At 40.3% G+C, this 72,089-nt stretch overlaps 2 protein-coding genes and 1 long non-coding RNA gene across 3 annotated transcripts; 2 read left to right on the top strand and 1 right to left on the bottom strand.

Annotated features, from left to right (window-relative positions):
* The first annotated feature begins 14,769 nt into the window (after window positions 1–14,769).
* On the top strand, window positions 14,770–16,268 carry LOC121052583. Its single transcript, XR_005809526.1, has 4 exons — window positions 14,770–14,902; window positions 15,269–15,325; window positions 15,486–15,585; window positions 15,943–16,268. It is a non-coding gene; the product is annotated as an uncharacterized LOC121052583 (long non-coding RNA).
* Window positions 16,269–32,144: 15,876 nt separating this feature from the next.
* Window positions 32,145–35,440, top strand: LOC112201022 (protein SULFUR DEFICIENCY-INDUCED 2). The gene is made up of 4 exons (XM_024342033.2): window positions 32,145–32,342; window positions 33,492–33,704; window positions 33,913–34,068; window positions 34,875–35,440. Exons 1-4 carry the CDS (start codon window positions 32,232–32,234, stop codon window positions 35,283–35,285), a joined length of 891 nt encoding a protein of 296 aa, XP_024197801.1. The 5' UTR covers window positions 32,145–32,231; the 3' UTR covers window positions 35,286–35,440.
* Window positions 35,441–37,953: 2,513 nt separating this feature from the next.
* Window positions 37,954–50,720, bottom strand: LOC112198834 (protein FAR1-RELATED SEQUENCE 4-like). Its single transcript, XM_024339938.1, has 9 exons — window positions 50,610–50,720; window positions 50,433–50,504; window positions 47,058–47,126; window positions 39,167–39,505; window positions 38,795–39,061; window positions 38,495–38,740; window positions 38,338–38,397; window positions 38,008–38,085; window positions 37,954–37,962 (listed from the first exon to the last, which is right to left on the bottom strand). Exons 1-9 carry the CDS (start codon window positions 50,718–50,720, stop codon window positions 37,954–37,956), a joined length of 1,251 nt encoding a protein of 416 aa, XP_024195706.1.
* Window positions 50,721–72,089: the final 21,369 nt, after the last annotated feature.

Genomic DNA, 72,089 nt, shown 5'->3' with positions numbered 1-72,089 from the left:
TAACGAGGCAATAAGCTGGTTATTTGAATGCCCACCAGGATCCATCGACTCCTTCCATGCACTATCAAACGCTTTCCTTTCTTGGTTCATCCTGCTGGCCGCCGGACATCACAACACAACTCAACTGTTCAACGTCAGGTAGGGAGCAGAGGAAACGTTGAAGGCATTTGTTACCAGGTGGCGAGCGGCAGCATCTCAGTGCCGTGATCTTGACAAAACAATGACATTGGCAACCTTCAAGCAAGGACTCCTCAAGGGACCATTTCTCTATCACCTCAATTACAATCATCCAAATGCGGCGTATGACCACGTTATGAGCGAGGAAGTTATCCATGCATAGGCAGAATTCATCACATATGGTGAAACCCTACCATCACCGCCAACACTGGCAAAGTCCACTCAGCCCTCCTCTAGCCATCAGGAGACTGCTAACAAAACCTCTACTACGCCGCCAACTGATAAGAAGAGGAAGAGAGAGTGGCAACAGGGCAATTACCAGAGCAAGCGGCAAAAGGACCAGCATTACAACAAGGGCAACCGCTCATCCCATGGGGATAACCGTAACAAACAGACAGAGTCCTCCTAGCGGTACGCAGTGTTTACAGTCCTCACAGCCTCGTATGAAGAGATATACGACCAGTGTAAAGACCAAATCCCACCACCATCACCACCCCCAAGAAAGTACCCAAGAGTGGAAAAACCAAGAAACACCAACAAGTGGTGTAAATACCACGAGGACAGCGATCACAACACCAACAATTACAACACTCTCAAAACCGCTAATGAGACTTGGTACCGTGATGGTAAGATAGAACAATTCAAGGTGCACCAACCGCCGCCTGTGGTCGCTAACATCGAACCCATGCACCGCATTAACACCATCGACGACAGTGCTCTGATCACCAACATGTCTCATAGGGCAAGAAAGCGATATGCATGTGCTAACCACCCCAAAGAAATTTGCAACATCCGTTTAAGAGATCAGCTAAACTCCCAAAGTCTGGTTGGGAACCCATTACCTTCTCAGAGGAGGAGGAGTGAGGAATATATCTGCTCCACGACGATCCATTCTTGATCGATGCCATGCACGATAAATGGTCAGTGGGAAGGGTTCTTGTTGACAGCGGATCCGCTGTCAATGTCGTATTCAATGGTTGCTATAACTAACTCCAGCGGAATAGGAAATTACTCCAGGATCATGAGCCCTTGCTCAGTTTCTCTGGTGACGTCACGCAACCACTCGATTCTGACTACATGCATCTAGTCATCGGCGCCAGTTCTTGTATAGCGGAGATACATACGGAGTTCATCGTTGTCGATTGCTTCATCTCATATAATGCCATCATTGGTCGACCGACACTCAACAAACTCAAGTGCATCATAGCCGGATACATGCTTCTCATGAAGTTCCCTACACCCAACGAGACAGGCTGTGTGAAAGGAAGTCAACAATTGGCACGAGAATGTTACTCAACAACGGTGGCACGGTCGGCGCACCGCCATGAGATCCTAATGATAGAAAACCATGTACTAGCGACCAATATTTTTAAGGACCCTCGGGATGACGAGGAGAAATATGTAAAAAAGGAGCCTGTCAACCCAGAGACATCTTTGAGGCTTATCAGCATCTCTGACGAGCACCCTGAGCAGACGGTCCACATCGGCGCTCAGCTAGCCCCAGAGGTAGCGGCTAAACTCACATAGTTTCTACGTGATAACACCGCCGTCTTTGCATGGTCCTACGTTGATATGCCAGGCATCTCCCTTGAGATCATCACACACAAGTTGAGTATCAAACCATCCTTCTATCCTGTGAAGTAGCTGCGAAGGGTCTTCGATGAAGAGAGATATCGTGAAATAGGGGAAGAGGTCGCCAAGCTGTAGGGCATTGGGTTCATCTGCCAGGTCAATTATCCCCAGTGGATTTCCAACCTGGTCATGGTCAAGAAACCTAGCAAAAAGTGGCAGATGTGTGTCCACTTCAAATGTCTTAACAAGGCATGTCCCAAGGATAGCTTCCCACTACCCCACATTGATCAACCGCTGGACATGAGCTGCTCAGCATGACAGACGCTTTCTCCTGCTATAATCAGATTAAGATGCACCCCGGCGACCAGGAATGAACCACCTTCACCACTGACAAGGGCCTATACTGTTACAATGTCATGCCTTTCGGTTTGAAGAACGCCGGTGCAACTTATCAGCGGTTGATAAATGCCATGTTCGCTGAGCATCTCGGCAAGATAATAGAGGTATACGTGGACGACATGTTAGTCAAAAGCATCAAAGCCAGCGGACATGTGGCAAACCTCAAAATCATATTCGCCATTCTATTGGCTTATGGTATGCGCCTCAACCCAGAAAAATGTTTCTTTGGCGTCACCGCTAGCAAATTTTTGGGCTACATCGTCAGTGAATGGGGCATAGAGGCCAATCCTGACAAGGTGCAAGCCATCCTCAACATGAAGGCTCCGGAATGGAAGGTGCACGTTCAGAGCCTCCAAGGCAAACTAACCACTCTCTTACGGTTCATCTCTAGACTCACTGACAAGTGCCTCTCATTTTTCAAAGTTCTCAAGAGGACCCACAAGAAAGAAATCGACTGGACCCCAGACTGTGAGGGGGGGTTCCAAATTTTGAAGGAATACTTGACAGCAGTCCCACTCCTTTCCATTCTTGTACAAGGGGAGGTACTGTACATCTACCTGGCGGTATCACCATCAGCGGTAAGCTGCGCTATTGTAAGACGAGAGGGCTAGGATGAGCTCCCAGTATTCTACGCCAGCAGAGGCATGAGCCGGGCAAAAACAAGGTATACCCCCCTGGAGCAGCTCACTCTCGCACTCATTGTCACCGCCGGACGCCTCCGCCAATACTTTCAGGCCCACACAATTCATGTCTTAACAAACCAACCACTAAGGCAGGTAATGCAAAACCCTAAGCACTTTGGGCGCCTCAGTAAGTGGGTCATCAAGCTCAGCGAGTTCGACATTGACTACAAGTCAAGGACTGCCATGAAAGGTCAGGCGGTGGCAGATTTCATCGCTGAGCTCACCGAGCGTCAGGATGAACCTAACCTAGGGGCACAGGAGGCCAACGCAGAAATGCTAACCGCTGAGGAACCAGCCCCCAGCAGTAGTCAGATTGGAACCTCCACGTGGACAGCTCCGCTTGCTCCAAGGCCTATTGCGCCTGAGTCATCTTGACAGAACAAGGGGGACTAAATGTGGAATACACGATAAGTTCAATTTCAAAGCCTCAAACAACATGGCAGAATATGAAGCGCTCATTGCCGGCTTACTCCTCGCCATCGACTCGGGGGCTGATAGCGTCAACATATTCAGCGACTCTCAGCTAGTCATTAACCAAGTCAACGACAATTTCCAGGCCTTGACCAGCAGTTGGCAGCATATTTGGGTTACATCAAGACGCTTCTCAAAAAATTCAAATTTCACATCATCACACAGATCCCCAGGGAAAAGAACGTCAAAGCAGATTCACTGGCCAGACTAGCAACCGCTCAACCACACCAAAGTCCAGCGGACACAAGGGTGGAATGCCTTGACAAGCCAAGCATCACCAAAACCCTAGCGTAGATCTTCAACATTGAGGTCAATCCCAGCTGGATGGATGAAATCATAGTATACAAGCGCAATGGCACGCTGCCCGCTGACAAGATCGAAGCAAGGCAACTTAAGCGGAGGGCAACTCGCTATAATATCCAGAATGGCAAGCTTTACGGCCAGGGATTCACCCACCCCAACCTCCGGTGTCTGACCCCAGAGGAGGGAAAAGTCGTTCTTGCCATGATAAAATGAGCTGGGGAATGTGGAAACCACTCAGGCATCAGATCACTGACAAATCGCACAATGAGGCAAGGCTACTTTTGGCCCACGCTCGGCGACGACGCCAGAAGGGTGTCAAGGTCTTGCGTCTTGCCACAAATGTCAACAGTACGCTGACCTCCCCCACGCCCCAGCGGAACCACAGTCAATTATTATTAGCCCATAGATCCACTCCATATAGGGCTTGGACTTGCTTGGAAAATTACCAAGCGCCAAGCGCCAATTCAAATACATCATTGTCGCTATCGACTACAATAGTAAGTGGATAGAGGCGGAACTGCTGACGGCAATATCTACTGCCAAGGTAACTCACTTCCTCTGGAAAAACATCTACTGTGGCTACGGCGTCCCCCACATAATCATCACAGACAACGACACACAGTTCAACAACAAGGAACTCATATCTTTCACCGCTAACTTGGGCACCAAGATGAGTTTTGCATCTGTCGCTCAACCCCAAACCAACGGCCAAGTCAAAGCAGTAAACAAGATAATAAAAAAGATGCTAAAAAAGAAACTCGACGATGCCAAGGGTTTATGGGCGGAGAAGCTGCCGGAAGTTCTGTGGGCCATCAGGACTACCCCAACTTCCGCCACGAGGGGAACACCATTCTGTATGGTGTTCGGCACTGAGGTCGTCCTACCCATTGAAGTCACCCAACCAACCGCTAGGGTCGAGAGCTACTGCTCTGAGACCAACGACGAAGGCGTCAACCTCGACAAGGACCTCCTCGAAGAGAAACGCCACAAGGCCCATTTGCACAACTTATAAAACAAGCAACAGGTATTGCATTTCTACAATGCCAGAGTCAAAGCCCGGAACCTCAAACTGGGGGACTGGGTAAAGAAAGAAGTCATTCCACCGCCAATGGCACTCCGTCCAACTTGGGAAGGCCCATACAAAATTGTGGAAGTCGTTAGCTCCGACACCTTATACTTAATTGACAAGGATGGCGTCACAATGACCCACCCTTGGAATACCGAACACCTTCGGTATTGCTACAAATAGTCATGCCGCTACCCAAGAGCATCTTGACTTACCTAAATTTTTGTTCAATATTTAGCTAAGGGAAGCTACCCAACGGGTACAACCCCGCTTTTGTAAATGCTGATCTGTCAGCTATCAATGAAACAAGGAATTATTCAAACCATTGTCACCAAGTCCAAGCACAAGAGTTAACTGGCAACGCCAACAATATTCGGCGGACCACGTCCACTACATCGTGCACTTGGAACAATTTTAATTCCTTTAATGTTTCGTTGATTAGCAAAAGCACAAGTCAAAACTCTGGCGGTATAACAACATTCAAACAACAATCATCGAAAAGAATCCCACACAGAGAAAATTTCAAAAGTAAATACCAACTGCATATATTAAGGGTCGGGACTCCCTGCCCAAGAATATTGTCACATTACAAAAAGAAAAAGAGAGCTTCAGCGACATTACAAAGGCTACGGTGCAGTCTTCATGGATTGTTGGGCACGACAGCAGCATTCTCTTCGCCCACCGGCGGAGGTGGATTCACCAGACGACTCGTCTGATTAGACCCGAGATCAGTAGGACTCGGCGTCACCACAGTGCCATCCTCTCGAGTGTTGGCCGCCATAAACTCGACAAGGGACACTTCGGACTGAGTAAGCATGGGGGTTCGCTGAGCATCATCCGCTGGACCATGGTCACTCTCATCATTGCCCGAGCGCGCACCTCCAGTTTGGACAGCGGCAGACCCACCCACTGGCACTGGCGGCTGGTTGGACGTGCTGGCAGACTAAGACACTTTGACCCAGTCAATGGCGCCTTTCTGGTTCAGCAAGTCCAAATTAGCTGTAGCACCAGCCTTCACCACCTCCATGATTTCTTGCTTGTACGCCGCAGACTGCTTGAACAACTCCACGACGGCAACCTCCTAGCGGCTCTTCTCAGCTTCCAGCCGGGCAACCTCGCCCTCTAACTTTTTCACCTCCGCAGATTTGGCGGCAGAGTCTAGTTGAAGAATCTCCGCTTTCTTAGCCTTCGCAGCTAGTTGGTCCTTCAGCAGAGCTATGTCTCGCTCTAGCTTGGATACATGGTCATTCCGCTCGAGGTCCCGCTCAATGGAGACATTCAGCTTACCGCGGGCATCCATAGCGTCACATTCTGCCTTGGTCCAGCGTCACATTCCGCCAGCTTGTCTTTGGCCTCCCCCAGCTTCTTCTAGAGACCTTCGATCTCCTCCCTCAGCTGCCGCTCAACCCGGGGCTGGTTTGACGAGGCAAGGACCAGCTCGTGCAGCCAGACGGACATATGTCCAAATGCCAAGCTGAATGGCGACTGCTGAATGGTCGTCGACTGAACGGTCCCATCCAGTCCTCTGAACCAGAGCCGCTCGCAGAGGTGGAACATAAACTCCTGCTCCGGATTGGTCAGAAACTCCGCATAGGCAGAGAACGAGTCCAGGACGCTCGGCTGTACCTCCCCAGCGACAACCACACTCACCGGCTACGAGGTTTGCTTGGCCTACTTCTGTTGGCTGGCCCCAATGGTCTCCGCATCAGGTACATCATCGGCGTCATTCTGCCACCGCTTCCTTTGAAGAACCTCCCGTGTGGCACCGGCGGCGACAGGCCTCGAGATCACCTGCTGCTCCAACACTGTAACAGTAATGGGTTCCTTCCCCGACATCACTCTGTCCTTCTGGGGCCCACGACGGTTGGCGGGCACTCTCTCCCTCACCTTCTCATCCCATGGGCGAACTGTTGGCGTTGAGATGAGAGTGGTGTGGCATCGGCAGCCCCACTGGAGTCTCTGACTGACTCACCTCCAGTGTCTGTGAATCAATGACAGTTTGCTGGGTAGCCAGCCCAGCGACGTACATGCCCTCCAAAAAATTATTAATCTATGCGCAGTCCATGGTTTTGACAAAAGCATCGCAGCTCGCTTTGTTACCTGGCGGAGAATCTATACAAAACAACGGGTTAGCCTGATGCAAACTGAGCTAGGGCACCCATCAGCAGAAGTTATTTACCAAGGGCTCGTGTCAACTGTTGATCGACCAACAACTCCCAACCGGTGAGAAGACGAAGATCAAGCAGGTTGCGATTCTGCCAATAGCCTCTAATCCTTGCCACGCGATACTCTTCCTCCCGCGTCAGGTTAAAACGCAAGCCTGCTACAAAAAAAATATGAAGTAATGATTAGAAGAACATAGAAGAATTATCATACAAGCAAAACCACCAGCTCTGGGCAGCGGAGGCTAGCGACAACCTCGGATAGGTTGGAACTCCGACTTAATCCTGAATGTCGGCGCCCCCTAATTCGACCCCGCTTGATATTCCCACCCAGCGGTAGCAATACAGAAGGTCCCCTGCCAAGGAGACATGGAATCCTCCAGATTCTCGATTAGCTTCGGCGCCTCCTGATAGCAGCTCAATTTCACTTGCCCGCTGCAACCTTAGCGCTTCACATACACAAGTTAGTAGAAGTGAAGTACCTCTGCCACGGTAGGCCATTCACATCCCGACAGATGCCAGAGTGAGTTCATCGCCATCAACAACCGCCACATGTTGGGACAGGTCTGCCCAAATGCGAGGTCGAACTCGCAAACCAAAATTTGGAGATTTGGCAATAGAGGAAACGTCACACCCTGCCGGATGATCTCCTCGTGCACGGTGGCATGCCCTGCTGGCAGCATTGACGCTCTCTCATCCTTCGTCGGCGGCCGCAGCTTCACAACCCCAGGGAGTCAAAACACCCACTTTAGTCAGTTCACGGCGGCCACAATCATCGGCCCTCCTGCCTCGTCAACTGCGGTACCATCACGTAGAACCCAGGCTGACTCTATCTCTTCACCGCCAGCCTCTCCCCCCTCAGTGGAGCTGCTAGCAGCTCTGTTGCTGGCTAGCCTCTCCTCACGACGATGGCAGGCGGCGGTCTCCTCCCTTGCCAGAGAACTCTCGGGCCGCCCGGCACGACCCATTGCCACTTCCCAGGGTTTGGTCTGTAGCTACTCGATATCTAGCGGTTCGGACAGTGAGGTTCCTGCATGGGCAGACGGACGCAACGAGTCAATAAATATCCTATCAACCACGCTGAGTGACACGTCAAACCCGAAATCCTCACTGCTCGAGATCTGTACCACGCTAGCCATCACAAACCCTAAAACCCAGGTCAGTTAGTTCAACAACGATCTAAACTATCCCTATATCAGTTTCCTACCAAGAACATCAAGAACAACCATACCCAGAAAACCCAGAAAGTGCCAAAACAAGAACACAACGCATATACACTCAACCCAAATTCGACCATCTAGCAAATCCCTAAACCTCAACTCTCTTTCAAACACCAAAACCCATCCCTAAACATCACTCTACACCCTCAGAACAAGCCAGGGAAGGGCAGAAATCACTCTAAATACCAAAAACAGAAACTGCCAGAAAAACCCCAATAAAACAAGGACAAGATTCAAACAACCAACTTGAAAGATGAGAACGTTGGTGCGCTTGATCATGCTCGTCTCTGCTTCAAGAAGTCTTCATCCTCCAAAGATCGGTAACCTCACAAATTGCAGAACCTTCTTCTTGGATCTCAGAGCGAAGCTTGAAGACGACGATATTAGTTCAAAGTGCAAAGTGTTAAACCACTGTGGTTTCCCTCTCTTTTATGTCAACATCAAACAAATCTAAACCGTCCGCTGAAAAAACGACATCGCACGACAGCGGTACACTTGCCCCACGACCTCACTTACTCTCCGGATTAACCGAGGTGACACCACAGTTACAAAATCAATAATTACTCGCATTAATGGTGAGGAAGACGGCGTGCTGCAGGGACGTCATCCCACACGCTAACCTAGTACATGACTGCCACGTGTCGAGAGCCGTCAGACGAAGCGTCTGTCTAAAGTAACCTTAAAAAGGGCAAATATACCAATCGTCGATGCTCCGCTAAGTGCAACGCCACTAGCGGGACTCCCTTCTCATCTTGCAAGTGAGGCAGTCTCCGCTAAGTGCAATGTCGCTATCGGGAATCCCTTTTCATCTTGCAAGCGAGGCAGTCTTTGCTAAGCGCAACTCTGCTAGTGGGACTTCTCCCGTTTCATCTTGCAAGCAAGCCAGTCTCCGCCAAGTGCAACTCCTTTAGCAGGACTTCTCCATTTTCATCTTGCAAGCAAGGCAGTCTCCACTAAGCGCAACGCCGCTAGCGGGACTCCCCTTTCATCTTGCAAGAGACTGTCTCCGCTGAGCGTAACATTGCTCACTGAGCTACAGCCACACAAGTCCCCGCAACACTGCTTGCCGCTTACCATCCGAGGAGGGACTTCTGCCAACGGCAATTCCCGAGGCAACGCCTCATTCTGACGAAGACCGCCACGCGGCGCTACTGTCAGGCTACGTCCCTACGGGACACCGGGACAAGTCAATAGTCTACGATGGCCCTGATCAGGCACGTTAACCCTCGCCACTCGGGTATCAAAGATTGGGCTCGCTACCAACACCCTGCTCAGCGCAGCTCCCCTCAATAAACAATACACTAACCAAACAGAGGTCTATCTTAGCCGGGGAGTGGGGGACTCCCTGGGAGGGACTAGTAGGGGCCCACCCGAAAGTGGGGGACTCCATGGTTGACAACGTACTGACGCTAATTATGCTTTTGCAAGTCTAGCGGAAGTAACGCTTCAAACCGCTAGGTAACTCCCCAACCAAGATTGCCCTCCTTGACTGGGGACTTGGGGGACTTGTACTTACATGAGCATTTTCCAAGCATAATTAACTATAATGAGCCATACTCATGTTACCGCCAGCGGTACCAACTTCCACCAACAGAGTGACCTATAGAAACACAGCCAAGCAGGCTACCGCCTGAGCCCCGGTTCACCCCCAGATCACCACTGACGCGCCGCGCCAAAATCGCATCAGAAGCTCCAGAAGTTGGGAACTGAAGCACATTAGTCCCACATCGAAAACATGGAAGAGGTTAGCCTCTTCCCAACCTATAAAAGGTTCTCTCCTCTCTCCTCATTAATTACGCATTCACTACTTACCTACTGTTATTCTGTCAACATAAATACATTGACTAACTTAGGCATCGGAGAAGAGAAGACCGCCCAACGCGGTCTCCCTCTAACGCCACTTTGTATTTTACTTGACATGTAGCAGAAGCTCTGAGAACATTGCAAGTATCGGTCCGCCCATCGAACCAACGTTAACCAAAATTTAGTCATTGCTAAATCTTAGACATTAACAGAAGATTATCTGGAAGATGGGAATTCCACCCAAACTCAAAACTTTCATCTTGAATGTTGCTTATAAATGTCAAAAGAGTTAAAAGACACTTCACTATGACGATACTTGTTTTACTTGTAAAGCTAATACTTTAATCCACCTGTTTAGGGATTGTGCCTCATCTCAAGCTATTTGGAACAGTTTCCAAAAACCTCACTCTGTGAAAAACATTTCAAGAATGAATTGGAATGGTAGGCTAAATACAAATTTGCATTGTACCCAATTGATCTTATCCCATGTGAAATTGTGTGATACTTTTTCTTATATCTGCTGTTTAAGCAATTGGGAAGTAAGAGAATTTTTTACAGAAGCTTTAAAATAGCCTTTCAACCATCTATGATAATCACTGCAGCTATTCAAGAATGGTTTGATGCACACGTGCAGGAAAATGCTGATAGAGAGTATTGTTTGAACATAATGGTATGGAAGAAACCTTTCGATGGCTTTATGAAACTATAAATTGATGATTCAAGTTATAAGCCAGGTTAAGTTGTGCTGGTAGTGTCCTTCAAAATTCACTTAGACATTAAATTAATGGTTTTCGAGCCAATCTTGGTATTGGAGATGTTCTTGATGCTAAAAGTTGGAACCTTTTCGTTGGACTTAAACTGGCTATAGAGTCACATTACTTGCCTGGTGGTAGAATTTGATTCTGCAATGTTGGTTGACTCTCTCCTCCATAGTGATAATGAATTGCATCCCTTTGTTCTCTATATTATTAGGATGTAAAATTTAATGTAGAAGTTTGATGTTATTTATTTGAAGCATATATATCATGAGGGAGCCCTTTTAGTGAGAACCACTAAAATGAGGACTAGTTGAAGACTTTCTTGCGATACCTACTGTTAACATTAGAACCGAAGGCTCTAGTTAGCTTTTAGAGAGAGAGAGAGAGAGAGAGAGAGAGAGAGAGAGACACACACACACACACACACACACACACACACACAAGAAGTATAGTGGTTCGTCTCCCACTTTAGGGGAGACTACGTCCACTTAAATGTTTAACTATGTGTGTTGGGCCTTGCGGCCCAAGAGGATTACATGAGGATGTAATGGAGTGGATTTTAAGTGTGAGGATGGGTCCCTTTTATAGGTAAGGGGACCCCTCCACTTTACATTTTCTTCCATGTGGGATGCTAAACCCACTATTCTAGTCTTTAGAAAACATGCTTGTGAAGGTAACTGGGCAATTTCCGATTACCGTGGCGTAGCTTCCGAGGTAATGGCCGCTTCCGATTACAGTGGCGTAGCTTGGACATCCGGCTACTTGATGCATGTCGCGGTTGGGCCCCACCGTATCTTGTGGGCCCCCTAAGAGGGTGTTACTTATGCTTGGTGACATAGAAAATAGCCTTGCTAGTAGAGGTATCTACAAGTCCCCAAGTAAGAGGAGCTTCTTGGTTGGGGAGTTATAAACATGAAGTCATCAAGCATAAGTAACGTCCAGCGGCGCCCAGCCCCTACAAGCCCCCGAGCTCCGTAAGCAAGAAGGGACTCGTTATTCTAAGCAACAAAGACAAAAGCACGCACTTGTAGAATACTTGTTGTATTGGGCAACAAATGTGAGTTGCATTGATATGCGTTGGCATATACGAATGTGCGAGGTGCGTGATACATGTTGATGTATACATGTGGATGGCGCCGAGTACGATCGGTTATGACGTATAGACTCGAGAGCGCATATGGTCGTGTGAGCATATGGATTGCATATGAAAAATGTGTGACGCGCGCAAGGAAATGAACGAGGCCGAGTTTGACGGGGTTACGCTCATGAGATGTAAGTTGCATGAGTGCCATGAAGGCAAGCATTTGTAATTTCGTGAACGATGAATACGTTAACGCTTGTGTTTGTTTGGTTTTCGCTCATATTAATGGAACGCGAAAAGAATTTGATTTGTTGCAAACGAAAAATGGTAGAAGAATTCAATGTTCCATTAATGCGTATTATGTCGAGGGGATGTGAGTGTAAAGCTTGGGAATGCCGGAAGGCAAGATCGTGAAAGCTCGGGGGTGCCGGAAAAGCGTGAGAGGGAAGCTCGGGGGTTGCCAGGAAGGGTTGACCGGAAAGCTCGATGGTTGTTGGGAAGGCGTGAGTGGGAAGCTCGGGGGTGCCGTGAAGGCGTGAGCTGAAGCTCGGGGTTGCCGCGAAGGCATGGGGGAAACTCGGGGTTGCTGCGAAGGCATGAGCTGAAGCTCGGGGTTGCCGTGAAGGCGTGAACGGAAGCTCTTGAGCAGGAAGCTCGGGGGTACCGTGAAGGCGTGAGCGGAAGCTCGGGGTTTCCGTGAAGGCGTAAGCAGAAGCTCGTGAGTGGGAAGCTCGGGGGTGTCGCCAAGGCGTGAGTGGAAGCTCGGGGGTGGCCGCAAAGGTGTGAGCGGAAGCTCGTGAGCGGGAAGCTCGGGGGTGCCACGAAGGCGTGAGCGGAAGCTCGTGAAGGGTGGAAGCTCGGGGGTGTCACGAAGGCGTGAGCAGAAGCTCGGGGGTTGCCACTGAGGCATGAGCGTGAGAGCTCAAGGTTTTTCCATGAGGCATTAACGGGTAGCTCGAAGGTGATGCCCTGAGGCATAAGCGTAATCATTGCTAATTATGCTGGGCTGTATGTACAAGTCCCTGAAGTCCCCGATCAAGGAGGGTTTTCAGCGGGGTTGATACCAAAGCGTGGCTTTGTGCCGTATTGCGAGCATAATTAGTGCAAGTGAGTCGTCCATCTAGAATTGGTCGGAGCGAACGCTTATGCCCTTTCGGGTGGCCCCTGCTAGGCCCTCCAAGGAGTCCCCCACTCCTAGCTATAGACCTCCGTATGGTCAGAAAATTGTTTGATGAGGGGAGATGCGTTTAAGCAGTGGGTGTTAGGTAGCGAACCTAATCTTTGATACCCAAGCATCGGGGGTAAACTGCCGGATCAATGGCTACCGTGGGCTACATTAACCGGTCCCTTTACTCTTTCCCGGAGGAGAAAAACTTGGCTGCAACGCCGGGTAGCTGTCATTGTCATTATGAGGCGTTGCCTTACCGCTTGGCGGTTGGTCGTGGACCATAGACTAGTGGAGTCTAGACCCGTTTAGGTCTCTTTCTTGTAGGGAGAGTTTTAAAAAGTATGGTGGCCAAGAGGCTAGATAAAATATTTACATATATAGTACATGTAAAGTTTGTAATTGTATGAAAAATGACAAATAAGTATAGCAAGTAATAATATATGGATCTTATGACCATGTAACATGCACAATAGATAGTGGCGAGTGTGATGGGTGTTCAAATAAAATTTTGAGAGTAGATCCCGATGAAAGATATGAAGCATTGTGAACATAGAGCTTAACTAAAGCATGTTGGATATGTTTGAGCGAGTTTGGTTGTGTTCGAGCAAGTTGAGTGTAGTTGAGCGGGTAGACGCTATGCGAGCATGCGGGGCGTGGCCCAAACAAGTCTTGGCCATGCTCAATACCCAAGCGAGTCGTAACCATTGCAAGTATTTATCCAAGAATGTTTAGTTAAGTCATAAGTGTCACAAGTTTCTAGACATGGCCTAGTTTGTTTACGTGAGTGTCACACGTTTATTTAGTTAAATTGGAATTAAATAGAAACATGGCATTTGTAGCATGTATTTGTAGTAAAGTTTGCTAATAACATTTTTGCATTTTGTAAGCATGCTTAATGATCATTGAGATCGATATGTGAGGCATGGCATATCTAGCATAAATAAGGCCTAGAAGGCGTTGCCAAATCTACGAAATGTTGTAAGCATGCTTGAGAGTTATAAAAGCATGGCATTGGCATGGCACTAGCTCAAATTGAAAGAGCGTACAAGACATGGTATAATTGCTTATCTTATGCCGATTTGGAGTGAGCTGGAGTTTGGAATTGATATTAGTACCCAAATCATGTTGGAGTTGTCCAAGCATGACGCTCCATTGCTCCGATGAAACACCTGAGTTCGTTCATTGGAGAGGTGATCGATGATTATGTCTCCTTGAAACAAACTAGGTAATTAGTTCATCAACACTAATATCTTGCATATGTACTTTAATAAGAATAGACAAAGTGTATATGCAATGTGGTAGTGGACTACAAACCTATTGATTATAGACAGTTTTGTTTTGAATTTTAGATTGGCAGGAAGCATACAAAAGTCGTTGCGGGTAACGATAGTTGAGGCATGGCAACTATGCACTAGCGTGGCAATCATTTATATGTAGATGTGCTAACCATATGGCACAATTGGGACAACTATTTGACATACATATTGTGCAGCGGTGATGTGCCTGTTTGTTGTAATATGGATATGTACCCATGCATACCCCTACATGCATGGTAATAATCATGAGATTTCAATGGCACCTGGGTGGTGGGAGCACATACCTGTATCATGGACAGCCACGTATGTTTGTGTGTCAACAAGCCAATTACTTTGTGCAATTGTGTGGCAATGTAGTTGCCGACATACAATTAGTTGGATTAAGATGATCTATGCATGGGGGCACACGTGGTATAGAATATAATATATAACTTTGTTTAATAAAGCAGCATATATATATATACAGCCCCCTTCCAATGAGGGATCCCTATTTTTTTGCCAACTTGAGGGATAGGCTCCCAACCCTTGGATCTGTTTTAATAAGGCTCGACGGCTGAGATTAAGTCCAACCTTTTCACCCTTTTCTAAGCCTCCAACTCATGAACTCGGGTCTGTTCTCAAATTCCCAATTTCTTCTCTTCCTCTCTCTCTCTCTCTCGCTTGGATAATTCACTCGATTTGCATGTCAAGCATATCTCTTGCATCAACTTCTCTAGAAATCAGGTGGGTTTTCAATTCAATTGCAGCAATTTCCAAGGAAATAGTCCATCAATCCAGAGTAATCCCACCGCCATTGATTGGAAGAGATGTTGTCGGAGCTGCAAGGATAGAGTCTTGGAAGACTCTTGCTTTTCTATTTCAAGCTATCTAGTTATATAAACATGCATAGCCTATGTTTGTGCCCTACCCTCTTATTTGTTCCTAAAGTGTATATCTTTTCTCTTTGTTTTTGTTGATATGATGTTGGGCTATGCAAATTGAAGTTCAAAAACAATAGCTATAATCTCTTTCTTACTGATTGAATAGAAAATTGAAGTTCACATACTTGCATTTTGGTTTAGTCTAATCTGCGTGTTTGCTTGTATACAGATTGAAACTTTCACATAATTTGTACTGGTGCAGCTGCTAAAGTTTCCAGCTCCAATGGTATTTTGTTTATTGAATTTGTACTTGTTATTTTGTTTCATGGATTTTAGCTATTGGTTGTTGGACTGGAAGTTAGTGTTCTGTACTACACATTAGTAAGCTGCAAGAATTGTAATATTGTTTCGTGGTTGGGGATTTGGTGGTTCTTTTTAAACTGCAGATCATGTGGGGATCATGTGGGGCAGCATAAATCTTCAAATAAAAGCGAACCGTATGACATTGCTATTGTTGGATGTGGCCCTTGCTTGTTCCTTGGATAGGTTGTCTTTTGTGTATGTTTTCGTCACTTTGGTTATTTTGTGTGTTGTGTAGTTTATTGTGTTAGATTTGGCAGGCAAGTTGTTCTAATAATCTAGTTGTATTTTAGCTTGAGAGTGATGTTTACTGATTGTACAAGGAATGACTCATATATATCAAATTATTGCGATTTTGTAACACCTTAAAGTAGTCAAATTGTCTAATAATAACTTATCACTCCTATGTCGGATGTAAAAGTTTTGAGATTACTGTCAGCCCAGAATTTGAGTACTTTGTAATGCAAAGTTTGTGCTTTCTTAGTCTAATCCAAAAGTACATGTTGGAATAATTGGGTACTCTGTATTGAATCCTTAAAGCAGGTGAGACTTCGGCAAATCCTTTTCATGCGTGCTCAAGAGGATGGAGAAGCTAGGCCAAAGACCTTAGCTCAGTGATCAAGCATGGACATGTCGGTGATGAAGGCAGTGACACCCCTTACCATTGATGTTGTCACTATCAGTTTTCCTATTTGTTATATCAATACAATTCATGTTTCTTTATTGTGCAATTTTAGTCTCTTGTTGGCCTCAAAATGGCTATTAATGCTCATTATCAAATGTTACTCTGTAGTTGAGATTGGAAAGTAATTGGTGTTCTGAACTGGTGTATGTATTTTAAAAACTTATGAGAATGTATATGTGATCATTTCTACCTATCAATTGGATTGCATTTCTGAAAACTATGAGGATGTATCTACAAACATTTGCAAGCAAGCAAGCATATATAGCATATGCAGGGATATAAAACAGATGTAGGGACTAGAAACAATATAATCAATCAGTCTGTTGAATAACAACCACAGGCCACCTTCTTCAACTACTTAATTACACATCTGCATTACATCACTGTGATATCTTTTGGATAACAAGCATCGCAGAGTTACTGCTAAAAAGAAAACTCCTCTCGATCAAGCACAGTAGAATTACTGGACTATTCCAGACCTAACTTCCAAAAGCAAAAAGCAAATACTAGCAGCAGCTAATCAAGCACAGCATGTCTCCTATGGCTTTCCAAAATTACTGCTGAAAAGAAAACTCCTCTCAATCAAGCACAGCAGCAGCTAATCATCCTGACCACAACATGTACATGGGAAAAAGGAAGGTAATAATTCTTTGAGAAAAAATTTCAGACTCTATGTATGGTATAGAGAGGTATTAATATTACCTGTGATGAATAACTATCATTGTCTATGTCATCTCCACTAAAATTTTCATTTGTGTCAACATCAACGGATCTAAAAGAGCCAAATAAATATATTTAGTGACACACTAACCATTAGTCTCTAATTACACAGGTACTGACATCTCAATAGTTTCATTTTCCCTAGGGATTACAGACATCTCATTTGCTGCCATTTCTTGAACAACAACAATAATATAGAAGTTAAAGCTATCTCCACTAACCAAAGACAATCAAATTCAAGCAAAATAGATTTTCCCTTTTCAGAAGCAAACCAAATACAACAAACTCACAAATAGACTAAATACACACAATTGAGAACCCTTAGAACACATACAATCAATAGTTTAACAAAATCAAATTAATGTTATTGCAAGGCTATGATGACATAAAGGGTAATAAAAGTAAATTACTATCTCGATCTTTTGGTGCTTTCAATTGTCAGACAAGAATATAGCCTATTGCTATGATGTTATTGACTGTTATATAACCCATTTCAATTTAGTCAAATTAATGACCATTCTTCACACGTGCTTCGGATCGGGTTTAAGTGGGAGGAGGCATTCCTTTTATAGGTGAAGGAATGCTTCTCCTTTACATTGTTTTCGATGTGGGACAAGCAACCACCATTTCTAGTCTAGAAAGCCTATTTGTGAGGGCATGTTGACAAGGCTGGGAAGGTGGCTTCCCGGTGACGGATTTGCGACTTCCGGATACCGTAGCGTAGCTTGAACATAGGGCTACAAGATGCAAGTAGCGGTTGGATCCCATGAGGGTGTTATTTATGCTTGGTGAGGCAGCAAACTAGCCTTGCTAGTAGAGGTATCTACAAGTCCCCGAAGTCCCCGAGTAAGAGAAGCTTCTTGGTTGGGGAATTATAATCATGAAGTCATCAAGCATAAACAATGTCCGAGAGGCGCCTAGCCCCTACAAGTCCCCGAGCTCCGTAAGCAAGAAGGGACTCTTTTAACCTACACAATGAGACAAAAACGTGCATATGTAGAATGCTTGTTGTATTGGTTACCGCTCGTATTAATGGAATGCGAAAAGAATTCGTTTTGTTGTAAGCAACAAATGGTAGAAGAACTCAATATTCCATTAATGTGTATGAACATGTAAAATATTGGTAGTTGTATATGTGGATCTTATGGCCATATAACACGCACAATAGATAGTGGCAAGTGTAATGGGTGTCCAAAGTAATTTTGTGGGAGTAGTCCCGGTGACATAGAATGAAGCGTTTGTGAACTTGGGGCTTAAGTAAAACATGTTGGACATGATCGAGCAAGTTGGGTTGTTTGAGCAAGTTGGGTGTAGTTGAGTATGTAGGCGTTGTGCGAGCATGCGAGGCGTGGCCCAAGCGCAAGTCGTGGCCATACTCGATACCCACGCGAGTCGTAACCCGAACAAGTCGTTTATCCGAGCATGTTTTAGTAAGTCGTAAGTGTCACAAGCTTCTAGATGAGTGTCACATATTTATTTAATTGAGTTGCAATTATGTAGTAGCATGGCATGTGTGTATAGCATATACTTGTAGTAAAGTTGTGGGGGACTCCCTGGCGGGCCTGGCAAGGGCCCACCCGAAAGGGTATAAAGCGTTTGCTCAGTAAATCCATGGTTGACAACGCACTGACACTAATTATGCTGTTGCAAGTCTAGCGGAAGTAAAGCTTCACACCGCCGATCAACTCCCTAACCAAGATTGCCCTCCTTGACTGGGGACTTGGGGGACTTGTACCTACATGTGCTAGAACGAGCATAATTAGCTATAATGAGCCACGCTCATTGTACCGCTAGAAGTACCGACTCTCACCAAGGGGACGACCTGCGAAGTCACGGCCAGGCGGGCTACCGCTCGAGCCCTGGATCACCCCCAGATCACCGCTAACGCGCCGCGTCAAGATAGCATCAGAAGCTCCAGACGCTGGGAATCGAAGCACATCAATCCCACATCGGAAACAAGAAGAAGATCAAGCTCTTCCTCACCTATAAAAGGTTCTCTCCTCTCTCCTCATTAATTACGCAATTACTACTCATTTATTGTTATGCTGCGCATATACAGTGACTGACTTAGGCATCGGAGAAGTGAAGACCGCCCAACGCGGTCTCCCTCTGACGCCCTGTCTATCGTGTTGCAGCGAACAGGAATCACCTAATCCTAGGAGTAGCGGTCCGCCCACCGGACCCACGTTGAGCAAGGAACCGGCGTCCGCCGGACTTGAGTATTAACACTCATTAAAACAGATCCAAGGGTTGGGACCTATCCCTCAAGTTGGCAAAAAATAGGGATCCCTCATTGGAAGGGGGCTGTATATATATATATATATATATATATATATATATATATATAACCATGAATCACTTTAAACTCTGTGGCGCCTCATACCCATACATAAAGAGCATGTTGTAAGTGTAGTGATTAAACATGCTTGTGCTGTATGTGTGCATGGCAGACAAGGGTACACATGGCATAGCATTTTAGTTATGTGTCTATTGGCTTCTACTTCAGTTATGCGCAAGTAGTAGGCATGTGTTGTGCATATTGAAATAACACAAGACTTATCTTAAATCGTTAGCGTCTACTGTAAGTGGAATCGATGAAGAACCCAGCGTTCGGAGCAAGGGCTGCAAGCCTCTACTTAGCGCATGTGTTGGTGCAAAGCGCTAGCTGCTCGAGGATGAGATAGGTTTTGGATGACCAGCGACGAATGGTGAGCCATCCAGATGAGATTGTGGACATGGCAAGCTTATACTTGCAGAGGGAAATTAATTGTTGGTAGATGAGCTTTTGGCAGATAAGCCATTGGCACTGGGTATCTATCAGGAGGTAGTGAGTATGGCGGATTAGCGGTGATGTCCAATGGAAGCTACTCAGCGGAGGCTGCTAGCAGTAAAGCTGCTCAGTGGAGGAAGTTTTCCTTTGATGGTGCTTTAGCTGGAGAAATTTTCCACTGACGGAGCTTAGCGGTGAAAGCTTGCCGCTGATGGCAATTAGTGGAAGAAGGTCCCCGCTGATAAAGCTTTAGCGGAGGAGGCTTGGTGATTGGCTCCTAGTCGAGTATGGTAGAATGAAGTTCGCTGGTGCTGCTGGCACATTGGTGTGCTAGCGGTGTATGGCTAGCAGCTTTTGTCAACGGTAGCTCTTGTCTATGCTTGATGACGAGGATGAAATCAAATAAAGGCTCGTCATGCTTGACGCTGGGCATGGTGCTGCCGTGAGATACCGAGTGCTGATGGATGCCGTAGGGTCTGGCGGTGACCTGCTGGTGGACCGGTGTGCTAGCGGACCGGTGTTGGTCGGAGTGGAAGCTTATGCACTGTCACTGCCGGAAGTTCGACGGTGCCGCTGACTGGAGTTTGGGCTTGTTAGCGGAAACTCAGCGCTGCAGCTTGATAGAAGCTCAGTGCTGCCGCTAACTGACGGTCGGCGGTGTCGTTGCTGGCGCTGGCTATGGCAATCAAGCTGCGATTTGAAGCTGGCGCTAGTCCTCGCTAGTGGAGGATGATTAAAGGTGGGATGGTGTCCAGAGTAATTTGGCACCCCCAAAATGCTTTTTTATTTTTTGGTGGTTCAGCGTTGACCAAACTTCATCAGCGTTGACCAGGCTTGACCGGCGTTGACATGAAGTTGACCAAACTTGAACGACGTTGACCGGCCCAAATGGGAGTTGACCAATCCTGATTTGATGTTGACCGAGAGTTGACTCGACGCTTGCGGGTCAAAGTTCATGGTATGTGACGAAGCCTTTGTGTTGACTTCCCACAGACGGCGCCAATGTTAACGTTAGAACCGAAGGCTCTAGTTAGCATTTAGAGAGAGAGAGAGAGAGACACAAGAAGTATAGTGGTTCGTCTCCCGCCTTAGCGGGAGACTATGTCCACTTGAATGTTTAACTATGTATGTTGGGCCTTGCGGCCCAAGAGGATTACATAAGGATGTAATGAAGTGGATTTCAAGTGTGAGGAGGGGTCCCTTTTATAGGTAAGGGAACCCTTCCAATTTACATTTTCTTCCATGTGGGATGCTAAACCCACTATTCTAATCTTTAGAAAACATGCTTGTGAAGGTAACTTGGCGAGGCCGGGAAGGTGGCTTCCCGGCGAGGTAATGGCCGCTTCCGACTACTGTGGCTTAGCTTGGACATCCGGCTACGTGATGCATGTAGCGGTTGGGCCCCACCATGGCTTGTGAGCCCCCCTAAGAGGGTGTTACTTATGCTTGGTGACATAGAAAATAGCCTTGTTAATAGAGGTATCTACACCTACATTTTGATCACATTTATGCGAATCAACCGTTAGATGTTTAGATATTAATGTGTAGATAATTTATGAAAATTTTCAACCAAATTGAAAATCGTTAAGGCATTCATAATCGTGATTTATCAGTTATGAACATAAATGGTTCATGTTTGACAAAGATGGTTCGTCCATTAATTTGATCTAGTTCGATACCTTAGTGATAAGCAATTTGTAAGAAAAATTTTAGAAGTGATCTACTCATTTATATGTAAACATCTAACGGTTGATTTTACCGTAATGTAATCGAAAAGTGAGTCTCTCAAACCATTAATTAGAAAATCCTATACTAGTACTCATTTTAGTGGTCCTCATTAGAAGAGTTCTCTATATCATGAATTGAATATGGTGGATGATGCTCTCGCTAAGAATGGTATTGAGGTTAATTATGGTGTCCATCTCATTTTATACTACAAAGGTTTGTCTACATGACTTGGATGATATCTCAAGATTCAGAAGGGTTCCCAGAAATCATGTTGGCTAATTTATTTCTTCCGTCTTCTTGTTTTAGGCTTCCATGTAACAAAAACAAAAGTTGTTAATGAATAAAAACTCCTCGTTTTTTTTTTTTTTTTTTTTTTTTGAAGTTTAAAAAGTTAAAAGGCAACCGCAGATCCCTGTGGGATCATATATATAGACCAATCACAATGTAAAAGCTGAAGGACAGAAGAGGGGAACTGACTACAATCTATACTATTATATACGTAAAAGTAAATGAGAATTGGTCTACTCATTTCATTTCATAATCTCTTTATATAGGGATAGAATTACAACGAAAATATCAATTATAATAATGATATTAAATGTTGATTAAGCTGTGATTGCAATTCCTTGATTCCCTCTTCGTCAGTCACTTTGATGAAGGCACATAATGTGTTTTTTCTTTAACACTCCCCCTTGTGCCAAGTCAAAGACAAAATAGTGCATGAATTGTTGCCTCACTAAATACCTCTCCAAGTAACAATAAAAACCCTGTGGGACAAAAAATACACCTTGGTCGAAGGAAAAGAGCACAACGCACCTATTACATTTGAGGATGACATGTGTGTGTTAGACTCCCTCTGATGTCTACATCTCCCCCTGATCCTTACATTAATCAAGGGAGCTTGGAAAGTCTTCACATTCCTATATTTTTCACATGTTTCTCAAATATGGCCTTAGGCAATGATTTGGTGAACAAATCCGCCACATTCTCCTCAAACTTTACTTGATTCATTTGAATCTTGAGGACAGCCTATCGTTTCTGATTGTAAAAAAACTTAGCCGATATGTGTTTTTTATTATCACCCTTGATATAACCTAGTTTCATATGTTCGATGGAAGCTGCATTATCTTCATAAATGCAAGTAGGCTCTTCAGTGGTAGAACTCAAACCACTAGTCCCTCAGATATGTGTAATGATAGCTCTTAACCATATACACTCACAAACCGCCTCATGTAGAGCAATGATCTCTGAGTGGTTCGAGGAAGTAGCCACAAGGGTTTGCTTGGTTGATCTCCAAGATATCACCGTGTTCCCAATGGTAAATACATAACCAATTTGGGAACGACCTTTATGTGGGTCAAAGAGGTACCCATCATCAGCAAAACCAACCAAAACATCATTTGAGGTTTCGGTGTAGTGAGTGGCGATTTCGCCATCAACATTTCCTTTAGGGATTGCAATTCCATCTGCGGTCCCTCTTGTCTCTTTGTAGGGAAAGAACAGTCCCAAGTCAACTGTTCCTTTTAGGTATTGGAAAATGTTCTTAATACCATTCCAATGACGCTACGTTGACGCTAAGCTAAATCTAACTAACAAATTCGCTGAGAATGCAATATCTGGTTGAGTGCATTGGGCTAAGTACAATAATGCACCTATTGCACTTAGAAAGGGAATTTCAGCTCCCAATACCTCTTTGTCATCTTCCTTTGGATGAAATGGATCTTTCTTTGCAACTAAACTTCAACCATAGGAGTGCTAGCAGGATGCGCTTTGTCCATGTTAAATCGCCTTAGCATCTTTTGGACATATGCAGACTAGTGGATTAGTATTCCACAAACTCGGTGTTCTAGTTCAAGGCCTAGACAAAATCGAGTTTTCCCAAGATCCTTCATCTCAAATTCAGATTTTAAGTAGCTCGTGGTTTCTCTTATTTCATCAAGAGTACCTATTATGTTCATATCATCGACATACACAACTACAATTTCAAATTCAGAACTTGTTTTCTTTATGAATACGCAGGGGCCTAATTCATCGTTCTTATATCCGTTCCCAATCAAGTAGCCACTTAGACGGATATACCATATCCGCCCAGATTGTTTCAATCCATACAGTAAGTGTTTCAACCTAATTGCAAACGCACTCCATGGTTTAGAGTCATTTGATTTGGGTAATGTAAGGCCATCAGGCACTTTCATATATGTGTGTGTGTGAATCAAGATCCCCATAGAGATATGCAGTAACCACATCCATGAGCTGCATTTCCAATCCTTCGGAAACTACCAAGCTAACTAAGTAGTGGAACGTTATAACGTCTATTATGGGAGAGTATGTCTCCTCGTAGTCAATTCCAGGGCGTTGTGAGAAACCTTGCCCCACAAGGCGAGTCTTGTACCTCAGGACTTCATTCTTCTCATTACGCTTTCTGACAAAGACCCATTTATGTCCTACAGGCTTACACTTGGTGGGGTTAGCAGTACCAGACCAAATACATGTGTCTTTGCTAGAGAATCTAATTCTGCCTGGATTGCTTCTTTTCATTTAAGCCAATCTTCTCTTTGGTGACATTTTACAATAGAGCGTGGTTCAATATCATCATGCTCTATGATTTCTTGAGCAACAGTATATGCAAATATATCATCAATGTATATGGAAGATCTTTCCATCAACTCATACGCACTCTCATAATCCATTGAGATTTCTTTGTTCTCTGGAATCATTTCAAACATCGGAGCGTCCTCCAGTATTGATTCATGCACATAACTATAATCAGAGACAATCTCATGAGAGAGATTCTCTACATTGATAATAATGGATCGGTTTGTGTCTTACTCGCCCTCTTCTTCCTTAGGTGAGTGTCAGTCGAACCAAGTGGCCTCCCCCTCTTCCTTTGGGGGGCCACGGCCTCAACCACACCTCCACTAAGTGTAGTTGCAGAGCCTCTATTTGCGGTGTTGTGCCCCTTGTTTGGGAACTTCTAACCTTGCAGGCACATTTGCTGTTGGTATATGTGATCTCGTCACTTTTGTGATATCAGTAAACGCATCAGGCATCGAATCTACTACGTTATGAAGATCGATTACTCTTTTCACTTCACTTTCACATTGTGAAGTGTGACATCAAAATGAGACAGAGTGGGCACAAACCACTAAAATTCCTGTCGTTCCCTTGGAAAATCCTTTTTCCTATCTCCCCCTAACGACGAGAAGACTATCTCATCAAAGTGACAATTAGCAAATCTAGCGGTAAAGAGATCGCCTATCAAGGGTTCCAAATAGCGGATAATGATTAGAGATTCGTATCAAACATAAATACCTAATCAACTCTGGGGACCCATTTTTGTGCGTTGTAGGGGCGCAATAGGCACATATACTGCCCAACCAAATATGCGTAAGTGTGAAATGTCAGGCTCATATCCAGTTACCAATCGGTACGCAGAAAATGGTTGGCTAGTAGTAGGTCTGAAACGAATAAGTAAAGCTGCGTGCAATATTGCATAACCCCAGGCAAAAATAGGCAGGTTGGTACACATAACCAGTGCCCTAGCGACCATCTGTAGCCTTTTGACGGTGGCTTCTACGAGACCATTTTGTGTATGCATATGGGGTATAGGATGCTCTACATCGATCCCAATAGACATGCAATAATTATCAAATGCTTTTGATGTAAACTCTCTAGCTTTATCAAGCCTTATAGACTTAATAGGGTGATCAGGGTGGTGAGCTCTTAAACGTATAATTTGTGCTATGAGTTTTGCAAAAGCAGCATTTCTTGTGGACAATAATGCGACATGTGACCAGCGTGTCAAAGCATCCACCAGAACCATAAAGTACTTGAATGGTTCGCATTCTGGATAGATAGGTCCACAGATATCTCCTTGTATCATTTGTAAGAATCGAATGTTTTGTTTTGTGTCTTTAGCATAGGAAGGTCTCGATCTTGTTTTTGCTAAAGAGCAACCTTTGCAAAATGAGTGATGTGCCTTTGAAATAGTCAATGAGGCATAATGGGATGGAGGTAGTGCTTCTGGTACTTCAAAAGGCAATGGCTACATTTGAGTAGTACTAGGACTGACACCTTGCAATGTGGCGGATTTTTGTCCTATTTTATTTTTCACTCGAAAGAAGGGATGTCCATGTGAGTTCTTTAAAATACGGATCATCATGTCACGACCGGGGTGCCCTAGGCGGTCATGCCAAAGCCTGTATGAGTCAGTGTCCCACATTTGATTATGGGTGACAGCATAGGATTCAATGATCTAAATAGTAGTGAGGTACAGTCCACTAGATTGACTCATTAGTTTCTCTAAAATGCGTTTCCTTCCACATTCATTAGAGGTAATATAAAGGTACTCAGTTCCATTCTCACAGTGTATTTCTACATGATAACCGTTGGCACGAATATCTTTAAAACTTAACAAGGTTCGATTAGCTCTTGGTGCTTACAAAGCGTCTGTGACTTTAAACATTGTGCCATTAGGTAGCAAAAATTTGGCATTTCCTCGCCCTTTTATTACTTGTGATGATCCAATCATTGTAGTCACAGAGGAATTATAGGCTATTAATTCAATGAATAATTGCCTATTTCTTAATATGCTGTGGGTAGCCCCACTATCCACTAAGCACTCAAGTTCTCCTCGATTCATTCCTACAAGTAAATAGGAGGTATTATTAAATAATTCGAAAATACTCATATTCTTTAGAGTATTTCAATATAGGTAGAATGATAATCTTTTCATTCTAATAATAATAATAATTTTTTCTCTAGATGTATTGTCTTACATCTTTATAGTGTTATTTCGAACCATATAAATATGTGTAGTAAATAAATTCAATTGCTTCAGAATAAAATCTGAAATTTATTAATAAGCCAACGATAATCAAATCAAGGTCTTGATCAGAAATCTAATTCATCAAACTATTATTGAAATAAACTTTAAGACCAAACAAGAGTCTAATTAAAAATGAGGCATTATGCCTTCACAACCGTCTTTGAAAAATAAATAGATAAAGCAGATCAGTCAAAATCTAGTGCATTCATTGATTGAGCAAGTTCTTTGTTGCTATTGAAGTCTGCAATTGTGAGGTTGACATCTGGTTCATGGCCTCCTTCTTCCATATAGTGAGCCTCTTGTTCTTTAGACTCCCTATACCTCTTGTAAGTGACTGTTACTCTGTTGCTTGCTTGGCAGTTCTTATACCAAGGCCTAATGATTCCACACCTATAGCATGGTTCATTGCCAACTCTTTCCTGTTTGACTAAAGGTTTCTTAGGTGCCCTTTGCACCTTGTTTCCATGACCACTAAGGCCAGCACCACCATCTCTTTGCTATACGTTGGGAGGGCCTCCACGGCCTATACTATGACCCCCACATCCCTTGCCACGTGGTGCATTGTTGTCACGTGGGTATGGATCAGCACGTCCAACCCCCTTTTCTTTGGGGTTCTTTCCACCTTTTTCTTTGCCATAATTAGCCTCAGAAATTTTCTTTGTCCCAACAGGCTTGGCATTGTTGTTCAAAAGAACTTCATTATGCATCTCAGCCACTTGCAGTAGGTTGATTAGCTTATTGAAGGTTGTGATTCTTTTATTGTCATACTCCAGCCTATACTGGTTCACTAGTATAAGTGCTGAAGTGGGAAAAGTGGAAAGAGTCTTCTGGATCATATCATCTTCTGTGAGTTCCTTTCCAAAGAAATTAAGACGTGCCTTTAGGCGCAATATGTCCTTATTGAAGTTATTGACCCTTTTGTAGTCAAGCAAGCGGATTTCATTCCATTAAATGGTCAGTTCTGGGAGCAAAGTGTCATCAATGTTCCCAAAACGTCCCTTAAGGGCATCCCACAGTTCTTTGAGTGTCTTGAACTGAAGGTACTCCCAGCGCAGGCTAAGATCAATATGTCACCTCAGAAACATTAAGGCATTTGCTTTCACCTTTTCAGACGGTCCATCGTCTTTGGGGTCAGTGGGAGTTTTGATAGTGGCAGTGTAGTCTTTTGCCACAGAAGCAGTTTCTACATCAGAGACTCAACGATGGTACTCAAGTCCTTCTGAGTCCAAGATGTCAAATTCAGGTTGAGTTGGATCAGCCATCTACATAAACAAGAGGGAAGATATAAATTATGCAGTCATGAAGACATCCACGTGAATTATTTTCCAAAAATATGAATTAGATTTCAAGATCAAGATTCATAATGGTCACATTTTTCGATGCTATGTGAAAATGCTTTATTATGGTAAGTGTGTATGTATAATGCGCATGAGTTTTCATTATCATGGCAAAACAAAATTTATATATTGTATTTTAAAAATAACCATATCACATTTAATAATAAATAAAACATAGCATATATAAAAATAAATTACATAGCATGCTCAAATTTCACAAATATACAACAAAATATATGTTACACATAATAATAGCAGCAATACATCATGCGTAAAAAAAAAGTATAATCAATAACATAATATAAAGGCATGCTTAGGAATAATAAACGTAAATAAAAATCACAAAACATGCTCAAAATTTCATAAATAATATATATGTCATGCTCAAAAATAAAATATAAACAATAAAATATAAGGCATGCTTAAAAATAGTAAATATAAATTAAATAAATAAAAGAGAATGTACTTGGTTTCGAGAAAATAAAACAATCCTAGTGCACTCGCGTGTTGATGCAAGCGTGCGTAGCGATGTTTTTAGGCTTGAGAAAAACTAGGCCGCTTCCTCTTTCTTTTCAGTAGTGGGCCACAAGCCTTGTGTTTTTTTCCTTTTCCTTTCTTTTTTTTTTTTCTGTTTTTTTTTTTCTTTCTGGGTCAGGAGGGCTTGTTTCTCTATTTTTCTTTTCTTTTTGGGCCGGGTCCTCCTTTTTCTTCTTCTTCTTCTTCTTCTTCTTTCCTTTTATGCGTCTTCTTCTTCCTCCTTGGCAGGGCTACTGCGTCGAGGTTGATTTGGTGGTGTGGAGATCCGGTTGTCGACGTCGAGAGGGTGACTGATCCGGTCAGGTCTGGTGCCGCAGATTGCAGGCGATCTGGGTCTGATTTCATTCGGCGTGTAGGTCATCGCTGAGGTCACTGAGAATACCGAAGGTTGTCATTGAGATCGCCAGTGATCTGAGGAGGTCCATTGATGCGGTCTGGTCCGGGACAGTGATCTGGAGACGTCGAGAGATGGTGGCTGTGACAGTGGAGAGCGCTGGCGTGGGGTACCTACATCTAGACGAGGCCGATACGAACGAGCAAGTAGGGGTGTTGCTGCGTTAAGGCTGGGACCAGTGCTGCGTCGGAGTCGGGCTGCAGGTGAGCGACTGGAGAAGAGGGCCTGCAGAAGACAGCGCCTCTCTGGTGCTGGATGAAGACAAAGGCGGTCCGGCGGAATCGGGCTGGAGGAGCGTGGGTGTCCAAAGGGGAAGTGTGGGTGGCCAAAGAAAAATTCAGACTTTTGGGGTTTTTTTTTCTTGTTTTGATGGGAGGAAGAAATTTTTTTTCTTGCCTATTGGCTCTGAGCGTGCTGATAACGTGTAAAAGTAAAATGAAATTGGAATTGGTCTACTCATTTCATTTCATATCCCTTTATATAGGGATAGAATTACAACAGAAACATCAATTACAATAATGATAGTAAATGCTGATTATGATGTGATTGCAATTTCTTGATTTCCTCTTCGTCAGTTACTTTGATGAAGGCACATAATGTGCTTTTCCTTTAATATGCTTCAGAATAAAATCTGAATTTTATTAATAAGCCAACGATAATCAAATCAAGGTCTTGTTCAGAAATCTAATTCATCAAACCATTATTTAAATGAATTTTAAGACCAAGCAATTGTCTAATTAAAAATGAGGCATTATGCCTTCACAACTGTCTTTGGAAAATAAGACAAATATAGCAGATTAGTCAAAATATGGAGCATCTATTGATTGAGCAAGTTCCTTGTTGCCATTGAAGTCCGCAATTGTGAGGTTGACGTTTGGGTCATGGCCTTCTTCTTTCATATAGTGAGGTTCTTGTTCTTTAGACTCCATATACCTCTTGTAAGTGGCTGCTACTCTATTGCTTGCTTGGCAGTTCTTGTACCAATGCCCAATGACTCCACACCTATAGCATGGTTCATTGCCAACTCTTTCCTGTTTGACTGAAGGGTTCTTAGGTGCTTTTTGCGCCTTGTTTCCATGACCACTAGGATCAGCACCACCATCTCTACACCATACATTGGGAGGGCCTCCACGACCCCCACGTCCCCTTTCACATGGTGCATTGTTGTCACGTGGGTAGGGATCAGCACGTCCAACCCCCTTTGCATTGGGGTTCTTTCCACCTTTCGCTTTGCCATAATTAGCCTCGGGAAATTTCTTTGTCCCAACGGACCTGGCATTGTTGTTCAAAAGAACCTCATTATTCCTCTCAGCCATTTGCAGTAGGTTGATCAGCTTATTGAATGTTGTGATTCTTTTGTTGTCATACTCCAGCCTATACTGGTTCGCTAGTATAAGTGATGTAGTAGGAAAAGTGGAAATAGTATTCTGGATCATATCATCTTTTGTGAGTTCTCTTCCACAGGAATTGAGACGTGCCTTTAGATGCAACATGTCCTTGTTGAAGTCATTGACCCTTTTGTAGTCAAGTAAGCGAATTTCATTCCACTAAACGGTCAGTTCTTGGAGCAAAGTGTCATAAATGTTCCCAAAATGTCCATTAAGAGCATCCCACAGTTCTTTGGGTGTCTTCAACTAAAGGTACTCCCAGCGTAGGCTAGGATCAATAGGTAGCCTTAGAAACATTAAGGCATTTGCTTTCACATTGTCAGATGATCCATCGTCTTTGGGGTCGGTGGGAGTTTTGATGGTGATAGTGTAGTCTTTTGCCACAAAGGTAGTTTCCAAATCGGAAACCCAACGATGGTACTCAAGTCATTCTGAGTCCAAAATGTCAAATTCAGGTCGAGTTGGATCAGCTATCTACATAAATAAGAGAGAAGATATATAAATTCTGCAGTCATAAAGACATCCATGTGAATTATTTTTTAAGAATATGGATTAGATTTCAAGGCCAAGATTCATAACGGTCACATTTTTTTTCGATGCTATGTGAAAATGCTTTATCAGGGTAAATGTGTATGTATAATGCGCATGAATTTTCATTATCATGTTGAAATGCAATTTATATATAGCATACTAAATAAGGAATAACTATAGTATATTTAATAATGAATAACACATAGCATATAAAGGCATGCATCGGAAAAACTATATAAGCGTAAATAAAATAAAACATGCTCAAAATTTCAGAAATAATATAGACCAAAATATATATGGCATGTTCAAAATAAAATATAGACAATAACATAATATAAAAGCATGCGTAGGCATCATTATATAAGCGTAGATAAAATAAAAACATAAGCAATAAAATATAAGGCATGTTTAAAAAATAGTAAACATAAATAAAATTCACATACTTTAGATTTCACGAATATATATAACACATATAATAAAATATATGAAAAGTGGAATATAAACAAGGCAACCAAAAAAACTATATATAAAATATAAAAAAACATACTGGGTTTCGAGAAAACAAAACAATCCTAGCGCATGTGCGTATTGATGCAGGCGTGCGTAGCGATGTTTTTGAGCTGGAGAAAACTGAGCCGCTTCCTGTCTCTTTTCAGCAGTAGTCTACAGGGCCTGATTTCTTTTTTTTTTTCTTGCTGGGCCGCAGGGTTTGTTTGTTTGTTTTTTTTTTTTCTGCTAGGCCGCGTCACCATTCAGGGCCCATTTTTTTTTTCTCTGGGCAGGGATACCCTTTTTCTTGTTTTTATTATTATTTTTTTATTTGGGCCGAGTCACCCTTTTTTTTTCTTTTTTCTTTCTTTTCTCTCTGTTTTTTTTTTCTCCCTCTGTTTTTTTTTTCTCTGGTTTGCAGGTGTCCGGCAGTGGAATCTGGCCTTCTCAAGTGGTGGAGCGCTGGTGGATGTTGGTCGAATGAGGGACGCGGTGGAGGAAGACGAACTGGAGAGGGAGGCCGATCGTGGAAGATTTGGCAACCGAAAGAAGGATTTGGATGAGGCCGGTCTGTGGGGCTTAGCGGCCGGAAGAAGGGTTGGGCAGCCGCAGATCCTCGTGGGATTATATATATAGACCAATCACAATGTAAAAGCTGAAGGACAGAAGAGGTGAATTGACTACAATCTATACTATTATATATGTAAAAGTAAATGAGAATTTGTTTACTCATTTCATTTCATAATCTGTATATATAATGATAGAATTACAACGGTAATATCAATTATAATAATGACATTAAATGCTGATTGAGCTGTATTTGCAATTCCTTGATTCATTTTTCATCAATCATTTTGACGAAGGGACATAATCTGTTTTTCCTTTAATAACATATACTATTTTGACCACATTCAACTTGATGATTGGTATCCGTAATCGAGACGACCACAGTAAAGGACAAATTAAAACTCTGACATTCCAAACCAACCAAAACCACCGAACCCACCGTAAAGCGTAGAGGCTCCTTCCTAGAGGATGGGGACTTCGTATGCACATGTTATGGTCTTATCCTTATAGGATCTCGTGCCCTTAAAAAGGGTAAGTCGCTGGAGGGGAGTAACCAAGTGCATGCGTTCCCATATAAGCTCTCTCACACGACGCAACGTCCCAACTTGCTCGCTCCATGCCAACTGAACACGTCTGCATCCTTTACACGTGGCAAGCCTACAATGTCCCAACCTCTCAAAACACGAACACAGACGCAATCAAGTCCAGGTTCCTTCCTTCGTCGCTTTCCTACCATTCCACACGAAAAAACAGACTCTCAGATTATATTAACAACTCCCTCTGTCTCAAACAGCGAGCTCCATTATAGCTCTCAGATCATTGTTGTTTCTGGGTTTCAAGCATTTGAAGAAGAAGAAAATGAAGAGTCCGAGAAAAGGAGGAGAGGTTTCTCAAGACCCTCCTCCATACCATGTTCTTCACAAATTGCCTCCTGGTGATAGCCCTTATGTTCGAGCCAAACACGTCCAGGTCTTGATCGACTGACCCTCCTAGATTATATGCATATTGATCTGTATGTATGTATGTGCTTCGTTATGTAACATTCTGATAGGTTTAATGTCTAGTTGATTAGGTAGTTGACGAACCTCCATTCATCCAATTAGTTTTGATGGTTCTGTTCTGTTTTTTTCTTTCAGATTAGTAAGATGTTTTTTTTTTTCACTTGATCGTATATTTTGGAATTGGAAAGTTTTATAATTTATTTTTTAATTATCTGAGATGATTGCATTATTGCAGATGGTCAGTAATGCTCAATTAAATGTTTAAGTCTGAGGGATTCTATCGTAGGAAACAGGGTAAATTTGGAAGTTTTGTAATGGAAAAAGAAGTTTGAACAATACCCTAAACCTTATTTGGTTGATTCCATCAGAAGTCATGAGAGGATGAAAATTGGAGTGATCTGGGGCATTTAGATTCATTAGGACTGTTGGTAACTAAGAATTTTTTTCTGTATCGAGAATTGTTTTTCTGTTTAAGTTGATGACATATCCATAACCCGTTTAAGGATGTCATAACTGCAATTTTGCAAGAGTAGGGCTCTACTGAATTGGAAGGTTGCCCCTTTGTCAGTTGTTACCGATGTCTGGCCTAAATTGGAACAACTTATTGATGTTTCATTGCGCTCTTTCCTATCGGTTTTTGCATGTCTTGTTTGGGATATAGATAGGGACATTGCTACTTAGATGGTTTATGACTTTGCCAAGCATTTGATTATTTTAATGTACGTTTAGATCAAGTAGTGGAGATAGAGTTACTTATTTACAGACAAGCATGTTAACTGTATACACAATGAAGAATGCTTGGAAATGCCTGCACGTGTGGCCTGTTGAAGTTCAGTTTGTAGAAATTGCAATACAACTGATATGTCAATGTTGGGAGTGCGAAAATCTTTCATATTGATTATTGGAGAATTGTCCTGATAGTGAATGTCATTTACACATAATCAAAATGTGCATCATGTACAAAATTTTTAAGTGTTTCGTGGAGTCTGTGACGGTGGCCGATAATGCAATTAGTTATTGTTTGATTGTCTTCTGCATGTGATGGTTATTTCATCTCTTGCTTTAGTTTGATAGTTGTTAATGCTGCTTTGCTGACTTCTTCTCTGTGCAAATGCAGTTAGTTGAGAAGGATCCAGAAGCTGCAATAGTATTGTTTTGGAAGGCGATCAATGCTGGAGACAGGGTGGATAGTGCCCTAAAGGACATGGCAATAGTCATGAAGCAGCAAGACAGAGCAGATGAAGCAATTGAAGCAATAATGTCATTCAGGGATCGCTGCTCCAAGCAGGCACAGGAATCCCTAGATAACGTACTAATTGACTTGTACAAGGTATTTAACAAATAAATAGGCACTTTAATTTCCAAGGCTTGAAAATTGATATCCTTGTTTGAAAAGAGGATATGGATACATCAACTTGCAATTAGGGTGTTGTGTTGTGCATCTGATATTTAGCATCGGATAATTGTCTATTTTTGAAAAGAGGATACGCCATGCTTCTTTTGGCATTTGGTTCTGACGGTGTTTAATAACTTGTCAGAAATGTGGGAGAATGGAGGAGCAAATAGAGCTATTGAAGCAGAAGCTTCGAATGATTTACCAAGGAGAGGCCTTCAATGGTAAGCTTACCAAGACAGCACGCTCTCATGGAAGGAAGTTCCAGGTCACCATCAAGCAAGAGACCTCCAGGATACTGGTACTAAGTTAAACTAATCACTTCTTTCTTCACAAGTATTAAATACAGTTTGTATAGTCTTTTTAAAGTTTTACCGTTCTTATGCAGCAGAATTTGACTTTTATTAATGAAGAAAAATAAAATCACATGACTCTTAGCTAAAAACATAAAACATGTAAAATTTTAGAGAAAATTTAATTTTACGTACCTCCTTGATCTTTTCCAAGGGTGTTCAGCGTGTTCGGTACTTGCTATTTAATCTTCGCACAAATTATAGAAAACAAACAGAATTATCTACTTGCTTATGGAGCATCAGTTGCTCCTCAAGAGCTTCATCGTCTAAATAAATTCCGTGTGTGTGGCAGATGATTCTCATCTTCTCGTAGAATAGTTAACAAACCTTCTTTCATATTTGAAGTAAACTACAAATAAAGTTATAACCATGATGAGTACTGGCCATGAGATTCCCCTTTAAGTTGATATAATAGTTAATACAATGGCTGTTATCTTATGCAAGAACACGCTGAACAAGCTTCGCAGATACTTACCCATAAATCACCACTTAAGATACTTTACATAAGGGCAGCAGATTTCAAAGCTATTCACAATCCTTTTCTTCATTTATTACCTGAATAAAAAGCCATTCAATATAATTCTGCTTCTAAAGCTTCTAGATAAAAGGGCTTTCAGAGGGTACATGGTGTCCTTGTACCGATCATTTCACCTTCTTTATATTATTGATTTATACCATCAATTACTTGCACATATTCGGTGGCACAAATGATTTGCCTTGTCGCCGTGCTCTGACACTATGAATCTGTGTGCAGGGGAACTTAGGTTGGGCCTACATGCAACAAGGGAACCATGTGGCAGCAGAAGTGGTATATCACAAAGCTCAAATCATCGATCCAGATGCCAACAAGGCCTGTAACTTATGCCTCTGCCTGATCAGGCAAGCCCGGTATGCAGAGGCACGGTCAGTTCTTGATGAAGTGTTGCAGGGTAAGCTTTCAGGATCAAGCGAGGACAAGTCGAAAAAACGCGCTGCGGAACTGTTGCAGGAGCTAAAGCAATGCCAGCCTGTAGTCTTGTCATCCAATAATTCTTTAGGTTTAAATATAGAAGATGCTTTTCTGGAGGGGCTTGACCAGTTGGTGAAGCACTGGACCGCTTTAAGATCAAGAAGACTTCCCATCTTTGAAGAGATTTCTCCGCACAGGGATCAGTTAGCGTGCTGATCTTCGTTGTTGCTTGCCTCCCCTTAATATTTGCGGGTATAAACTATATGATAACGATCACAATCACTTGTATAAATGGCTGTATTCACCCGTTTAATCAAAGATAAATGCTGGAGTGTGTGAAATGAGGCATGATGAGATTGTTAGCTTGTTAACCATTGTTGACTCCGGTAATTTCTCAACAATGATCGTCTACTATGACTCAAAATGGGTTACAACAATCAAAATAACTCAGGGACCGCTATAGGAGCATAATTTTCGAGCCAATCTGCAATATGCTCCTTCACTTGTAATTTAACTAGGGTCTGTATTAACAAGGTAAATTCTATATTGGAAGATAGGTTATCAATTTTCAACGTATTTTTTTACCGAAAGCCAACTATCCCTATCCCAACACATTTCTGAGAAGGTTTAACTTTTTAAGGAACTCAATTCGAGTATATGAGGTGATTGTCTGACACTTTGTTAAACAACAATTAGCATAACTTGGAACATATTATTGCACTGATATTGTCTTAACTCAATAGTTGGTTAGATGTTTAGTTTTAATTCAGAAAGTCTCGATAAAATTGAGAGTAAGCCATCCACTCTCCAATATTACATTGTAAGCTTTTGTCTTTAAACAAAAACAAAAAGGATCCGGCTCCTCTAAAGTGAGGAGTCTGTAAATTTATTTGAATTTCATAAAATCTTGACTCTTTATCTAATCTAAGGGCTCTTAAAAGTAGGGCTCTTAAAAGTGACACATCATTCTTGGATTAGTTTTTGGTTTTCTACTCTAACTCTAGTTAAGGTGACGTTAGTTGTTGTTAACTCCAGCCAAAAAAAAAAAAAAAAACCTCTCATGTGCGTTAAAGACTCTGCTTGGCATCAAAGCCTGCTCTACTCTGCTCTGTGCTTCCATGGAAACTCACCTACGGATACAAGAAGGCATACATACAATCTGGGTGATCGAGAAACAGAAGAACTTTACTTAAAGTTCCTTTGGCGTGCAAGGATCCGTTATTCCTTTTTATCGTTTACTTTGAGGTAATTTGATTTATTCAAACATGTAATTTTCATATTATAGAAAGCGCAGACTCAAAGATGCTTGCTGAAGTATGACATCGGCTGTTTGGGTTTTTTGTTTTTGACTAGCTTGAGTGAATGGTAGTGGAGTCTGATAGATGCACATAATGTGTTCGATGAATTGCCAAGCTCAAAATTTTTGTATTGAAATTAAATTTTGTTCAGGTGAATACAAAGTATGATTTGGTATTAGTTATTAAAGGCCAAAAGGTGACTTTTGCTCTTCATCTTTACTCATTTTTTTGGGTTGGATATTGTAAGAAACTTTGAGTGCTCAAGCCTTATATCCAGTGGTTTGGATGCTATATCAGTGGCTTGTTTTGGTTTCCTCAATTGAATATTAATCCATTTCCTCAACCTTTGATTCTCTACCACTCTCATCATGATATTCTTATATATCTAGCCATTAATCCGTTTATTACAGCACCAAGTACATACATTAAAGATTAAAACATAAATTATATAAGGTATTGATCGATTCAGACCAAAAAGAAAAAGATATAATTTACCGATCAGAAGTGGTACTTTTTTGTGATTAACTATTGGATCTTCATTGACACACAACATATCGGTATAGTTCTAGTCTAATAGTCGAGTATTGATCAATTATCAGGCAAGTATGAAAGATTAATCTTCTTATTCAACTGAGATAAAATCGTTTGATTGTTTAAACATTATTTAAGAATGGTAAAGATCATCGTTCATGAACTGGCAAGTTAAGGGGGAAATTAACCAAGGCCAACCTGCATAAGAGTACTACTTCTTGACATACATTTGATCATAGAGCTTAACACAAGAGCTAGCATTGATTAATGATATAGAGATAAAACCCCATCATTCAAATCATCTCAACAATACTTCCTTCAAGATTCATGAAACTTTTAACAGCAACAACAAATAAAAATAGGAGTACAACCATCTGCATCTAGTCTTTGACATTTATAGAAGATTACTATGTATGATAACCAACTAAAGGAGTAGACAACTGTTTCTTTCTTTTGCTTGATGGTGGAGCTCCTTGATCCTATATGACAAGAAAAATAAAAAAATATTACATTCTGTTGCATATATCATAAACAAATGACATGTTAAGTCACAAACATTGATACTAATATCTTTATTACATGAGAGTCTTGACGTAGTGATTGATTCTCTGCAGAGGATTTCTTATTTCTCTTTCTTGAAGGTTCAGCTTCTTGATTCTATATGACAAGAGGCAAAGGTTTGACCTTAGAAATCAGTTTGCAATAAATAAAGAGTTGGTAATACATTTAAATTTTGTTCTGATATAAAAAAGAACACTCATATATGCATGATAAAAAATTTTGTTACCTGAGATGCTTGGGGTAATGATTGATCCTTATTAGACGATCTTGTATTTCTCTTTCTTGATGGTTGAGTTTGATCCTGTTTGACAAGAACAATTTTTTTTTTTTTTTAACTCTACACATATATAATAAACTTATAAGTGCATATTATACAAAATCCATTTATCACCTGGGATTGTTGAGGTATTGATTGATCCTTACTAGACAATTTCTTATTCCTCTTTCTTGATCGTTGAGCTTCTTGATCCTATTTGACAAGAGTGAACAAAAAATTAATTTACCTGCATATGATAAACTCACATGTGCATGATAACAACCTTTCTTACCTGAGATTGTTGTGGTACTGATTGATCTTTATCAGATGATTTCTCATTTTTCTTTTTCGATGGTTCAACTTGTTGACCCTGTTTGATAAGAAAGAAAGAAAAATACTAAATTTGCTACACATGATAAACTCATACATGCATGAAAAGAAAAATAAATCAATTTGTTGAACATATGACATGTAATCAATTAATATAAAGTTATTACTACCTTATCTGATTCTTGAATTGAATTATCTTTCCTAGAAGATTTTTTCTTTCCCTTGCCTATATTCTCATGCCAAGCCTTAGGGCATTTTTTGCGACCTTTACAATTGTTTTTCTTCTTCAAACCTTTTGCCTTCTGAAGTAAGCTTTCAATTTGACTTTCTTGAACCATCCTCTCATCCCCACCTTACAAAGAATTATGCAGTTCATCAATACTCGTTGTTGAGTTATCCAAGAAGATGTCTTCAAACTGTTTTCTTAACTCATGTGCGACTTTCATTACCAATTCAAAGGCTTTTTCATCTCCAGATGCTCGAGATGCAATATCAACTAATATAGGGCAAGCTGTTCTATATCGCTCAGCTATAGTCAATTTCTTATCTTCCATTACTTTGGCTTCATTCATGCTTGCAACAGCCTCATTTCTTGCCTCCCTAGTCCACCTCTTAAGAATATATTGATCAGGAATTCTTTTAATATCCCATACATCAAGAACTTTCAGAGAATGACAACACAAAATTCCAAAACTCTAAAATTTCATGCAACTGCAGAAGACACTTTGGTCTGAAGTTTGAAATTTCACCTTATGCTCCTTATGCTCTCTTTTTTCATCTACAATGGCAATCGTATACTCATGTGTATGAGTAGATTCCTCACGCTGTTTTATAATAGCTGCTGAAGACCAATCAAATTCTTCTTGGAAATACTTTTCAAAGATTGATGGAGTGTAGATTTTCGCTGCTTGTTGTAGTACAGGTGATTTTTGTACCTTCACTCTCGATAACTTTTGCCTAGAATTATACTCAGCTTCTAGCTCCTTATAGTGCTTTTCATTAGCGACCCTTTCAAACTGTTTAAAAAAACGCATGATATCCATGTCTGACTTTAAGTAAGCTTTTAAATCACTATTCAGGCTTTCACTAAGCTATGTACTTCGCATACCAATTGTAAATACCTCTTTCATGTAACATTTAGCCCATTTCTCCTTAATTTCATATATCTTTTCCAACCATGGATTGCTGCAAACATTATATTTGCATAGCATAGCATTCCAAGCATCTTCAAATTCTTTCTCTTCCTCGTGCTCATACATGCATGTTGCAAAATCTGTAAGAAAAAATGAGCCATCCTTCATCAGGTATCCCAAATGCTTGATTCCATTTTGCATTATATGCCAACTACATAATCCATGAAACGTATCTAGAAGCACCTCGGCCAATGCCTTTGCCATTGCAGGATCTTGGTCTGTAAATATAGTCTTTGGCTTTTTTTGCTTATGTACTTCTAAGAATGTCTGGAACAACCACTTAAAAGATTCAGCTGTCTCATCATAAAGGAGTGCAGCCCCAAATAGTACTGTCTCTCTGTGATGATTAAACCCAGAAAATACCCCAAAAGGCCTATATTCTTTACTAGTACTGTATGTGGTGTCGAAAGTAATGACATCACCAAAATGAGCATAAGCAATAATCATTCTTGTATCTGCCCAAAATATATTTGTAATCTGTTCTTCACTATCCAATTGTACAGCATATTGGAATGAGGGATTCTCACAAGATTGATTGTGTAAATATCTTAGGAGGCTGCCTGCTTCTCCATATGCCATATCCTTTTGCCGCTTACTTCTTAAGTAATTTTTTTGATCTCTTTCAGTTTATCCTAGATTCTCCTTCCCACCAACTTGTTGACTAAAAAATTGGTGTGCAGCCTTTGGTTTAAGTCCAGAGTCATCGGCAAAATCAATATGAATAGCTTGGCTATCTGTTGGATTCCGTTGAGATGGAATCATGTGACACGTTTCTGGAGTATGCAGAAGATGATTATGCTCATGTACAAAATCATGAACCTCAAACTTGCTACTTTCTCTATTGAATTGCAGTCCCAATCGTACAAGACAGTTTGTTCTTGTTTCTGCTCTACGTTTCTTTGTTAGATGATCTCGTTTATCTGCTACTCGATAACCCTCTTTTGAGCACACAAATCTAACTGTAGTAATTTTTCCATCTATTCGACTGTTATTTGCGTACAATTTTCGAACCCCAAAACCAGTTCGGCCTTCGTACTTACGCCAAAATTGAAATGCAACATCTACTGTATCAAATTGCATACCTATTCTAGGAATCCAATCAAGAGACTTATGGATGCCCTCATCCAAATTACTTGTTGTACTGTCATCCGTCCCACTTCATATGTAATAATACAAGACAAATATTAACTACAAGATACAACAATTCACAAGTATAGAAATATTAATAATTTAATGGAAGCTGCAATGTTTCATTCATTAGGATTATTAGATTGACATCAAGTTATAGATGAGTTTATGCAATTTCCGTTGTATGTTGTTTAAATATGAAGTTTTCAATATGAGTAATATTGTTTTAATGGAATAGCAATCCATATTTTTCTCTCTTGTCCAAATATGCACTTTGTTCATAGACTTTACATTAAGCATAGATAAACTGATAAAGAAACCAAACTGATATAGTTCTAGATACATAATATATATATATATATATATATATATATGATGTCCACACGACTGAAGGATCCAATAGCGAATACTTCTTTTCTTTACTCAATGCTAAAGTTGGTTATGAAGGATCAAATAGGTCATGGCTTGAGGAGTCATTGAAAGCAAGACTTTCGGTTTAGTGTGTATGTCAAAGAACAGAGGAAGGAGCCTATTAATAGATTAGAGTATTCGGCCTAACTCACAGGAAGATCTATGAAGTTTTCAAACTGATGTAGTTCTCGACCTCAAGGATTATTAAATATGAAGTTTCAATTTTAACTAGATTTTAACCTAGTTCCTGTACAAATAAAAGTATATAGATTGACGAACTAGAGAGTTTAACCTAATTCATTCTAAGTAGAACTATTTGACTTTTAGAAACCAATAAATTATGTACTTCATAAATCAGTGGACATAACAATTAGTTCATATATCAAATAAAGTATCAAGAGGCCGTTTCAAAAGAGGAATTACCTGATTGTATTCATGCCTTCTTGTAACCATGGACGATTTTCCATAGAAGTGCAGAGAAAGAACAACGTAGCAAGTCACGCAGAGCAAAGCAGGCTTTGACGCCAAGCAGAGTCTTTAACGCAGAGGAGAGTTTTTTTTTTTTGCTAGAGTTAACGACAACTAACGTCACCTTAACTAGAGTTAGAGTAGAAAACCAAAAACTGATCCAAGAATGATGTGTCACTTTTAAGAGCCCTTAGATTAGATAAAGAGTCAAGATTTTATGAAATTCAAGTAAATTTACAGACTCCTCACTTTAGAGGAGCCGGATCCAAACAAAAATACTAGAAGCTTGAGCATAGGCATAAGGGATCCGTGGAAATGTTTCAAGATTTTGTTTACAGATTGAAACTTTTAGACATTAGATATGTATGACTTTAGAGATGGTCTCGAGAATTAATTTTAGGAGTAAATTTTACAATCCACACTTCATATATACTGTTATATTTTTAAGGATTGTTTGTTCGGCTGTGATACGATTGAGTATTTAATTGTTTCTCTCTTCACTATATATATAATGACCAAATCAAAATTGTGAATAATAGAAAATTAGGAAATATTAGTACTAATGTACTATGCTAGCTGAAGTTCTGCTTTTATATATATGTAGGTCATGCACAATAGGTTGTACTGACTTGTAGTACAATTTGATTGTAATACAATAGGGTTGTATATATACCCCTTACACAATTGGGAATCATATAATATTTGTTGAGAATCAAATACTTCTTATTTTCCATCTCATTATTTGACTACTATGAAATTCATCAAGCTTTGTTGACTTCAACTTGCTTGACCAACGTACTGCCCAATTCTTACTATGTACTTTTGTTGATAATGATCCTCTTTCTTTTATTGCTTCAATCTTTCAATAACATGCAAGAGATAACCTTGCATTTTTGTATGTGTGCGTAGATTAAGGGCAAAACATTGTGCAGTAAAAACATAAATATCTTATCTCGCAATGACCGTTGGTCTGTGTAACTCACTAGATCTCTCTGTCTTTGGATTATAAACAGGCCTATAGTTCATTCTATGTATATGTGCTGCAATGCTTTAAGTGAAGCAATGGGTGGGATTGGCATAAAGATGATTTCCATTGTAAGATAAGACTGCTTTCAAACAGAAAGAAGAGACTTATAGGCTAACAGCGGTTTTACAGTTTTACTAGCCTAGGCAAATACAAGGAAAGCTACAAGAATCTTAAGGTCAAATACAAGTGTAAGGGGTCGGAAAATCGCGCTGGGGAACTGGCAATGCCAACTAGTAGATTTGTCATCCAATATTTTTTTTTAAAAAAGAAAAGACTACAATAACAAAATTATAACCAAAATCTTTAGGACAATTTGACTTAAACGAATCAAAGTTCAAAGAGTAATGCTAGGTGAACCACCTTTTGGGGAACCATCTAGAGCCCACTTTAGGTGGCAGCTTATGTGGCATATCCATATCATCATAGCATAATTTCTATATTTTATGAAATTCCTTTTATTTATTTATTTTTTACTTTCTTGAAATATCTTTTATACCCTATTCTTTTTCTTTCTGATCTAGTATGTGAGATGTCTGCATTAGACGTTGTCATCTTCTCACCTTCTCTTCCATTTGATCAATGCCTTCTCAAATCCACTCCCCCACACATTTTATTTGTGATTTCACTAAAAAAAAAAGAAAAAAGAAAAAAAAACTAACTAACCACGATCAGAATGGGCAAATGCTCTATTAACAACGCTTGTAAGGAAACTAAAATTAGACCGAGAATGTGTTGATCAAAGCCTAATTCAAATCCACTTCCCACCTAAACCCTAATTCCAAACAAGCTATGCTATTCATATATCATACTCAGAAAACAAAAAAAAAACACCTAACCACGTTTAGGAGAGTGTTTGTTGACGATACTTGTGAGGAAACCGATATCAAATTGAGAAGAGGTTGATCAATTGAAGAAGAGATGAGAGGATTGAGGAGGGGTGAGAGGAGTGGAAAAGAAAACAACGTCTGATAGATGAAGACGTTGCCCAGAAAATATCACAAAGAAAAAAAAAGGGTTTAAAAGATAAAATCAATAAAGTAAAAAAAAATAAATCGTAATTAAGAAAACATAGAAATATAAAAGTCAGAAATAAGATATAGATATGCCACATAAACTGCCACCTAAGGTGGGCTCTAAGTGGTTCTCTAAAAGGTGGTTCACCTAGCATTACTAAAGTTCAATGCCCATAACACACTAAAGGAAGGACAAATTGTCCCAAACTATTTGTAAAGTTAAATATTGGTGCTATTCACACACCCATTTTTTCTATTCACACACCCCCTCTATTTTTCTATTACTTTAATTTAATTTATTTTTACAAATTACCCTAACTACCCTCCCTTGCAATTCTGATTTTTTTTCTTTTTTCTTTTTTCCTATTTTGCAAGTCAATTATAGTCAAATTCTAAACCCTTATTTTGCTGCAAACGAGGACTTCAAAACCCTTATTTTGCAAGTAAGTTTGTGTTCAAGTTTTGCCTTACTTCCCAAACTCCAAACTGCATGAAATTTTAGTATGCTCTACCTTATTGTGTTTACTTTGATTCTAGGAAATTTCAAGTTCATTTATGTACAAATGAATTTTTAGTAAATCTCCAAAGCTGAACTATTCTTGCCTTAAGGTTCCACTTTAAATTGTGTTAAATTTGGTCTTATTCTAAATTTCTCTTGCTTGAAACCCCTTACTCATACCCCGGGTTTGGGGTGTGATAAATTAGTATCAAATTTCCTAACTTCTCTTTAGATTTAGCATGAACAAGTTAAGTTTTGAGTGATGAAGAAGTAATCAAGGAAATTGAGTGTTTTGTCTTATTTATTTTTGTAGAGCAACTAAAATATTAACTGAAATGAGGAGCACCTTTGTTTCTTCCTAAACGTTGACCATTTTAATGAGGTTAACTGTTTTTCTAGGTCATTAGCTAATGTTCTTAAAATCTTATGTAGGGTTGATGATTCAATTTTTTTGCTTACATCAGAATTTTGACCGTGATCTTGAAAATTTGCACCAAGAAGTTAAGTTTTGACTTTTGAGTGATGAGGAATTAATCAAGAAAGTTTCTGTGACTACTAATATCCATTATAAAACTCTGCATTGACTAACATTGTTCGTAATGCCATTTCATAACAACAATCTTTTTTACTGAAGTGCTATTGTATTTTCTTTGGATGCTATTTTGCAACGTTTGAGATATTATTGCATATGATCTACTTGTTACATATTGGAAATAATGTTCCAAAGTCTAGTGTTGTTTTTAGCCTAATGTTGAACTTTTATTTATGGATGAGTGTTCTTTCAATACAGTTATCTAAAACACGATTGCTTATGCGTGTGTCTGCATTTGTCTAGCCCCTCAGGTAAGTCTTGTTCAATTAATTTTGAACCATACTCCATTTTTTTTTTTTTGGGTACTTAGAAATGTTTCAAATTTGCAGACTACGTCTGAAAATATCTTATTGCCAATCTTTACGAGATGAGAAACTTTAATAAGCTAGGTGCAATATAGGAACCCTAGACAACAAAGGAGTAAAGTATGCGTCTTACCCCTCCTACTTGTATGAGGACAAACTTTGCAATTTAGATGATAATTGATTCATGATTGACTTGCCAAACAGAAAAAAGAAAAATAATTAGAATTGCAAGAAAGGGTAATTAGGGTAATCTGTAAAAATAAATTGAATTAAAGTAATAGAAAAATAGAGGGGGTGTGTGAATAGAGAAAATAGGTGTATGAATAGCACCACCCTAAATATAAAACAAACTAGTTAACTATCAACATTGAAAGATTATTTATCAAAATTTTAATCGACATTCACAATTTAAGTCAAAATACGAAATCTTCGTCTAATTGAAATTTTTAACCTCACCTCCGACTAGGTATTGAAGCATAGTACAACTGAAAGACCAAGATGGCCGGCATTTCAGAACACCCCAATCGAGGCCCATACTCCAAAAAAAAAAAAGGAAGCTGTATAAGCCAAAAAAAGGGCCATTTTAGGATTTTTTGCTCACTTTAGAGCGACTCTCTCAGTCTCTCCCATCTACGCCTCCTGGTCTATAACTCTCAAGTCGCCAATTCCAACAACCGCATTGAAACAAGAAATGGCCTACTTTGATTTCAATTTCAAATTCAGATTTATTGCCAATTTCCTAATATTGCAAATGCAACCATCCTCCCACTCCAAGTCATCGACTTCTTTCTCATTTGCTCTATCTCACATTCTTACTCTTTCATTCATAGAACAAATTTGACTCAACTGTAAAAATAAATGGGAAATTATCAGATCAATCTTCAACTTTGAGTGAAATAAGGTAACTGCAAAGTTAAGTGTGTGTGTGTGTGTGTATTTTAATTTTTTAGAGAGTATTCAATGCAACGATGTACACTTGCACAAATAAGAATGGACGGTTGGATAACATTAAGTATATTTTTGTATTATTAAAAACAGATTGCCTATAAATATCATTTTCCTACAATTTTTAATACAAAACTAAAACCATGAGAACGCTGTTTATGGGTAGGCGTTTCTATACCTACCTCCATCTTCGATGGCGAAAAATTCCTACCCTAGTGTCGCAGCTATCGAGTACAGTTCAGGTCATCGCTCAAGTTCTTTCGTTTTCATCCGTGAAGTCGAGGTCCACGACCCTCTTTGAGGTTGAGGCTAGTCACCTGTTCGTCTGAAAGACCATGACAGTCTGCAAGTGAGTGCGGCCTGTAACTGGAGGTCTTATGTTTAGGGCAATTTACATAAACCTTTTGGTAAGGGTTTGCGCTTGACTTCCCAATGGTTGCGATCGCGTCGCTATGTAGTGTCCCACTGGGCATGCCAAAATGTTTGGCTCCAAAACCAGTCTGGGTGCAAACTATCTCTTGTGAGTGCGTGAGCTTGCCAGCACCACGGGGTGCAGTCGTCGGGGAGTCCCTTGACCTGACTTCTTCTCAAATGCTATGGATGAGGAAAGCACCAACCTCATCACAAGGTTCTTTTCAATGCCTTTCGGAAAAGGATTTCTTGCCTTACGGGTAATGACTTGGTTGTGATCTCTTGCATTCACCGAATCGATACTTAGTGTTGTAGACTAAGTAAAGCAATCACTGGGAAGTTGGGAGAAAGCATGGGGTTTGCTAAAGCGTGATTTTAGCTTCGTTGGGTTGCGAGGGCGTTACTCTTGCTTCATTGGTTTGCAACTAAGTTGCAGGTAGGTTTGCTCCAGAGAGGCTTTGATAATCGTTGAGATTGATTGATTGAAGAGTTGTTCTTTTTTTTTTGTCCTTGAAATCTGGTATTTATATCCTGGGGTTTCGACTGTTCCTTACCATAGAAGGATTATTGATTGAAGTTTCCTATTCAATCTCCGCTACTTGATTCCAATAAGGGCTCGTTTTCCTCATGGATTTCGGAATGGGTGAAGCTGTAACCCAAACCTAAGTAGGCTTATTTTTGGGCCGCATGTATCGGCCCACTATGCTTAACCCCCTAAAGGGATCTTGCCAAAAATACTTTTGAGCTCAAACAAAATCTAACTTTTATTAAGTTGTATTCAACTATCATTAGATTCAAATTTAAGATAGGAGAACAATCTATAAGTTGAAATGAAGTTTATTTGCCCAATTATTCTCAACCATTAGATTAGATAAAATGACAATTGAGTACAACTGTGTAAAAAATTAACTAAGTAGGTTAACCCCCTAAATTAATTGGCTATGTACTAGTTCTTAACATAACTATTAATAAACTAACCATAATTGTCTTTTTAAAATTTTCTTATATATATTTTATTACCTTGATTTGGAGTTGCAAGAACTTCACATAAATATTGACAGCTTCCTCAAGCATTGTGCTAATATCAACCTGTAATTCCACAAGCAAGTATGTACAAATAACTAGTTAGTTAATGTGAGAATAATTTGTGAACCTTTTTTTTTTTTTTGAAATAGAAGTTGAATTCATTAGATCAACAGCAAAAAGGCTGAAGTCTACCAAAACTTACATAAGAAATCCGGCAAGAAAATCCGGAGTAACCTACCTAAGCTAAAGCAAACCTTTAAAGATCACTGGGTCGCTCACATTTAAGCGAGCCTATACAAGAATGAAAAAACATCGCCTCCTATAGAAAAGAAATCATTCAACTTGACAAGACCCACCCCGAATTCCACCCTGGAATCCGAAGTGGCCCTGCGGGACCCACCTTTAAAGGAGATTTACCAAAAATTTCGGCATAACCTCCCTTAAAAATGGATAACCCAAAATCCTGCGGAAAACCAAAATTCACTTCTAATCATCCAACCATAACTCCTGGAGCCACCCTGCTCCCAAATTCAACCAAACCCATCTCAAAGTTAATAACATCATACATAATCTCCAAAAGGTAAAAGTTACTACAATCACCAAAGTTAGGTCATCGACCTCAAATATAATTCATACAAGTTTGGGTCACATATCCCTTAGTAATCAGAGCATTCTAGGAATATAAATAGACAAGGAGTGCAGTAGGTTAAACGGGTAACCTACAGAAGGTGATGACGGAAGCAGGTGCGGTCACTATGGCTCACACTCGTACACCGAGCAACAATACTGCAATCTGGGCATTTGAAACCGAAGGGCCCAGGGAAAAGTATATAAAAACGTTAGAGTGAGTGGACAAAAATAAATAATTGAAAGAAAAAGGGTTTTATACTTTTCCACATTTATATCCATAAAACTCCCGATGCATGCAACAAATAAGAAAACCCGACTAGCCCCGCTAGTCAAGAACAACAACAAAGAATATGGGGAGAAAAATGGGTTCACCATACGGGAATGGAGCCCCTCGGGCTCAACCTACCCTCAACTGCCACTCACACATAGATTGTGCGAGGAGGAGAACTAATAACCTCAACTACCACTCACACATAGATTGTGCGAGGAGGAGAATATCACCTCGACTACCACCCACGTGAGGAGGAGAAAGCTACCTCAACTGCCACTCACAAACACAAAGTAAGTGAGGAGGAGACCTGAGCACATGACCCGCGTATGGTGAGGGAGAAGATCGTCGAAAGCCAATAACTCTGTATAGTTTCCCCACATATCTCACGAAATAAGAATCCAAGTGTATAAAGACGTGACCCCGCACGCCAAGATCATCTCAAGTTCCAATATAAGTAGGGTATAAAGAAGTATAAAGTTTTGCTTCCTCGAATTCTTATTTCGTAAATCTCATAAAAAGCTCAAAGAGCTGAATATAAATATAAAATCAATAGTATAAATTTCCGAATCTGCATAAAACAAAATCCTCAAATCGAGCATAACGAATCTTAATTCAAAAGTTCAAACCAATAAAACATTCAATAATCCAAACCAAAATAAAATGCTCGATAATTAAGTTGATAAATCAATAACTTAAAACTTGCGGAATTTAATTTGCATGCATCAATTAAAATCAAAGGTCCACTCACAATATGCGGTCAATCCTGACGTCGCTCATGATTCTCCTCGTATGGAGACTCCTCTCGTCCTGTACGAATAACAATCATAAATATATATAATTCACATGACGGAACTTTAACTTTACGATACTTATAATTGGAAATTCAAAACATCCCCCTTCCTAACATCCGACTCCTCAACCCTCTACAATTTCCATCCTTAATACTCCATCCATATTCATTCATCGATAAATAAATTCTAGAGTGAATTCGAAAGAATTCCGGCGATCGAATTCACATAAATCGTTAATTAATCAATTAAACACAATTCGTAATTCCTCCAATTTCCACCAAACTTCATACATTACATTCTACAATCGTTATAGAGTATATGAGATTAAAACTGCAATTAAAACACAGCTCTACGCACCCCCACGCGCTACCTACAGTGGCGGCGCGTGGGGACCACGCGCCGGCAACCACTTCCTCCGATGACCACCAAATTCCGGCACTAGCATCTACACAACAGGCCTAACAATTTTCCCAACTACAACATCATCCAATTTTACCTCGAAGTGGTCGAATCAAGCCGGCGAAGGAAAGCCCCGAAACTTCAAGAACCCTAGAAATGAAAAATTGTCAATTCAACCTCTACAACGCAAATTGGACTGAACTACCTTAGGGGAAATAATCTCCATCAAAAACCAAACCTTCGATGTGAATCTGGTGGCCGGAGGTGGCCGGAATGGCCGGAAATCGGCAAAATCCCAAAACTGCAACCGGAGCAAACCTTGCTTCGATCCGGACTTTCACGGCCAAAACTCCAAAATCCTAGGTCACTAGTGTCAAGAGCGGGTTGAGGCGCCCCTGTGGTGACCGGTTGCACACCGGATGGTGGCCGGAAAGTGAAGAATCGAAGGGGAAGAGGAGAACCTGAAGGGGAAAGGAGAAGAATCGGGGGAGAGGAGAGAGAAGGAGGGGTGGGTTTCCGGTTTTGGAAACCTACCCGGGTAACTTTCCATATATATTCAAATTTTACCATGAACAGTAATTTTCGTAATTCACTCATAACTTTTGCATACGAACTCCGATTTTTACGTACCACATATGCACGCGCTCGGTTTAACGCCCTCTACAACTTTCATGAAGGAAATTTTCTCAAATTATTAATTCACAAAAAGTCAATTTTTAACCACCCCCTAAACGTTAAAATTATAACCGCGAACGGTAACCATAAGGAATTTCATGCAACTCAGTAAAAAGGGTATCTCAGATATGGGGTGTAACACAACTAGCCCTCACTTGCCAATCACGCAATTGTGGCACAAGCAAGAAACTAGAAAGACGACTTATAGAAGTTAATCTAACCTCACACAGGCTCATACCCTAAGACATTAGGGCCCCATTTGCCTGGACCCGAGTCCAAGCCCATAGGCCCAAGCCCAAGTCCAGTCTTGTCTAGCAGAAACAAAAACAAAAGCAAACAGGCCCAGCAACCCAAGCTCAGGCCCCTATCCCATCAACCCAAGATTGAGCCCAGGCCTAGAGATCCATGCCTAAGCCCAAGCCAACAGCAGGAGAGCCTCTTGTTGCTCCTCTGCGTCCGCTGTCATCCTATCCTTCGGCGGCAAGCCCTTCGACCACAGCTTTGGTGGCCGACCTTTCCAACAAAGCAACACTATCAGGACATGTTGCCTCTCGTAACAGAGAATCTCCTCAATAAAAAATCCCCACCACTCTGAACTCTGACCCATCCAAGCCTAGATCTGACAGAGACTGCAAATTGCTCCGCCGCTATGCTAATCCCAAACACCGTCAAGCCCTACAATCCAGGCTATACAGGAAACACAAAGATTCCGATCTACACCTCCGATTGGAACAAGCCCAGAACCAAACCATCGCCAAGCCCGACTCAAGGCCTTGTGACCTCAAGCCCAGATGCTGTTGTCAGATCCGACTCTTGCTTGCCCTCTACAGCCCAGACGACAACCACAAAGACTCCCCAGCCATTCCCACTATTGTCGTCCTCGTCACTCATCGCTTGGACTGGAAGACCGCCATCATGGACTGAGAAAACCCCTCGTCGCACCCACGATCGCCACAGAGATCTCTCCCCACGTCGCCGTCGTCCACGATCGTCGCCTTTCTCGGAGGAAGAAGCGCCGCCGCCAGTCGAAACCTAGGTTTCGAAAGCCAAGTCGTTCCGAGAAGCTCAGAGACTTCTAGACGTGCTTTCTAGTTGGACAAAAAGCACATGTTTTTTTTCTTTAAAAAAAAAAAAAACCACAGGTTTTACAAGTAACTAGTTAGTTAATTTGAGAATAATAGTGAACCTTGGACAAAAATCGAGGGTTTGACTATTTTCCTTCTAAAGCCGGCCAGGGGAGATTCTTTGCCTTGCAGGGAGTCCTTCCCTGAGCGGACAATATGAAATGGTCTGTAATAACTGTCTTATATTCTCTGCCAATAATTATTTTTAAATTTTCCATACTAAAACAACATTTACAAGCACTGTGTAAATAAGCCAAAAAAACTACAGAGACAGAGTATGAGCAACAAAGTTTTGTTAATGGCACCGGAAGGGAAGAAAGAAAATATGTAGTTTCGTGATGATTGCTTCATGTTTATCACCATTCTCTCCCTACCGCCACCTCATCAGCAACTCTACAATCACGTAACCGGTAACTTCACCAACTTACTGGCTATCTCACTAATTGATAAGATATTTCATTGATTAACCAATTGGCAATCTCACTAATCAGTAATCGACCAATTCGCCATCTACCAATTAACTAACAAATTACCTCGCTGAAAAATCTCACCAGTAGCGACTCCACAACCATCTGACTGGCAATCTCAATGACCAACTAACTATCTCGCTCACTAATTGATCGGAGATACCACCAACCAACATGAGACTTCACCAACTAAACAATGTGTATCGCTAGTAACCACCACCCCCTGGCCTTCTGAGCTGCGACTTGTAAAACCATAATTACATGCTCACAACATATGCACTTAAATCATAAAAGGGATCAAGGCTTACCTTCAGCAATCACTGGCATGGATTCCATCTTATGCTAAAAACACGAACACTGAATATAGTCTTCTGTTACTTACCAACTTGCTTCTCAATGGACAGAACAATATGCAAAACGTCGGTAGTAATCAGGGACCAATTCATCTGTATATATAGGTGACTTAAACCTCAAGAAGCTTCCCATTAAAGCTATCCATATCGGTTTAGGTTTCCTAGTTAGATTCTTAATGTATCACAACTTGTAGCCTTCCTTGTAGACTAAGCAATAGATTACTATCCTTAATGAATTGATACACTATTCATTAAGTCACTAGTATTGATTTACTGTTTGTATCCATGTTAAACTAGGATTGATATTAAGCTAATCATCAATTACTTTATGATGATATGTGTTATGTCCATATTTGATCTTACAATCTCCCCCTTGGACTCACACATATCATGCTCGATGATTTGCACCAGAGAACATCAAAACCTACTTAACTTACTGAAGTGCGCGCCAGATAACAAACTCAAATCGAAAATCCATTCCAACATGGTCAGATCACAGTTACTTATGCAGAGCAAGAAACAGTATACATTTTAACAAAAATGCAGAGTTTCAAAACCACAAACATAAGCTCCTGCAATCCACATATGTCAAACCAGAAGTGATACAATATATGTTAATGTGTATCAACAAGTAAACATATATTAGGTCCTTCTTTATGTTTCCAAAACCAGAAACTCAAGCAAATTTACTGAACACTGATGGCTTAAAATTATTGCTTGAACCTCAACATCATGCTATACATGATTTAAGCCATCTGATAGCAAGTATGATATTCAAAACAAGATGATAATTTCCAAAACAAAACAATAAAGCTGTAGCAAAATCATAACTGGAAATACCTCAAAATTTTATTGATAATAAAAACTGTCATTACAAAGAAGTTGTGATAAACAAAAAATAAAAGATCACAACTAAAATACAAGAACTCAGAAAACCTTAGAATTTTAAATGCTCCAACTGAACTAACTCTCTACTGAACCTAAGCATCTAAATTAGCTAAAATTCCAATGCTTGCTGTATGTTTCTGGAATGCTGCTACTGACAATGCCTTGGTGAAAGGATCTGCTAGCTGTGAATTTGTGTCAATACTCAAAACAGCTATTTCACCATGCTTTACACTTTCTCTAACACTGTAATACTTTAGATCAATATGCTTGGAATTATTTGACCTTTTACTGTTCTTGCTAAAGAAAACTGCAGCCTCATTGTCACAATAAATTACAAGTGTTCCAGCCACAATGTGACTCAATACTTTGGTCTGCATGAGAAAATTCCTAATCCAAAGTCCTTCACACACAGTTTCATATACTGCAATAAATTCAGCTTGCATAGTAGAAGTTGAAACAAGTGTTTGTTTCATAGTTTTCCAAGCAATAGCACCTCCTGCAAGCAAGAACACATATCCACAAGTGGACTTCTTGGAGTCTGGATAATTCCCTGCAAAATCCGAGTCTGAGAATCCAATGAGTTTCAGATCCTCCACTTGCCTATAAACTAGCATGTGGTTTTTAGTTCTCTGCAGGTATCTCAACACTTTCTTCCCAGCTACCCAATGTTCATGGCCTGGATTAGATTGGAATCTTGACAAAATCCCTACTGCAAAAGACAAATCCGACCTAGTGCAGACTTGTGCATACATGAGACTTCCTACAAGTCTGGCATAAGGCTTTGACTCTATATTTTCTTTCTCAACATCACTATTGGGACTTTGCTTCTTGGTTAACTTATCTCCTTTGGACATGGGAACTTCTCCAGCTGCACATTTCTCCATACCAAATCTCTTTAAAATTTTGGTAACATAATTCTGTTGAGACAAACCAAGTAGTCTCTGTGCCCTATCTCTTTTAATCTCAATACCTAGTACATAGGATGCTTCTCCTAAGTCTTTCATGTCCAAATTCCTTGACAGAAAACTCTTGGTATCTTTAAGCAATTTAATGTTACTGCTAGCCAAAAGTATATCATCCACATAGAGTACCAGAAAAATAAAATTGTTCCCAACAGTCTTCAAATAAACACACTCATCAACAAGATTTTCTGTAAATCCAAAAGTAGAAATCACAGAATCAAATTTCTTGTACCACTGTCTAGAAGCTTGTTTTAGGCCATAAATTGATTTTCTTAACTTACACACTAAGTTTTCACTTCCAGCTTGTACAAACCCTTCTGGCTGCCTCATATAAATCACTTCATCTAGTTCACCATTCAAGAAAGCTGTTTTAACATCCATCTGGTGCAGCTCCATATCAAAATGAGCCACCAAAGCCATGATTATCCTAAACGAGTCTTTTGTAGAAACTGGAGAAAAAGTCTCAGTAAAATCAATGCCCTCCTTCTGCGTAAAACCTTTGGCAACTAATCTTGCTTTATGTCTCTCTACGTTGCCATTTGCATCTCTTTTGGTTTTGAAAACCCATTTACAACCTATAGGCTTCTGGTTGGGGTCAGGTTCAACTAATTCCCAAACTGCATTTTGACTCATGGAATTAATTTCTGCTTCCATTGCTTGCTGCCATTGATGAGATTCACTACTTTCAATGGCCTGATTAACACTACACCAATTTTTCAATCAGACGACAGTTTTTCACTGTCGTCTGAGTATAAGGTTTGCTGTTGTCTATCTCAATGCCGTCTGATACATGAATCAGACAATACCAGAAAACTGTCGTCTGATAAAATTTAGTACAACAGCAGTTGCTACCCAGTCTGTTGTCTGAATACCACAAAGAACAACAGAGTTGGTACCTTCACTCTTGTGCAAAGCAATTTCAATTGGCAGATCCTGTAAGGATAGGACGTGTAAAGAACAGTTGGAGAACATTTTTTTTGTAAAAAACTGTTGTCTGAAGGACGCTTGGAGATCAGCAAAGTAATTGAATACTATTGACTGACTTTGAACCGGACAACATAAAAGTTGTTAAAGCCATTGTGTGTTATTGCATCCTAAAACAAAATATGTTTAATAACTATTGTAGATAGATGATCTAGACAACAGTTTTTTCTTTCTTTTTTCTTCATGTTCATTTGTTAGACAATGGTTTATTGTTGGTGTTGAATTATCTGAGATAGAAGAGAAGACATACATTCTGTACAATTGAACAACACATCCTTGATTCCAAAAACCATTTCATTCCATAAGCAATATTCATCCCAACATTTACAAGGAATTAACACTGCCTAGGTGCCTATAAATACATAAACCCAAAAAACATAAACTTGTCCATAAAACGTGTCCATTGCACATTAACCATGCCTATAACTAAAGCAAATGTGATAGTGATCCCTTTCCGGCATCCTAAAGTGTCCTAGAACAGAAATTTTCCTTGCTGAGATGCTGCATATAATTAATAGAGAACAAAGGCTCAGGGCCTGCTTTATTTACTTTAGCTTATTCACTGAGCATGTCTACCATTCTAGGAGTAAGTGGAATCCATAGGCGCTCTCCATAACCTACATCCATAAGTAGAAGTAAATATATGCAACTGATGACCTGGAAACTGGAAATTAGTAAACTGTAGGCTGCTGTTTAAAGAAGATCCAAGAGACAAAACATGACCAGAACATGATCTTTTATATCAATTGCAGTTGGGCATGTAATTCCATTTTTCACCATCCTGCATATGTACACCAACCCATCTATTATCAATTAGCAGGAAGATCCCAGCTTCGTAATTATGGTTTAAGCTAAAAGCCAAGCAGTTCTTTGTATATGATATCACCATCATCTACTTATCAAGAAATAAGTTAAGATTGTTGTCCATCTTACCTATCCAGATTCCTCTTTTCTTTCTCAGCCCATACCTTCACCATTTCCCTGGGGTTGTGCTTGCAGTATCCCTTTCTGTATCGGCGGTCTCATTGTACATATATATCTCTGTCCCTGAAGTTGTTAAAACAAGGAATATTATGAAACTACTGTAATAAACACATATATGGTCCAAAACCCAGCACACAAGTCCAATAGTCCTAGAAACTATAAAAACTAGTTCATCTTTTCCTCTTTATGATGCTTTATGTATAATTACATGGTCAATTTCCCATTAAAAGTACTATGACAAAGAACATTACAATACTTTATTAAGAAAAGATTCAAAACAAACATTACTAAGAATGAAATAAATGAACACATTTTTTACTCAATTACATTCGGTTTGACTGTTTGACACTACCACCAGTTAGTCAAATATAAATTGCCACTGTGAATAAGCTAAAACTATCACAACACTTACTTAAAATCCAGAACACATAATAAGAACCTATTTATTTAGTATTGAAACTAGGACCTTTTTGGTTGGGAAGGGAGGATTGGAGGAGGAGGGAGAGGGGGAGTCAACTCACTGGACTCACTGGTCTACCAAGGTATTGAAATCCAGCAAGCTCAAGGCGGTGATGTAGTCTCCAGCTGAAACAAAAAGACATTGATCAGGAAGAGACAACCATTAGATAAATGCAGAAAACTATTGTTTTGACAAATTTGACTCAAAGTTGCTAGCTGCTACACTAAGTAGACTTCAAATTTATATAACTTTATAATACCACAAATAAGAAATCTAAATATGCATGCTAATCTTGAATATATCCATCAATCTGCTTTGCCCACCTTACTCGAACTACATCAATCCCTTCTTGAGTGTGTGTCTTTTCTCTTGAACTGAAATGATCAATATAGATATATATTACATGCATTATAGTGGATATTGAAAATCAGAGTTTCGATATCAATAACATAAAAAACCAGGTTACTTATAGCAGGGAAGTTTTCATTGAAAACCTCTAGACGGCCTGTATAATACATGTAGGCCAGGTAACCTACATAGCATAGCACAACAATGAGAACAAACATAAAAGAACTGTAAAATGAGAACAAATTCAAAAGGGAAGGGAGAAGAAGAAATGAAAAGGAGTGAAGACTGAATCTGCTCAATCACAGCTAATTCTGACCTTATCTCTCTTAGGGAATTCCTCAAAATCAAATATCCATGCAGTTTCAATACTCCTTATCACACTGCGACAAAAGTGAACTGTACCAAGCTGCAACATAGTTGAAGATAGATTATCATCATCCAGCTCAGGCAACTTGTGCTTTCTTGAGATTTCAAACTATCACCTTATAGCTAATTCAGGTTAACTTAAAACGTACCATGAGCCTTTTCAAAAAAAAAAAAAACGTACCATGAGCTAAGTATTCTTGAAATATTACCTTTAAGTAAACTTTAAACAACTGGCAAGTCACATATAATGCTCCTTCACATTTTGGGCCTCTTCCCTATAATCGAATGCACCATTGAAGGCCTCCTGCTTTAACTTGCAGCTCATATAGATAGTACAATTGCATGATCATTGTTCATTAACGGATCAGACATGTGGTTGCTTTATACTAAGATTGTAGATACATCTATAGACTTGGGACAAAAGATTTAAGAAGATATGAACCAAAGTACCACATAAGTTACACTAAAGATTAGTTTCTATTAAATTACCTTTCTGTCAAATTGTCAACAGATTGTACATATGCCACTGCAGATTTGATAGTCTTAATTCTCACTCACTGACATAACTATGCGAATAAATAAACTACAAATCACTATCTAACTGAACATCCCAATTACCCTTAGCCGGATTACCTATCCAATTGTAGTTGTCACAAATTGCAATCACAATCTACTTGCACAGAAATATCAAACTGAATACTAAACTACAAACTAGGAAATACCTTTCAAGTTTTATAGATGGTTAGCTTGATCCTTGCATCTGAGCTATTAAGAAAGAAACTAAAAGCAAATAAAAATGCACATTGAAACTTCAAACTACATTAAATGATAGTGCATCTGAATGTCTACAGGACACCTTTATGGAGAAAACAATGCAAATATAGTCATTAAGGAAGAAACTGACAAGTATCAAATGGAGAAAATAATCCAACCTAGAAGTAGGGAAGGATTCTATGCTTCTTATGGTGATTATCTAAAGTAAAGGCAATTATGCCCATCAATACAAAATAGTGATTGCACTCATTGCAGCAGGACAATTGGGAGAAAGAAAAAAAACACTAATTCATTAGCAACAAAGTAGCAGCAGGACACAATTAACTGTGACATCAGTAGACTTCTATCATTTGTCGAATAAAATTTTTTCATAAAACCCATTATCAAAATCACATAAACTACCTAAATATACTCTGTATCATATTCCTATTAACAGAAGAAGTAACAAGAAAATATAAACAAAAAACGAGATTCTGATATAATATGTAAAAACCCCAAATAAAACCCTAAAATCAATTCCTTACTGAAATCATTGCCTTGGTTCTGAGGAGACAAAAGGGAGGTGTGACAGTGCTATTGTTCTGCGTAATGTACCAATAAGAAGGAGAGGAAATCAGTATAGAGACGGGGTCATGCTCAAGCCTGAACCAATTCCTTATTTTAACCACCAAAATTAAAACAAAATAAAAGTAAAAAAACATACGCAAGATCTTGCTACCGATAACGCTCTTAACCTGAGCAATTCCATAAGAATCACGAAGAATCACACCGATCTAAGACGGGGTCATACCCTTCTTCACAAACTTGCAACCTCCACCTTTAAAACCACACACACATCTCAGTTCTGGGTCTCCCAATCAAAAACCCCCAAATTATAAAATCCCACATCAGAAATTTAGGGTTTAGAGAATTACTTACGTCGGGAGTAGAGATCTTCAACCAGTTCGGTGGGCTTCTATATTAGCCCTTTCATCAATGAAACGTTATTGATAGGGGCGGTGGCAAGCGAAAGCTAGGATTTTGCAGTAGGGGGTGGCGGAGAAAGAGAAAGAGGAAGACAGATTTGGGCTTCGATTTCTTAATTGTCGTCTATCTCGCGCTGTGTTTTCTTGTATAGGAGGAGGAAAGAGATGGGAAGCAGTGAGGAAGCTGAGAAGGAGAGTAGGAGAGGGAGATGGCTGGTCAGCTCGGGTGAAATCGAAAGTGATTTTGAGAGAGAGAGAGAAGGGGGCGCGACTTCGGGTGTTTTGGTGTTGAATGGAGGGAAAAATGAAATTTTAGATTTTTTGGCTCTAGTGTTGAAGTCAAATACGGCCACAGAATATTGAACCCTAAAACTCAGACAACAGCAATTTCAGTATATTGTCTGAAAGAGAGTTGCACATTAGACAACTGAAAAACTGTTGTGTGAATCAAAACAATCAGACGACATCTTTTTCAACCATTGTATTAATGGTAATTGCACAACAGAGAAATAATAACTGTTGTCTGATTAAAAACAATCAAACAACATCTTTTATCAACCATTGTATAAATGAACCTTGGACAACATCATGTAATAACTGTTGTCTGAATTGACTCATTCAGACAACATCAAAAAAATCAACCATTGTCTGAAATGCTTTTGCACAAGAACAAAAAAAAAACTATTGTTGGATTCGAAAACTTAGACGACAGAATATTTCTTGCTGTCGTCTGATTATTTCAGTCGACAGTTAAAATGTTTGCTGTCGTCTGATATGTGTTGTCTGATTCCGAAATTGGTGTAGTGTAAATGTAGTTGGATCATTGTCCTCTGCACAGTCCATTTCAATTTCTGCTTCTTGCAGATAAACAATGTAGTCACTCTCTTCCCCCCCATAAGTTGGTTTTCTTGCTCTCTATGATCTTCTAAGCAGAGCCACTGGAGGATTTTGAGGTTCAGTTACATGGCTAGTTACTTGACCGGATACAGTTACATGGTCAGTTACATGGTCAGTGACATGGGCAGTGACTTGGTCAGTGACATGGTCAGTGACTCGGTCAGTGACATGGTCAGTTACTTGGCCAGTTACTCGACCAGGGACAGTTACTTGGTCAGTGACATGGTCAGTGACATGACCAGTGACATGAACAGTTACATCTTGTTCTAAAGGCAATGCTACACTTATATTATCATCTGACACAATTTCCTCAAAATCTGAGGTTAAATCCTCAAGGTTTGTATTGTGAACTTTTTCACTTAGAAACTTTACTTGATGTGTTTCAAAAATTCTAGGTGAATGATGAGCAGAATATAATTTATAGCCTTTAGATTTATCTGGATAACCTATAAAATAGCAACTAACAGTTTTGGAGTCAAGTTTATTCAAGCTTGGATTATAAATCCTAGCTTCTGCATGACATCCCCAAACATGACAGTGATGAAGACTAGGTTTCCTGCCACACCAAAGCTCAAAAGCAGTATTTTCTATGGCTTTGTTAGGTGTCCTATTGCAAATATAATTTGCAGTTTTTAAAGCCTCACCCCACAGAAATTTAGGCAAACCAGTTGTACACATCATACATCTAACCATATTCAAAAGAGTCCTATTCTTTCTCTCTGCAACACCATTCTGTTGTGGATTAGAGGGTGTTGTGTATTGAGCTTTAATTCCATTGTCTTGCAAAAACAAGGCAAATGGACCCTTTTGTTGGCCGGATTCAGTGTACTTTCCATAGAACTCTCCCCCTCTATCTGACCTCACTGTTTTGATTTTCTTTTCCTGCTGATTTTCTACCTCAGACTTAAACATTTGAAAGGCTTTCAATGCTTGTGCCTTTTCTGAAAGTAGATAAATATAACTGTATCTAGAAAAGTCATCAATGAATGTGATAAAATACACATTCCCACAGATAGTTTGATGCCTAAATGGTCCACATATATCAGTGTGTATGAGTTCTAATAATTTTTGGCTTCTATATGCAGTCTTCTTTCTAGTATTAGTTATTTTTCCCTTAAAGCATTCAACACAGTCTGTTAGATCAGAAAAATCAAGTTCATTTAGGATGTTGTTTTTCACCAAAATTTTCAGTCTCTCTTTTGAAACATGGCCGAGTCTTCTATGCCATAAAAATGCAGACTTTTCATTTAGTTTGGTTCTTTTAACACCTGTTAAAGTGTTAGTACTGTTTGTGTTATTTTCAACAAGTAAAATTTCTTGTTGAGCCATTGAACAATTTAACTGTAAATAATCATTCATAATAACACCAGAACCAATTTGAACAGAATTTTTAGAAATAAGAATTCCATTACTATCCATAACAAGTCTACAACCAGATTTTACTAAAAGAGAAACCGAAACCAAATTCCTTCTCATGGAAGGTACATAAAAAACATTGTCCAAAACTAACAATTTTCCTAATCCTAAATCGAGCTTTAAGGTTCCAATAGCCTTGACTGCCACTCTCATGTCATTGCCTACACACAGGTTCACTTCATCACTTTTTGGGATTCTCCTCCTTATGAATCCCTGCAAAGAATTAGTAATATGAATAGGTGAGCCTGAATCTATCCACCAAGACTGTGGTTCAACATTTATAAGATTAATTTCTAAAGAAAAAACTGTATTAGAAAAAATCTTACCCTTTTTGGCTAACCAATTTTTATAGCCAGTGCAGTCCTTTTTCATGTGTCCTACTCTTTTGCAAAAGTAGCACTTGAACCTAAATGGCCTATTTTCCTTGGCCACTGCAGCTGTTGAACTCTTAGTTATGGCTTTGATAGGCTTGAGCTTATTTTGGGGCTTTTTCCTTTTAGGCTTCTCAATGAGGTTAATGGTTGTAGCAGGTTCCTTTTCTTCCTTGATCCTAGATTCTTCATCCACACAGATGGATATAAGTTCATCTAGAGTCCAGTTTCCCTTTTGAGAGTTGTAACTGGTCCTAAGATGACTAAAACTGTTAGGCAAGGAATGTAGTGCATAATGCACTACCTGCTCATCCCTAACCCCCATCAAGAGCTCCCTGAGTCTGCCATTTATATTGATCATCTTCATAATATGCTCTCTAACTCCCCCTGAACCCATGTACTTCAAATCATGAAACTCCTTGGTTAGCCTAGCAGCTTCTGCCTTTTCACTTTCTTTAAACTTAGCACCTATGAGTTCCAAAAAATCTGATGCTAGCTCAGGTTCTTCTATACTTCCTCTGACAGTCTTGGACATAGAGGTACGAATGAGGTTCTTAGCCATTCTATTGGATCTATGCCACTTCTTGTAAAGATCAGTTTCTTTCTTGAGGCTCTTTTCAGTTAACTCTTCAGGTTTGTCCTCAGTGAAGCAATAGTCTATGTTCTCATGCATTCCCATATAGTTCTCTACAGAATCTAGCCAAGCTCTATAGTTGGTTCCAGTTAGCATCAAGACACTATTCAAGTTCATGTAAGAGTTACCTAAGGAGCAAAACAAAAATTCGTGTGAGTTCTCAATTTGTAAAGAAAATAACTTTAAGTTTTCTGTGTTTTATTTAGCTTTAAGCAACCAAAACAAGAACATACAGAAAACCTAAATAATCCATACTTGCATTCATATCAGTCCATAACCAAAAATAATGTCAAGCAACACTTTTGAGCAGAAGCATAACATCCCGGAGTTCTTTATCAATATACCATGTTCAATGAAAACAAGTTATCCAAAGAAATTTATCCACATCTTTAGACAGAAGAAAAATTTCTAAGTATCCGTATTTATTTTCATCAAGCACGCATATTGCTGTTTTGTATTCTAAAACCATACTTGACCACTTCTTTGGAAGATAAAACTGAAGCATAGTTTTAAAACACAAAACACAATTTCAGTTTTGTTACTCGATCAGTTACTTGATTAGTTACCTGACCAGTTACTTGGTCAGTGACCTGGCCAGTTACATGGTCAGTGACCTGGCCAGTTACATGGTCAGTGACCTGGCCAGTTACATGGTCAGTGACCTGACCAGTTACTTGGTCAGTGACCCGACCAGTTACATGGTCAGTGACCTGACTAGTTGGTCAGTTACCTGATCATCGTTTTCTGCCAACATCAATGAAGAATGCTTTGTGCATCATAATCACTTATGACAACAGAAAACCACAAAACCCATGAGCTTTTAACTTTATATTCTACCCAGATTCATCCTTGTAAGAAAATTAAGCTCTCATATCTGTCAATTTTAATAATGTGTAAAAAATTCTGGGAGATTTTTGTTCTTCATGCAATTTTTACACAATCACAGATACAATACCATATCATCAATCAATTCAACATGAATATTCAAGCATAACCAAAATTGATTTGATTCCAAGAAACCACAGAACAATCAAGAAATTGTAAATTTCATCCGGTCACCATCTACTCTAACCTAACGCACGCCGGGAATGCAACTAGTGTTCTTGAGCACAATCAAAATTCAATTATCATGCTATGAATCGAAATCAATTTCCATAGAAAAACCTGTTTTTGCTTTTTCCCCAATTTGCTGCTAAAAATCACAGCGGAAGCATGAATTTGATATTTAACCAGATGCAGCAATCGACTTAAGTAACTTACCTTGATCAGTTACATGACCAGTTACATGGTCAGTTACTTGATCAGTGACTTGGTCAGTTACCTGACCAGTTGATCCGTAAAGCAAAAACTTTTTTTTTTTTTTTTTTGTGTGTTTGTTTTGCAAAACCCTTCAACGATTTTGATACTTGTGAGCCTATGCTCTGATACCAATTGTAAAACCATAATTACATGCTCACAACATATGCACATAAATCATAAAAGGGATCAAGGCTTACCTTCAGCAATCACTGGCATGGATTCCATCTTATGCTAAAAACATGAACACTGAATATAGTCTTCTGTTACTTACCAACTTGCTTCTCAATGGACAGAACAATATGCAAAACGTCGGTAGTAATCAGGGACCAATTCATCTGTATATATAGGTGACTTAAACCTCACGAAGCTTCCCATTAAAGCTATCCATATCGGTTTAGGTTTCCTAGTTAGATTCTTAATGTATCACAACTTGTAGCCTTCCTTGTAGACTAAGCAATAGATTACTATCCTTAATGAATTGATACACTATTCATTAAGTCACTAGTATTGATTTACTGTTTGTATCCATGTTAAACTAGGATTGATATTAAGCTAATCATCAATTACTTTATGATGATATGTGTTATGTCCATATTTGATCTTACACGACTCCCTTATCAAATTAAGATGCCAAACAATATATTCTTATTTTTGGTTTTAGAATTTATTTTCAAATAATCTACTTGTGGGTTTAAATTTGTTCTTAATGCATGGTAGCCAAATTAAAAACTCACCACATTGAAAAAAAAATTATTGCGTAATTCCGGACCACCATAAGTAGCATATATGGTTCTTCTAAACAAAAAAACAAAAAAGTAGCATATATGGTTGATCAAAGATGAAGCCAACTATATATACTGACAAAGTTGAAGGACCAAAGAAATGAAAGAGTAATAGTATGGAATCGTATATTCGGATCGCATTGTCCCTATATGAGGGTGTCTGAGGCGAGGACAAAAAAGAAAAAAGAAAATGAAGAGTAATAAGGAATCTCAGGTCAACCACGGTGCATGTGGGGGTTCCTTCTCGTTCTGTAGTGTGTGTGGTCGGCTTTTGGGACAGTTTTGTTCAGAATGGAGGAAGTAGTGGGTGACTTTTCTCGACGCCTTGCCATTCAAGACGACGACGATCTGGAAGTCATAACAGTGGATGATCCCAAATCTTTGATTGCTGAGAGATTTTGGCTTGTGGGGAAAGTCCTCACTAGCAAGAAGATTAACGTGGAATCATTCAAACGGATTATTAGGAAGATTTGGTTGACGAAGGAGGAGTTTTCCATTTTTGAGTGGGAGAGCTTAGAGCGATTTGTCTTCTCCTTTAAGTCTGATGGGGATCGACTCTGAGTTTTACAAGGAAGTCCATGGTCATTTGATAATTCTTTGCTGGCTTTGGTATCTTCAGATGGTATGGTCGATCCGAGGGTTGTTGACCTAACAAGCCAAGACTTTTGGATAAGAGTAAAAGAGCTGCCTCCTGCGCTATTGACAGATAACATGGGAAGATTGGTAGTAGCATCGGGAGCTTTGTGTTGACAGATTCTACTGTTACTGGAGATGAAAGTGGGAGTTTTCTATGGTTGAGGGTGAAACTTCGTCTTTCTGATTCTCTGAGGAAAGGCATGCGTCTTTGATTGAACCGGAGAGATACACAGTTAAGCAAGCTCACATTCGAATATGAGCACCTGCCTCACTTCTGTCTATTTTGTGGACTATTAGATCATGTGGGTGCTACGTGCAATGCAAGAATAGAGGGAAGGATAACTTAGGAAAAATACGGTAGGTAGAAGACGCTGTCTAAAGATGTCTGCTCAATTGATTTGTATGGTCAGTTACATGGGCGATCTTTTGGCCTACTACCAAGCAAGAAGGGGTGGTCAGCAAGAGCCCCTGAGATCACTGTGAGTGGGTCAGTACATGTTAGGGAGGAAGCGGAAGACGGGGTGGATGAGTTGGATGAAAGAGGGGTATGAAGCCAAGGGTTGTTTGATTCCTGCTATGTCAGGAAGCGTCGGAAACTTATATGGGAGAATCATGTAGAGGAAGTGACAATGATTGATACCACTTTGGAGAACTCACAGAAAGATGGTGAGGAGGTTGGTAGGAGTTCAGAAAAGAACCAGGCAGACAATTTTTTGTTTAATGTTCCAATCTCGACCTGTAACTTTGGGATGAAAGTATTGGTAAGTCTACTACTGGAGAGAAGGGTGTTAGAGGTGGGGCAAATATTCAAGATGGGGAGCACCTTGGTTCCTCCCCAAAGAAGAAAGGCCGAGGGAAGGGTAAGAAGATATCGGAAGATCCTGTAGACTTTAAAAAGAGCATGAAGAAGGGGTTTTCTTCCCCAAGGAAGGGAAAGAAAAGTACAGGTTTTGCACTTTCCTGTTCCCCAAGTAAGCGGCTTGTACTTGGTTCTCCGAAAAAACTTTTGAAGAAAAAGAGTGGAATTACTGAGAGTTCTAGTTCCGGGATGGGGACGAAAGTGGTGGGTTCCGACACTCGGACCCACCACGAACAATGAGTTTACTAAGTTGGAATGTGCGCGGACTTGGGAACCCGTCCACATTCAACGTCCTTAAGAAACTTTTGAGGGTACAAGATCCCGATTTTATCTTCCTTATGGAGACAAAAAAGAAGAAGGCTGCAATGGAGAAGATTTGTGAGTCACTAGGGTATGTGAACTGTAAAGTGGTAGAAAGAACGGGGAAACAAGGAGGGGGATTGGTGTTTTGCTGGAAGGACAACTGGACAGTTCATGTGATTGACGCTACAACAGGTTTTATTGATGTACTGGTGTTAATTGAAGGAAAGCAAGTGAGATTGACGGGCTTTTATGGTAACCCAGAAACTGGGGAGAGACATCACTCTTGGGAAGCTTTACGTCGCTTGTCACACTCAGAGGCGGAGTCACATAGGGGCACAGTGGGTCCCGTGACCCACTGACTTTTTAACATACATATAAAATGTAGTTACCTAAAATAACAGATTGTGAGCTTGGTGTATTGGTTGGGCTTCTTTATGCTACTAAAGAGGTTCAGGGTTCAATTCTTCTTAACAACATTCTAGCATTTTTTTTATTGGTTTGTTGTGTGTTGTGTTGTTGAAATTATGAATGGATCACTTCACCTCCTTGAAGTAACTTTTCCTTTTTGTGTTATTGTTTATTTTTGGTTTGTGCTGTTTATGTGTAGTTAATTATAAAAGTTTTTTTATTAACTAATATAGATGTTTTTCTTTACTTAACATATTAAAAAAAAATCAAATATTGTTGCGATCTGTTAAATGATTGCTTGATTTTATTTATTGATAAAAATATTTTACTAATATAGATAAAGAGACTGTTTTGAAACGATTTTAAAATATGAAATCACGTCGATGACAATAATCATTTTAATACATAGAAATTTCATTTGCAGATTTTGTATGTTGTGATATATCCATTTGTGCCCCAGGAAACTTAAAGTTCTGGCTCCGCCACTGGTCACACTTATACCCTTATGTTGCTTGGTTCGTTTTCAGTGACTTTAATGAGATTATTAACAATGAGGAGAAGAGTGGGGGAAGACTACGACCAGCATCTCAAATTGACAGATTTAACCAGGTTATTGATGATTGCCTTTTACAAGGTGTTGCTTTTTCAGGGCCATTGTTTACCTGGAGTAATGGTAGTGTGCATGAGAGGTTGGATCGAGGGTTGATGAATAATAAAGCTGTTGATGATTTCCTAAAGGTGCATGAATATCATTTGGAAGTTGGAGCAAGTGATCACTTACCACTAATCTTTGATTTAGTTGGGCGCAGGCTTCCAAAGAAAATTATGGGACGAAGACGATTTCTTTTTGAAGGGTTTTGGATTAAAGAACAAAGGTGTGGGGAAATTGTCAAAGAGGTTTGGGAGGATGAAGCAAATGTGCACACTACTCTAGTCACAAAGCTTAATAAGTGTGCTGAGGAGCTTTCTAGGTGGAATAGGAATGTCATAGGTCATGTGCCAAAAAAGATTGCAGCATTGAAAGATTCCCTGCAGAAGTGCCCAATTGATGTCCAAAATGCTGAAGACAGAACACAACGTGCTTTAATTAAATCTGAGTTGGAAAAGTTTGCAGAGTTTGAAGAGGTCATGTGGAAGCAAAAATCCAGGATCGATTTGCCACAGGAGGGGGATAAAAATACAAAAAATTTCATGCCTATGCAAAGGGTCGTGGAAAGCAAAATAAAGTAACCGGAATCTTTGATGAACATGGTAAGTGGTGCGAAGATTTGCAAGAAGTTCAGGATGCTTTTGTTTCATATTTCTCCAATCTTTACACTACGGAGGGGTGTGCCAACCTTGATCTGATTTTGGGTAAAATCCCTCGCCGGGTCTCTGATGAGGTAAATGTGAAACTATTAAAGAAGTTTGAAAGATGGGAGATTGAGTTTTCTTTGAAGCATATGGCAGCACAAAAATCGCCGGGCTTCAATGGTATGTCTGCATTATTCTTTAATACTTATTGGCCTATTGTGGGTGATTCGGTTTGTGCTTTTTGTCTTGAGATCCTCAACGATGGGCGAGCTATTGAGGATTTCAACCATACGCTCATATCTCTTATTCCTAAATGTCTGTGTCCCAAAAATGTAATTGAGTTTAGACCAATCAGCTTATGTTCCATTATCTACAAGCTAATTTTGAAGATGGTGGCAAATAGACTAAAGAATTATCTTCCTGACATAATTTCCTATACTCATAGTGCATTTGTACCAGGAAGAAATATTCAAGATAATGTGATTGCGGCTTTTGAAACTGTCCATACAATCCGAGTACAGAAGACCACGACATCACCAAAGATGGCTCTCAAGTTAGATATCAGTAAAGCTTATGGGTAGAGTGGGGGTTTCTGGAAAATGTCATGCGAAAGCTTGGGTTTGGGGAGAGATGGGTTGAATTAATTATGAAGTGTGTCAATTCCACTTCCTTTTCGGTTTTGTGGAGAGGACAACCGGTTGGACAGTTCAGGCCAACCAGAGGCATTCGTCAGGGGGATCCTTTGTCTCCGTATTTGTTTCTGTTTGTCTATGAAGGGCTTTTAGGTCTGCTTCACCATGCTGATTACTCAGGTCTGATTCATGGAGTGCGGGTTGCTCCTACTGCACCTTCAATTTCCCACCTACTTTTCGCGGATGATAGTCTTTTATTTGTGAATGCAACTATAGAAGAATGTGTGTCTTTGAAACAATGTCTCCTCCTCTATGAGTGTGCGGTTGGACAGCGCATAAACTTTCAGAAATCTGCCCTTTCCTTTGGGCCGAATGTTCCTAAACCGGTGAAAGATGACGTAAAAGTTATTTTGGATGTGCCAGTGGTTGATTTCCATGAAAAATATCTTGGTTTGCCAACAACACTTGGAAGAAACAAGATTGATGCCTTCAAGAAGTTGAACGAAAGGCTTGATGTACACTTACAGGGATGGCAAGGAAAGTTCCTCTCAAAAGCGGGTAAACTTGTGTTGATCAAAGCGGTTGCTCAAGCAATTCCCACTTATTCTATGAGTGTTTTCAGCTACCTGTCGGTGTGTGCAAGAAATTTCAATCCAAGGTTAGCAAGTTTTGGTGGGGGAAAGGAGGTGATACTAGAGGCATTCATTGGTGTAGATGGGATAAGCTCTGTAAAAGAAAAGATGAGGGAGGACTTGGGTTTCGAGACTTGCAAGCTTTTAATCAAGCTATGTTGGCTAAAACTGTGTGGAGGATCTTCTGGGGAAACGTTCTTTAGTCAGCTCTTTACTCCAAGCCAAGTATTTCCCGAATACTTGTTTTCTTAATGCAAGTCTAGGACGAACCCCTTCGGCTATTTGGAGAGGCATATTGTGGGGTAGGCAGGTGATTGAGTTGGGAACTAGATGGACAATTGGAGATGGTAGGAGAGTGAGTATCATGTCGGATAAATGGTTGCCATGCCCGGTTAATTTCAAGGTTGTGAATCCCTTGCAAATACTTGCTCAGCAGAAGGTAGAATCGTTATTCACAGACTAAGGAGCTTGGAATGTACCAATGGTAAAGTCTCTGTTTCTCACACATGAAGCCGATATGATACTAGGAATGCCACTGGGACTTAGAAGCATCCCTGACAAATTGGTTTGGCACTACACAAAGAATGGAGTTTATAGCGTGAAGTCTGGTCATTGAGTAGCTAGAGATCTTCAGATTCGTCAGAGTGGTTTTGGAGCTGGGTCTAGTTACAATGGAAGTAAAGGAAATAAGGGTATTCAGGGTATTCAAGTTACAATGAAAATCTGGGGAATAAATGCACCGCAAAAAATCAGGGTATTCATGTGGAGAGCAATACATGGCTTTCTCCCATGTGCAACGAATTTAAAACAAATAAGGATTCTTGATGACCCTAGCTGTTGGTTTTGTAGGGGCCTTCTGGAAACAGCTTTGCATGTTTTGTGGGACTGCCCAAAAGCCAAGAAGACATGGAAAAAGACTTTTTTTATTGGGGTATGTAAGGTGTGGCAGATGCCTACTTTCTTGGACCTTATTCACCACGTTTACACTACAGCAAATGAAACAGAGTTTGAGTCCTTTTGCTTTACTGGTTGGTGGATTTGGCGTAACAGAAACCTTGGTAGACATGGTGAGAAAATAATGGAACCAGCTGAAGTTGCACAATTGGCATCTGAATGGCAAATGGAGTATGCGAGCTTGAGTTGCACCAAGTCAGGGGGAAAAGCTGTGACTGACCAAAATAAAGTTGTCTGGAACCCACCACAACAGGGACATATTAAGATGAATTTTGATGGAGCTTGTGACTTGAAGAATGGGATATGTGGGCTAGGCGTTGTCTTCAGAGACCACCTAGGTGGTTTGAAAGGTGCATTGGCTGTCCCACAAGTAGGAAATCTCTCTCCTAGGTCGGTAGAAGCTCTAGCACTTCTCCACAGGCTTCGTTTTGCTACTCACGTTGGTTCTCCAATATTGAAATCGAAGGTGATGCTCTCTCAGTCATCAACACATTGCATGATAGTTCGGAGGATATTAGTTCTGAAGGTCATATTATTGATAAAGTTAAGTCTTTATTTATTTGTAGTAGTCACTTTGTGAAACGTGTTGGCAATCAGGTTGCCTACCGTTTGGCAAAAGAGACTTTAAAAGTTAGTTCTCCTTTGCTTTGTTTGGAGTCGGGGCCGTTGTGGCTCCATGAGTCTGTCAGTAAAGATTTCCAGTGTGGAGTCTAGTGTGGTCGATTTTGTGTTTTGCAACCTGATGGTTGTTTGCACAGATGATTGATCCTTAAATCGTTATAAGCAGTTCATATTAATGAAGTTCTCTCTTGATCAAAAAATAGCTAGTATGGAATGGTCAAGAAGAAAGGAAGGAAAAAAAAAAAAAAAACCCTTCTATAATAGCTTTCTCTCTCTAATTTTACCAAAAATGAGTTGTCACAAGAGAACAATTCTGCCCTACCTTTGTTCCATTGGGCACAAGATTTTGCAGGACTTTGAGCCTCTCGTTTATTCTCTCTCTTCTTCCCTGCATGATATAATAAGCCCAAAAAATATGTTGATGCAACAAAACCCCTAATCAACATAAAATGGATCTCAATTAACTACACTGACTTGAACAGTCGGACAATTCATGTATGCAATATATGCTATGCTAGAGTCTAGCTAGCTATCAGCAAGTAGCTAGGAAATTACCCTTGCATAGACACTTTGGGCATCGGTGGCAGGCCCCCTAGTAGCTCTCGTCTTTCCATTCAAGTTGAGAGCTGCAGCCTCATTCCGACTCATCCCTCCACTCGGCTGAAGTTGAGAAACAATATTAATATGATTCCCATCTTCTGCGGTGTTGCAGCTCTTCTTTGACTTTCTGCTCCTCTTATTCATTAATTTCATCCTACAGCATGCATTGATTTTGTATCAGCTAGCAAATTATGAATAATCAAGCAAGCATTGATTTGGAAATGTGCAAGAAAAACAGTTAATGCGGTTGTTTATGCACTCAAATTTTCTGAAATTTTCGATCTCTTCATAGAGTTACTCTTGGAGATGGGGTTACTATTTCCATGATTGCTGGCTGGTTCTTCACGCTGGTACCTGCCGGGCTCTTCCACATTGCAGTCAATAATGGCATCACTTTCTCCTTGAATGAGATACAAACTAGTGTTTTTCGCCTCCGCAGCACAAAAGTCAGTAGACATAGAATTGTCATTGCTGTTAACGTTCTTTGTTACCAACGTCATTGAGCGAGAACCACCCAAGTTATAGAATGGATCGCTTGAAGTGGGAACGAGATCAGTCTCTTGTGAGCTGCCGTTCACATGAGAATTAGTTGTTTCTAAAGAATAAACTAGACTTCCATAGTTGCCTGAAATGTCCATCAATGTTGATTCTTCATTACCAGGCCAAAAACCATCCGGGATTTCCATGTCTGAAATTATTGGATAATTCTCAAGCAACTATATCATCATGAAATCTGCCTCCTGATCACCAGTGAACATCCCACCAAGAGAGTGAGAGATCCATTCTCCCTCTGGAATAGCTCCGGTTTGCTCCATATGGGCGTGTGGTATCTCTGAAATATTGAACCCTAATTTTTTTTTTTTTCCCGAACAATCAAATCAGGAGATAATGCTCAGCTGATCTATGCATGGGAGAGAATGAAATGAAGTGACATATTTATACCCAATGATGAAGATCGATTGTCGCGGGAAACATGGATTCATTTTTTTAATATTAGTTGTTTGAGCCCAAAAGTATTTTTGGCAAGATCACTTAGGGGATTAAGCATAGTGGGCCGATACTTGCGGCCTAAAAAATAAGCCTACTTAGGTTTGGATTACAGCTTCACCCATTCCGAAATCCATAAGGAAAACGAGCCCTTATTAGAATCAAGTAGTGGAGATTGAATAAGAAACTTCAATCAATAATCCTTTTATAGCAAGGAACAGTCGAAACCCTAGAGTATAAGTATCAGGTTTCAAGGATGAA

The sequence above is a fragment of the Rosa chinensis genome, chromosome 4 (assembly GCF_002994745.2).
Source record: "Rosa chinensis cultivar Old Blush chromosome 4, RchiOBHm-V2, whole genome shotgun sequence".
Classification (NCBI taxonomy): Eukaryota; Viridiplantae; Streptophyta; class Magnoliopsida; order Rosales; family Rosaceae; genus Rosa; species Rosa chinensis.
This window is presented reverse-complemented; position numbering and strand designations above follow the sequence as displayed.

Excerpts from the sequence above, each read along its gene's own strand:
- LOC112201022 (XM_024342033.2), top strand. The coding sequence starts at position 32,232 with ATGAAGAGTCCGAGAAAAGGAGGAGAGGTTTCTCAAGACCCTCCTCCA. Across the intron at positions 33,705-33,912 it reads TACTAATTGACTTGTACAAG|AAATGTGGGAGAATGGAGGA; the intron begins GTATTTAACAAA and ends ATAACTTGTCAG. Across the intron at positions 34,069-34,874 it reads AAGAGACCTCCAGGATACTG|GGGAACTTAGGTTGGGCCTA; the intron begins GTACTAAGTTAA and ends ATCTGTGTGCAG.
- LOC112198834 (XM_024339938.1), bottom strand. The coding sequence starts at position 50,720 with ATGAGTGACGAGGACGACAATAGTGGGAATGGCTGGGGAGTCTTTGTG. Across the intron at positions 38,741-38,794 it reads GAGAGCATAAGGAGCATAAG|AGTTTTGGAATTTTGTGTTG; the intron begins GTGAAATTTCAA and ends ATGAAATTTTAG. Across the intron at positions 38,398-38,494 it reads ATGAAAAAGCCTTTGAATTG|GTGGGGATGAGAGGATGGTT; the intron begins GTAATGAAAGTC and ends ATTCTTTGTAAG.